The 71,892-nt window shown below is 42.0% G+C and overlaps 3 protein-coding genes across 4 annotated transcripts; 1 reads left to right on the forward strand and 2 right to left on the reverse strand.

The window, feature by feature from the left end:
• Positions 1–17,813: 17,813 nt before the first annotated feature.
• Positions 17,814–20,411, forward strand: LOC147428893 (nucleoside diphosphate kinase 3-like). Its single transcript, XM_086495297.1, has 7 exons — positions 17,814–17,992; positions 18,157–18,294; positions 19,352–19,389; positions 19,473–19,523; positions 19,674–19,841; positions 19,943–20,055; positions 20,145–20,411. The coding sequence occupies exons 1-7, from the start codon at positions 17,923–17,925 to the stop codon at positions 20,263–20,265; spliced, it is 699 nt and encodes a 232-aa protein (XP_086351423.1). The 5' UTR covers positions 17,814–17,922; the 3' UTR covers positions 20,266–20,411.
• Positions 20,412–27,700: 7,289 nt separating this feature from the next.
• On the reverse strand, positions 27,701–30,379 carry LOC147428894 (uncharacterized). Its single transcript, XM_086494795.1, has 2 exons — positions 30,070–30,379; positions 27,701–29,919 (listed from the first exon to the last, which is right to left on the reverse strand). Exons 1-2 carry the CDS (start codon positions 30,368–30,370, stop codon positions 29,909–29,911), a joined length of 312 nt encoding a protein of 103 aa, XP_086350921.1. The 5' UTR covers positions 30,371–30,379; the 3' UTR covers positions 27,701–29,908.
• Positions 30,380–30,693: 314 nt separating this feature from the next.
• LOC147428895 (fe(3+)-Zn(2+) purple acid phosphatase 12-like) lies at positions 30,694–33,944 on the reverse strand. 2 transcript variants are annotated; one of them, XM_086494793.1, is made up of 8 exons: positions 33,472–33,944; positions 32,465–32,668; positions 32,223–32,334; positions 31,920–32,143; positions 31,701–31,839; positions 31,397–31,617; positions 31,223–31,311; positions 30,694–31,002 (listed from the first exon to the last, which is right to left on the reverse strand). In XM_086494793.1, exons 1-8 carry the CDS (start codon positions 33,691–33,693, stop codon positions 30,744–30,746), a joined length of 1,470 nt encoding a protein of 489 aa, XP_086350919.1. In that variant the 5' UTR covers positions 33,694–33,944; the 3' UTR covers positions 30,694–30,743. The 2 variants fall into 2 exon arrangements, with proteins under 2 accessions (XP_086350919.1, XP_086350920.1); XM_086494794.1 differs by having other exon boundaries at positions 30,694–31,114; positions 33,472–33,942.
• Positions 33,945–71,892: the final 37,948 nt, after the last annotated feature.

Here is a 71,892-nt window from a genome sequence, read left to right on the forward strand (position 1 = left end):
TCTTTAGGATATCTTCATCTACTATCTTTATTTGATGATAGCCACTTTTAAGGTCAATCCTACTGAAGTAGGTAGATCCTTGTAGCTTATCAAACAAATCTTCTACCTGAGGCATGGGAAATCTGTTTTTGATAGTGATATGGTTTAGTGCTCGATAGCCCACACGCATACGATATGTACCATCTTCCTTTTGCACTAAAAAGACTGGAGAACAAAAGGGAGAGGAAATAGGCCTCACCATCCCTTTGTCTACCAATTCTTGTACTTGCCTCATGATCTCCTCTTGTTGAGCTTGTGAAATTCAATAAGGAGGCTTGTGAGGCGGTGAGCTTCCTGGAAGGAGCTCAATGCGATGGTCATCATCCCCTCATTTTGGAGGTAAGTCCATAGGGATATCATCGATGAACACATCTTGGACTCCTTTTAGAAAATTAGGCAAGTCTAACTCTTGTTGATTCCTACCATTCACATTTGAAACATTAGGATCTTTTAGAGACTCTTTGACAAAAATCATGTACGCAAAAACTGAGCTCTTCATTGACTTATCAAAAGCAGGAGGATTTATAAGTGGAATAGTGCGGCCACGCTCACTAGTGTCTATATACATGTTCTTTCCCCTGTAGGTGAAGTAGATTCTCCTTTCAGGGAACTTCATATTGGCAGCCATGCGATCAAACCATGGCGCTCCTAGTATAGCATCCTCATGTTGGAGAGCAGAGATGAAAAAGTCTTATTTTTCGACATAGCTTGCTGTCCCTTGAAAGCTATGTCAGCCATTACCATATCTCCCATCTTGAAATCTTGAATGCCCAAATTGGTGGCCAACTCCGTTGATATGAAGTTGTGAGTAGAGCCAGGGTCAAACAAGATGAAGGCATCATGCTCTCTTACCTTTCCCCAAGCATAGGAAAGTGATGATCCTTTGTAATGAACATCCTCTTTTGGAGCTTCGATGGTGGAAGCCCTAGGAGTCTCATTGCGAGCATTCTTCTTGGGGAAAGACCAATAGCCATATCCTTGCTCCCCACACTTAAAACACTTATGGTCCTTGCAAAAAGCTTTAAGATCTTCAGGAGATAGTTTCTTTTTGCCTTTGTAAACTCCCTTCTCCTTAGGCCGATTGTTTTTGTTGTTGTTGGAAGTGCCTAGGAAGAATTCTGAGCATTGGTTTTTTCCTTTGCATCATTTTTGTCTTTGTTTTCCATGGGCTTGACATTTCGTCTAGCCCCTTGATGGAAATTGATGCGTGAAGCAACCATGGTGTGATGGATTACTTCGGTGATAGAACCAGGCCGTTGAGAGTTGATGTATTCAGCCATCTCTTCAGGTAATCCCGCACAAAATTGCTGCTTTTGTTGGGCAAGATAGAAAGGTAGTAGCCTTGAGATATAAATCCCAAAACTTATCTGCATACTTGTGGATAGACTCATGAGAGAGAAGCTTCAAGCTGCACCATTGGGTAAGCACTTTGTCCTTTGCATCGCTTGCAAGGAATTGCTACATGATGGAAACTCGTAAAGTTTTCCATGTCTTTGGGGCTTCGTTGTTGCCACAAAGGCTAGCCCATCATTGACGAACTGATTTTTGGAAGTGCATAGCTACATGGCGTAGCTTGGAGGACTCTGTGAAGCCCTCGTCTCAAAAGGCCACATCAAATTGTTGGATGAAGGCCAACACTTTGTCGATAGCACCAAAGGTGCCATCATAGGTGAGAAAAGAGATACTCTTTCCTCCCTCCTTGAACTTCTTTGGCTTTTGTGACCTTCGTCATGGAGGGTATGATTTGTTATGTCCTGTGTATTCTCTAGGAGAATAGCCATAGCTTTCATCGGAAGAGGAGGAAGGTGAAGAAGAAGGAGAAGAGGGTGAACTCTTTCTTGCCCTTTTCTTCCTTTGTTTCCTCACTTCCCTTTTGGAGTGACGAGGAGAAGGACTTTGTGTTTATATTTTCCTTTTGGGAGAAGTGGGTGATCATCTAGACCACCATCTTCGTGGAGCCATATCTTCAGAGGAACTTAAAGTTTCATTGCTTTCTACACTTTTGATTCCTCCTCTCGTCTGGGAGAGAGTCTTCTTTTGGGGGTCTCTTCAAGAGGCCTCCTAAGCTCTCTCTCCTCTTGGAGAGCAAGGGAAATTCCATAAGCGTGAAGTTGTTAACTTCGGCTTGCAAAGTAGGGTTGCCTATAGCTAGCTGCAACCTAGTTACGAGATAATTTACAAACATGGGGGCATCATTATTAGCACCTTCATGGGCAAAATCAAAGCTATCAATGTTCATTCTACTCTCTTGGTTATTGTCAGCCATGTTAACAAATTTGTGTACGTACTTAGTGTATGCTTTGGCAATTCAAAACCTTAGTTGCCACTCCTCTTAGCCTTTGAAAATTGGTTCTTAAGTATCTACACCCACGGCTCGAAGTGGTTAATTATAGAGAGTAGTGGAGTAGGTCTAACATAGCAGAGTTGCCAAGGGCTAGCTCCTTTTGGGCTTCTTATGGCTCAATAATGATAAAGCCGTAGGCAAGTCTAAAAAGACTCCATTATTAAGTCCAAAGCTCTCGAGGTGTGAACCATATCCCACATAGTGAGCTCCAATAATAGATCCCAGTTCCACTTACCCTAATATAATTAACAACATCGACCATTTATAGGCTACTTACGAACCTCTCTTCTTAAGCAAGAAAAGAGAAACCAAATGCTCTAATACAATGTAATGGAATTGGCCTATTGACTTGAGAGTAGCGGAAATTAGAGAGAGTACTTTTGTGAAATTACTTTGTGAGCATAGCGGGTGAACATAATTGATGGTAGCAACATAAACATAGCATTTAGTTAACTTGGCATGAAAAATACTTTTGCAAGAGAGAGAATTTAGAGAACATGACAACAGTTGAGGACCGGATTTATGTGGAGCCAGTCCCCCCCTTCCAATAGGCATTTGTATTATGATTTCTCCCATCAAGAGAGAGACTTGTTACAATACAATCTTTGTGTTCCTTGTGACCTAGGTAATGCAATGAAGATGGAAAGCTTCATGCATCACGAGCATAACATAAACTTTGAGGAAAGCATTAACTATCCCAAGCCTCAGTCCCAAGACCTCAAACACCTTCGAAGGTGGAGAGAGATAGCAGGGAATGAGGGTAGGGAAGAGGAAGAAGAAACATTTCATAGGAGAAAGAAATAGTTCCTCACTTATCATCACTCTTCTTGGTAGCATACATAATAGAATAGTAATGAAGATGGAGAAGATGGCAAGCTTAAGCATTGAAGCATGGCTCTAGGTTGGATTTGCACTCCATAGCCAAGAGTGTTGGTGTAGTCTCTCAACCTCTCTACTTGCTTGGAGAAGGAGAGGGAGCTCTTGCGCTTTGCACTTCACACAATGAGAGTGTGTGTGAATGTGTGTGGGAGAGTATACCCCCTAAGCAAGCCCCTAGCTTCCTTGGTCGACCCCCCCTTGTAGCTCATGCTTGAAGCTCATTAGACCCCTCCAGGCCTAGCCAATCACAAGCAGAAGGTAAATCAAGTAACAAGGGTAGCCTTGGGACAAGTGTCCCCCTTTCCCCTTTGAGAGAGAGGACTTGATAAATGTAAAAACAATTAATTAAATCTTCTAATTTATCATTGGACCCCTTGGGTGGCCAACCAATAGGCTTCAGGCACACCATGAGGGCAACATGAGGAGGAACTTGACAAGTGTCCCTTTTGCTTTCTTTGTACTAAGCATGCCTTGTGCGAGAGTGTGTGTGTGTTCTCTCTCATCCCCCCTCTTGTAGGGCTCTCCCCCTCCTTGTAGGGATTAGCTTTGACTTTTGTGCCACCTCAAGCCCCTCAACCTTGAGCCTAGTTCTCACCACAATCTTGGCCCTTAAGCCCCTCAAGCTTGGGTTGGGTTTTCATCTCAAGTACAGCCCTAGCATCTCAAGGATGACAAGCACCTCAAGCATCTCAATCATCAAGCATCTCAGTCATCAGGCACCTCAAGCACCTTAGTCATCAAGCACCTCAAGCTTAGCTCTAGCTTACCTAAGGTCAAAGGACTTTTACACTAACTATTGGAGGTCTTCAATGAAGCTAACCCTAAGGTCTTATGATCCACTAGTTAGCCTTGCTCTTTGATAGACCATCTCTCATTTGGGCCCCTTTACCATTGGCCTCATGTTGAGATAGACCTATAAGCATGTGTCTATATCTTAACCCTTGTTCCCATTTATTCTCCCACATTAAATGATCATTTTAAAATGAGAAAATCATTTGGGTTGGTTAGATATTAGATTTTATGACATGAAAACCTAGTATGCCTCACATATCATTCACTTTTATACTCTATTTACATAAATATTTGCCTAAATATATTTTTTAATAATTCACCAAGTCAATCACTCATCTTTATCCATGGTTTTATCACCTTTTTAGTTACACATGAAATATCTTCAAACAATGCCATGTGACCTGGACATGTGTAATCACTGAACAGACGATGCATAGACTGGGCTTGGATATTATAGAATCATCAGACTGTCGTGAAAAGTTGGCTAACAACTCCATAGTTAAATGTCTTGGAATCATAAAGGATGTTCAAATTACTGTCTTAAATATTTTTGCAAGGGTGGACTTTTATGTTATGCCATCCAAGGGGAGGGCTATCCTCTTATCCATGGAAGGCCTTGGTTAATGGAGGTGAATGCAAATCAAAAGTGGGGCAGCGGTAAACTTGTCCTCCAAAAGGGTAAAAAGATTGTTTATGACATGAAGCTTAAACAATCTAACATTTACTATGAGACAAGTATAGACGAGGATTCAGATAGTGATGAGAGCTTTAATGATGAAGAAGAGTCTTACACGAGTGAGGAGTCATAAATTGAACTAATGGGAATTGTCTTCCAACCACATACAAAGGAGTCTACAACATCAAAGGAGACCGAGATGACAAAGGAAGAAGAATTTTGTGGAGGACCAACTAAAGAAAATGCTATCTACAAACCTCACCAAAGAAGAGGAGGATGATTATATCAACATGTTCAAAAGGTACCCAGATCTTTTCATCACGGACTACTCAATTATCAAGGGAGTGAATGTGATACAGCACCATATTGACCTAAAACCTAATGGCAAGCCCATAGCACAAAAGTTAAGGAGGCTTGGGCGGTACAATAAGAAGCACTTTTTGTGGAGGTAAACAAGCTTCTAGAAGCTAGATTTATTTATCCTATCACAAATGCAGAATGGGTCTCTCCAGTTGTTGTAACTCCCAAAAAGAATGGTAAATGGAGAATATGTGTTGATTTTAATCCTCTAAATGCAGCAACTAAAAGGGATCGTTTCCCTCTTCCCTTTCAAGATGAAATTTTAAATGAAGTGGCAAGACATGAACGATACACATTTTGTGATGGTTATTTTGTCTACTATCAAGTTCAAATTGTAGAGGAGGGTCGGCACAAAACCACATTTATAACTCCATGGAGTTGTTTTGCCTTCCCTGTCATGCCATTTGGTTTGACAAACAGTCCGAGCACCTTCATCGGGTTTACAAGCTTCGTTTTCCAACCTTTCTTTGACAAGTCCATTAGGGTATTCTTGGATGATATTTTTCCTTATAGTGATAGAATCTCTCATTTCCAAAAGGTTGAGGAAGGACTTCAAAGGCTCTACCAATATGGGGGGCAACTAAATCCAGACAAGTGCCATGTAGTAGAAAAGTTGTGCTTTTAGGACATGTAATCTCAAAAGAAGGCATTAAGGTGGACCCTTCACGTGTTCAAGCCATTTTAAGTTTATCACCACCTATTAATGCATGGCAAGTGATTATGTTTGTACAAAAGGTAAGGTATATTTCATGCTTCATTCACCTCTTGTCTCAAATCATCTCTCCTTTGCCAAATCAAAGAGGTATTCTCTTGGGAACAAGAACATAAGGAGTGCCTCAACGAGGTGAAGGAAATCTTGGGATCCCTACCTACCATCATGCGTCCTGATCCTCGAAACACCTACTACCTATGCCCAAGTGTGGGTTCAGATGCAACCGGAGTTGTGTTGATGGAAAAGGGCCGAAAGACAACTTGCATGTGGCCAATCTACTTCATTAGCAAAGCTATGACTCAAGGACAAAAGGGCTACACCGACATCGAGCAACTTGTTTTCTCTCTAATACTAGCCATAAGGAAATTTAGAGCTTATCTTTTTCCTAAATCTGCTATCATTCTCACTCTAGAGCACAATCTACCATATGCCATAAAACACATGCACATCTCATTTAAGCTTTCAAAGTGGGTTTTAGAGCTTCAAGAGTATAAGTACACATTTATTGTGGAAGATAGCACAAGGGCTAGTTTAGCAAATGTGCTTACCTACAAGGTTCGAGAGAAGAAGACAACTCCTAAAAGCTGCAAGGAGGGCTCAACCCTTTGCCCCAAAGTGAACTTGAATATTCCCACACTCTATTCTTTGATGGAGCCTATCGAAGGAAATTAAACAAAGGAGCTGGAGGAATGGTCATCCTTAATGAAGAGAAGAAGGTGGTCTTCAAGAAAGGTATACAACTCCATCTGGCACACTCCAACAATGAAGCCAAGTATGAAACTCTAAAAATGGGCATAGAAGAATGTAAGAACATGGGAATAAAGAGACTAATGGTAAAAGGAAATGCTTTGTTAATTGTTAAGCAAGTGCAGGGAACTTGGGCATGCAAGAACTCCAAGCTTTTGCAGTGGCTGCATGAAGTCAAAACTCTCATGAAGGACTTTGAATCCATTCAAATACAACACATCTCATGTCAACATAACAAGGAGGTAGATCAATTGGCATACGCTCAGTTTGAAGTAGTGGTGGGAGCAATCAAGTTCAAAGAGCCTCTGTTTCAAGGACAAGAGACCATGGAAGATATCTTGTATTTTGTAGACATAGGTGAAACATCTTGAGAGGGTTCGAAGACATCAACTTGTGAGAAAAGCTTTGAACTACCAATTGATTGGTGATCATCTCTACCAAAGAGGGAAAGATCTAGTGCTTAGAAGAGTGTCTAGAGTGAAAGAAATAGAGAGAATCTTGTGTCTTGTAATGATGGTGTGTGTGGTGGGCATTTTGCTCAAGAAATTACGAGCCGAAAGATATTACAAGCAGGTTTTGTAAGGGCTAGTCTACATTAAGATGTTCAACATTGATGTAAATCTTGCACATCATCTCAACAAGCAGGTGATTGCAAGCTCTCTTATGGACCTAGAGTCCCAACTGTCTCGTATGGCCCATTTCAAAAATGGGGCATTGATTCCATAGGTCCATTACCTCGTACAACCAAAGGGAAGCAGTACACTCTGATAGCCACAGACTACATGACTAGATGGGTAGAGGCAGCTAGTGTATCTCGAATAACTGCAGCAGAAGTGAGTAAGTTTCTACTTGACTACATTTGCAGCAGGTTTGGGACACCTCTTGAAATATTGTCCGAGGTTTGAGGGCAGATGTGCTTGATACTCTATTAAATACATTGAACATTAGGCATATCCATTCTGCACACTACTACCCAAAGTGTAATGGTTTTTTTGAAAAAATGAATAGTGTTCTATGCAAGATCATTGCCAAGCATGTAAAGGATAGGCCCTAGGATTGGGAAAAGCACCTCACAACAACATTGTGGGCTTATAGGACGTCTTTTAAAGTGTCTAATCAATTCACCTCTTTTCATTTGGTATATGGATATGAGGCACTTTTGCCCATTGAAGTGGAATTAAGGAGCTTAAAGGTGTTGGCTAGGAGTATGAATTACCAAAAGAGAGGTTAGAGCAAAGTATACTAGATCTTCAACGACTTGAGCTTGACATAGATGCAGCCGTACATTACTACATGTCTCAAGCCATCAAGAAGAGGAGGAGTTCAATAGAAAAGTCAAGGATAAAGGCCTAGAGAAAGGTATGTTGGTCTTGAAGTATGATAACCGCTTGGATCTTTCTCACAGCACAAAGTTCCTTCAATGATGGGAGGGTCCTTATGTCATCTTCAAGAAGTTCAAGAATGGAAGCTTTCCGCTACAAGATCTCAATGGCAAGGTACACAAGTATTCTGTCAATGGATGGAGGCTCAAGCAATTTTTTCCGCACGTATATCCTCATCATGACGAGGATATAACAACAATCAAGCCCCCACAAGATTCTTTATTTCAAGAGGTAAGGCCCTTTGGATTAGAGAAATCTCCATCTACTTTTCAGGCATGATGTCAGCAATTCACAACGGTATGGACACAACTATTGCTTAGGTACATAAATGCATACTAAGATTGGGGGAGGGCTAATGATGAGTGTGGAATTTTGAAACCTCCTTTGAAAACCATAATACCATTTGTATATATTTATACACTTTAGATAGTCCACAATTGCATATTCTATCCCAACTTGTATATAAAATAATTTCACTTGTCATTTTCACGTTTCACTTTTATCGCTCATATTTTAATTTTATTTTTTACTTTCAACTTTTACTTTATCTTTTATCTTAACCTACCTCTTTATCTTCATCCTTTCATTCGCACTCTCTTGTAGAAAAGAAAAAACACGTGAAAACCTAGTATGCCTCACATATCATTCACTTCTATACTCTATTTACATAAATATTTGCTAAATAATATTTTGTAATAATTCACCAAGTCAATCACTCATCTTTATCCATGGTTTTATCCTTTTTCCACCTTTTTAGTTACACATGAAAAATCTTCAGACAATGCCATGTGAACTGGACCCTGCAGACTCCCTATTTTCACACTACACTCCAAGGAGGATTGAAAAGAGGATGCATGCACACCAGAGGAGATTTGATTCTCTTGCATCACCTCCTTGGTACTTAATTACACCTACTAACAAGTGGGGGATGGGGCTGAAATCATTGGGACCCAAAGGAAAGACGTTTTAGTTTGGCTCTTTCTCACCCTATACTCTCCACCTATGTATGAAGACACCCACTTTCTCAACGCCTCTTTTGGAGCCTTACCACCACATTTTTGGTTCAAATACTCTCTCAAGTCATGTTGGAGCATGCTTGACCATCTTTGTACATAGAAAGAATCCACCAAATGGAGTTACAGAGTGAAAGTTATGGCCAAAATAGTGATTTCAGGTAAACCTATTTTTTATGTGGAGCCACCCACTTTTGCCCCTCTTCGTCACCATATATTGAAAATACTCCATTCTTAGTCACTCTTCACCTCAGTAGAAACTCTCTACTCTCCCACACACATGCACCATCCTCTTCTCCATTTACTCTCTCCATCTCTCTCTCTCCCTCTCTTATGTATCTACTAGCTACTACTCCTACACTACCTACCATTACCATCATCTATTCTCATACTCAGCTCAAGTGGATATTTGGAGGATATTACAGCAAAATGGTGGATATTCAACTCAACAAATCATGGTTCAAAGTGGTCATCCCCTCCATCACAAACATACAACATGCTACTCTCACCCACACCGATGGCATGATAAGAGGAGATGCAAACTCTACTCTATGAGTTACCTCCAAGAACTAAAATCACTCCAACCCTATCCCCTTCAATATATGAAATATAGAAGTGGATAATTTCAGCTTTTGATCACCTCCAATGTTTACCTCACCTTCTCCCCGCTCTCACCTTCTCTCTTAGTCATTTTGGTCAAGAGGAAGAGTGTAGAAGCTGAAATTGTACTTATTTTGAATAATGAAAAATGCTAACCCAACCATGGTTAAGAGCAGCCCCAACCCTCTCCAAATTTGTATAAATACCCCTCCTTTTCACCTATCGGGGGAGATGGCTAGAGCACTTCACAAAGCTGCCATAGCCCGCCTGACCGACACCACCCCATTACACTACTTTATGTGCATCTTCTCCCCCTCAATTGAAGCGTTTCTTTTCTATTGTCTTGTCTCTTGTCTCATTGATTTCTTATGGTTTGTTTTGTGGTAATTGATATCAATCTTAGTGGAGAAGAATGCTCCTAAGATTGGAGATTGTGTGTGTGTGTGTGTGTGTGTGTGTGTGTGTGCGTGCGTGCGCGTGCGCCACAAGAGAGGGGCATTGAGGAAAAGATTGCTTTTGGGGAAACATGTATGCTATCTATGCATTGATGTGTGTGTTTGTGAAGGCTTGGTTTGTTAATGTTTACTCATGTACTGCATCCTAGTCCGCCATATTGACTAGGTGGTGCCCCCTTGTATTGGTTTTTGTTGCCTAGTGAGAGGAGCTTGAGGGTGGTGATAGAGGCCACTGCACTCAAGATTTTCCGCCTCAATAGCAAGTAGGCATGGCCTCTCTATGAAGATTCTTGGGATGACATGAATAGACTAAGAGAGCCTCAAAGCGGGTGATCTCTTGTTTGAACACCTAAGAAACTTTAGTATGACTACCTTGTTTGGGGTGTTGAGAATCCTTCTTTTCTGTTCATGGCAAGATATGATTCTTTTAGTATGACTACCTTGCTTGGGGTGTTGAGAATCTTTCTTTTGTGTTCATGGAAAGATACGATTCTTTCATAGTCTAATTGTAAATATGATTCCAAATTATGAATATCTTTTGTTTATTATAAAGCATTGATTGTGTCTATAGGAATGGTATTTCTATGGCTATTACCCAGCTATACCAAATCACTCTATGCATGTTGATGGTCATTGACTAATCTCTTCATAGTTGTACTTTCAAGGAAATAAGTCCAAAGTCTGTCAAGGGGTAGCCGATAAGTTCAACTTTACAAGTTAATTCCAATCTTTATTGGACACGATAGAGTGATTTGGTCACCATTTTAATACTATACATGAAAAATCTAATCAAGGGGTTTGTATTCCAACATAACACTCAGGGTTACCAATTACATGTTGTACTTTTCAAGTTATACCTTTCGATGTTGGCTAGTGCACTTAACTCCAAGTAAGTGGATGTTATCTTTGTTCTCCATGTAAGCTTATGTTTTGATTTCGTTTCATTCCTGCATATGATTTGATTAGGTTTTAAACGTGGGATGAATATTCTAGAATTCTTTCATCCATTTCTCTCTTAAGACACATGACAAGGTCATATAGGAGCAAGAATTATGGGACAATAGTGTACTCGGTACATTTCTGCATCGTGTAGTTCTAGACCTACATGGTAGGGTTTGTTTGGCACATGTTGTCACAAGGGATGCAACATTATCTAAGAACTCATGGAGTTTAGTTTAGCCAATGTGGAGAAAAGTTTATGAGGGTCTCTCTCACTCATGTTGCTGAGTGTTTCCAGTTACCTCCACACACAAGCACATCTCGTACTTGAAGGATTTCTTTTTTTTAGACCTCCTTATCTAATACATATTCCAGGTAATTGGTGTAAGATCCTCAATTTTTGGGTCTCTTATAAAAATAAGAAAGATGGATCTCCAATGCACATCACTTTATGTTTAGTTTAGAATGCTTCTTGTGCAATGCTACAATGTTTTAAAGTGGAAAGCAAAAAAAAAGTTCAAGTTCTACTAGGTCAGATGGACGCTTGGTTTAGTTTTGAAACAAAATTCATTTTCTTGCTTTTAGTGATTTTTAGTGCTTTTTTAATGAAAAGCAAGGCTAAATCCTTCTTCTATTATCTAGAGGAGCTAAAGTTATATTTTGTAAAAAAATCTTTTTGAGTGTTTTTCGTGCTTTTTGGTGAAAAGAAGGTTCATCTTTTAGTTTGGGTGGACCAAGTGAAGCCATGATTCAATTTTTTAATAAATTGCTTACTTATGTGTTGATGTATGGTTATCCAACCCAAACTATATGGGTAGTTTTGCATAAATTTCTTTCTTTTTGTATCACGGTTGCTAGCTTGAGTCTCATATGGGTGAAGGAATGTGGCAATGTGATATTCTATGTTATAGGATTGTTCTTGATGCATTGGTATGAGGTCAAATATTCTCTCTTATATGTCTTCTGTGCACCCAAAAATAGAAAAAAAGAATTGCACCTAAGTGAGAAGTTATGGAGTATGATTGATCAAAGCGATGGGGTTGTTTTACATCTTGATTAAGATCAAAGCTAGCTCTATGTGGAGAAGGGTGACGTGCGGTTATGTTACCTCATTTGCATATGGTTAAAAGCTTTTAAATTGGTGATTTGAGATTATTTTTAGTCATTGGTTGGACTCTTTTGTATGCTATAAAAAATTCAATCTTTAAAGTGGGTTTGCAGGATGGTGGTGCATCACCCAAAATAGGATGGAGTGCTCACCCATGTGCGAAGGATTGGATTATGGTTTATGTTTGAATCTAAATGATGAAGTGGTTTTTATGGATTATGTCAAATGTGTAAGGGTAGAGATCTTGTACAACCTGATTAAAGGATTGTTTGCACATATGCAAGATGCTATGATATGGTTGGACTCATGCTTCTCATGATAGCATCGATACAAGATTAGGCCCACATCATCACATAGTCTTAAATGAAAGGGTTGATGACGTAGGGCTATGCTTGATGGGAGGTGTTGCTTATATTTTCTTTTTGTTGGGCTCATCTACATGGCTAGTATGTCAAGGGTTGAAGGACCTACATGGCTAGCATATTAGGGATCTTACCTTGGCTTAGTCTAAACACCTGGTGTGGCACCAAAGAGACATGGTGCCTAAATTGGTATGGTTGGTATTGATATCCAAGCACTTGCTAGTATTTGGAATCCTTTTAGAGCTCGTGTTCCTGGAGGGAGGGGAAGTGGCCTCATTTGCAGTGTGGCACAAGATGAAGGTGTTTTGCTCACTCATAGCGAAGTGAACTACTCTCTTTATATAGTAGGAGTGTGATGTGTGATGTGGATGGGTGGGCCAGTTGATCCCACATAAGGTCCAATGCTTCTACTTAGTCATTTATGGTTTGAAGTTATGATGTACTTACCTTTTATAACATCAATTCATGGTTTGTCAGTTTCATTTAGTTGGGGCATTGAAAGTTTCTCTTTTATGATTCTCTTATGTAATATATGCACTCTATTTCACCCTCCATGACTCTCTCTCTCTCTCTCTCTCTCTCTCTCTCATAGATGATGTGTACGCTTATATTCACCCTCCACTTGGTCTTTTTTAAATTCTGATTCTATCCATTCACATGGAAAAGTGAAAATAGCATATTTCTAGAGACTCCTAACCTTGGAAATTTTCTAGTAGTGCTATCCTTCATAAGTTATTTGGAGGATCATTCAAGTTTTTTTGAGAGCCAATATCCACCCTTTTTACCATGTGGTCTTTGTTGTCATGCTCATTTCTGCATGTGAAAGTTGACAATGCGGAAGCATAGAGACCAAGGGGGGAGAGAGAGAGAGAGAGAGAGAGAGAGAGAGAGAGAGAGAGAGAGAGAGAGAGTCCTCCTTTCTCCCTTTAAGAGAAAGATCTTAATTATTTAATTGTAGCATTTGGACAAGTGCCCTCCTGTCCCCCTTTAAGAGAAAGATCTTAATTATTGAATCTAAATTCTCATTGGACCTTCCTATAGGTCATCCAATAGGATTCAGGCATATTATGAGGGAAATATTTCTAGAGGCCTGACATGGGCTTTAATGCCTCTCGAGTCTTGGGCTTGCCTTGTGTGTGTGTGTGTGTGATTTTTCTCTCTCATGCCCCTACCTTTAGGGCTCATCTTTGACTTGAACACCTCAAGAACCTTGGTCATCAAGCACGATCAACACCTCAAGTACCTTAGACATCAAGCACGACAAGCACCTTCAGCACCTTAGTCATTAAGCATGAAAAGCACCTCAAGCTCAGCCCTAGCTTGCCTAAGGTCTAAAGTACCTAATGGTCCTAAGTCTAAGGACTTTTAACACTAACCTTTGGAAGCTTTAATGAAGCTAACCCTAAGGTCTTTTAAACTCCATTAGATGCACGTTGCTCTTTGATAGACTATCTCCTTTTGGACCCTATTGAGATATAGCCATCTCTCCTCTTGGTCCCTTGCTCTGAGATAATTCTAGAAGCACTTATTGCACATTGCTCTTTGGTAGACCATCTCCTTTTGGATCCCTATTAAGATGCAACCATCTCTCCTTTTGGTCCCCTGCTGAGATATGTTTAGAAGCACATATCTATATCATCCTAACTCTTGTTCCCCTTTTATATTGCCATAATAAATGATCAATTTAATATGAGAATTATTTGGTAAAGTTAGAAATTATATTTTATGATACTCAAGCTCAAGCTCAAGAAGCTACCAAAAACGCACATGTAAGAGAAACGCAAACTGCTTGTTCAAGCAAAAATTGGGAACATATATGTGAGGAGTGGAAGAAACTCGTGGAAAGAAAACATGTTGGCATAGGTGAGCATAAGTGTAATAAAAGTTTGGTGAAGTGAAGGAGGAACTCCAAAAGACACTCATGCATTGAACACAATGAGATATGAGTGGAGAAGCTTCTACATCAAAAACCCTTCTTGGAAACGTGGAAGCTATTGCGACATCCATTGATGTCACATGTGCTACAATTGTTCCTTGAAGCACCCATCAACACCATCTCTTATGCTACATGCTTTTGTTTGACAAATTTCTCATATGCATATAGAGTGTCCCATAATTGACACTTTCATTAGACACTCTTCCTTTGTTTCTCCCAAGCGCTCACCTTGCATGAACAAGTACTTCAGTCCAACTGCTCAACTCCAATACGAACGTATATCAAAGGCACTGTTTTCTCACCGGGTTTTTTTCCTTTGGTCATCCAGGTTCTAAACCCTAATCTAGAGACAATCATCACCATCCTCTTGTATATATTCCTTCTACATCAGCAATAAGGATAATTATACCCACATCAATTGTCAACAAATTGGAGCAACAACTACGGATCTCAACTATGCTTGTCGAGAGCATCTCTTACCTTCAAGGGCAACAACAAATCTCCATCAAACAATGGCAAGTCAAAGAAGGGCATACAATGACAACTTAGGCCGAGAGCTATCCACAACAATCAGACAAAGCTCACATCGTACTTCAAACTTGGTGAAACATTGCAGAGGACTTACATGGTAGTGGAACCAAAGAGAAAAGGTCATCATCAAGTCAACGACCCAAAGAAGCTCAATTCTCACAAAGCAAGCACATCAAAAACCATCTTCACGGCCAAAGGTGGCAACAAAGAGGAGAATGTGCAACAAAATGCAAAGTTACCTTGACCATAGAATCCCAACTCATGTATCAACAACAACACATCAGATATGAATCACTCAAGGAAGGGGGAGCATCATCAACGACAAAGCACTTTCAAAGCTAAAGACAAACATGAAGACGAAGCTGAAGACAACCCTACCGACTAGATTTCGCATGGTCATGTCAAGGGACGACACGAGCTAGGAAGGGGAGAATGTTTGCAGATTAATTGAATGGGCATCCACCTGGTTGGACACTTAGTCGGACACCACATTTGTACTTTATTATTTTTCAGAGCTAGTGTAGCTACACTGTGTGTAAATCTTGATTCTAGAGTAGTAGATCAATTCCCTGAGATGTAATTCTTTCATGATTGTAAATGCCCATGTGAGCCGGCCACTAGCCATTTAGTTACCAAACATATGTGGTAGTGATGTGTGTGAACACATTTAGGACCATCGAGGCATTCTTTCCCTCAATCGGAGGTTTTTCCCCCGTGCATTGTATATACGCCCATCACCCTAGGGATGACTTATCTTTCATTGAGCACTAGAAATACATACTCTCTGTTGCATTCCTTGAGCTTCTTCATCTTCTCTAAGCTTTGTGTATTTCCCTACAACCCTATTTCCAAGATTTGGTGTCAGAGTAGGTTGGGTCCTCCCGGGCTTAGCGCCAGCACACGCCTGCTCACTTTCTCAGCTTTTGGTGAGCTTTGATGAGCATCAGCAGGTCAACAAATACTTTGGGCGGGCTTAGAGCTTGGTCTGCTCAAAATTTCCATTCGGTCTCATTTCGGCCTCCGTTTCCACTATAAGCAGTATCGCATAGATAATATTGTCATTTTGTGCATAATTTGTGTCAGTGTCATTTGATGCATAATAGGTCCCTTACAGTTTTCTACAGGTTGTGCTATATAGCATGTGTTGGTCCTGCTTTGTTTCTCCTCTTTTCAAACATTTTTTACATCATGTTCATGCACTTGCCATGGGTGACAACAACACAGATGTGTTCAAGATGTTTGTTGATGAGGATAAATTGGATGGGAACAACTACCCTATGTGGGCTTACATGATGCAAGATGTTCTTATGTCAAAGGGCGTTTGGAATGTTATGTAGGGCATTCATGTACGCCCTAGTTTTGAGGATATAGGTGATGTTGAGGATGTTGCAGGTTTTGGTGGAAGGGTTGCTACTCCAAAGCTGTTTTGCCTATGACTGAGCAAGCTTGTTGGGATGCTAGAGATGCACAAGATCATGCATTGATTGCATTATATGTGAAGCGCACTATTACTCCTCACATTCACTCAGCTAAATCTGCAAAATGGTCTTGGGATATTTTGGTTGGTATTTATTTTTCTCTCTCTCTCTCTCTCTCTCTCTCTCTCTCTCTCTCTCTCTCTCTCTCTCTCTCTCTCTCTCTCTCTAGCTGCACGCTCAGTCCCTATGCGGTCGTCGGAGTTCCAGTATACATTGCCGGATGAAGGAGGGACTCCCACGTGTCCGGGAGAGGGGGCCGAAATCCCTCCCCCTTTTATTATTATTAGTACCTCCGACCACCTTCAGCGGCCTCTCTCTCTTTCTCTCTCCTTCTTTTCAAACGTAGCCTTCATCTTGTAGCTTGCGCCACGTGTAAAAACGACTCCCCTTCGCCATATTATGTTAAATAGATGCGTCATATATGAGAGGGGAGCAAGAAAAAGGATAAAAATGGTGGATCGTTTCTACTACTAGTATGGCCGGTGGCCTTCGGTCGCCTCTCTCTCTCCTCCCAGAACATTTTCTCTCTCTCTCTCTCTCTCTCTCTCTCTCTCTCTCTCTCTCTCTCTCTCTCTCTCTCTCTAGCTGCACGCTCAGTCCCTATGCGGTCGTCGGAGTTGCAGTATACATTGCCGGATGAAGGAGGGACTCCCACGTGTCCGGGAGAGGGGGCCGAAATCCCTCCCCCTTTTATTATTATTAGTACCTACGGCCACCTTCAGCGGCCTGTCTCTCTTTCTCTCTCCTTCTTTTGAAACGTAGCCTTCATCTTGTAGCTTGCGCCACGTGTAAAAACAACTGCCCTTCGCCATATTATGTTAAATAGATTAAGTAGATAGTATAGATTTGACTTCGTAAAATGCCACGAGTGGTTGAAAATCTACCATTGAGTCATTGACGCGAGTCTTGTGAGTCGGAGGGATGAAACATTGAAAAGGGTGAGCACGTGTACGTTGCGATGTTGCATGCCTACACAGACGTCACGACGGCCATGAAATTTAGCTCAATGCTGGGTGTGAGTTCCGAGCTTTGATTTTTTCGCGTCACTTGCTGCGGGTGTTGCAGTATACATTGCCGGATGAAGGAGGGACTCCCACGTGTCCGAGAGAGGGGGCCAAAATCCCTCCCTCTTTTATTATTATTAGTACCTACGGTCACCTTCAGCGGCCTGTCTCTCTTTCTCTCTCCTTCTTTTGAAACGTAGCCTTCATCTTGTAGCTTGCGCCACTTGTAAAAACAACTACCCTTCACCATATTATGTTAAATAGATTAAGTAGATAGTATAGATTTGACTTCGTGAAATGCCACGAGTGGTTGAAAATCTACCATTGAGTCATTGACTCGAGTCTTGTGAGTCGGAGGGATGAAACATTGAAAAGGGTGAGCACGTGTACGTTGCGATGTTGCATGCCTACACGGACGTCACGACGGCCATGAAATTTAGCTCAATGCTGGGTGTGAGTTCCGAGCTTTGATTTTTTCGCGTCACTTGCTGCGGGTGTTTAGCCTGTCCTCTCTCTCTCTCTCTCTCTCTCTCTCTCTGCATTTGATCTTCCGGGTAGAAGCAGGATGAGTTCCAAGCTCGCTGCTTCCGCAGCCCGTTTTCTGCGAGCGACCATTGTCAAGTCTCTCCCAGCAGGTATGTAGACTTACGAGCGTGGGTGGTGTCTGTGTGCCTGTGTTGTGTGTGTGTGTGTGTGTGTGAGTGAGAGAGAGAGAGAGAGAGGGAGAGAGATCCGTATTTTGTTGCCACATTACTGTCCCTTATCTTCATGTTTTGGGTGGGATGCCAACGATGTGTAGAGGGAAGGGCCATTGCTGGCTCAGCTGTTTGCAAGGGCAGTGCAGTGTCATCGAGCATCGGGCATTTTGGATCGGGAGCACAAAATGCAGGATATGGATGGTTCGCTACTGCCGGGGCCCTCATTCTTCCTGCGGCAGGTTAGCATCTCTTCCAATTGTTGGAAAGAAATCTAGAGTTAGTGTACTATGACAGTTTTAGTGTCATGATTCCCATGCCCATGCCCATGGCTGTGAGTGTATTTGTTCCTGCAATCAGCAAGCTGTTGTGGTGCACCTTAATGATCTTGCCTGAGAGCCTTTGGTATGTTGCTGCTCGATCGAAGTTTTGAGGTTTAACGGAAGAGGTTGCCCTGTTGCACAGCCCTCTTGATGTTTAGGTTAATTGGGAACAAATCAATTTTGAGTATTTTCAGGTCTTTGTTGGAAATATGTAGTCTGCTTTTGTAATTCATGGCCCATCTGCTCCTAATGAACGTTTCTGCATTTTGATTAGCTGTTAGTGAAAGTCAAATGGGTGTTTCTGCATTCTGCAAAGCTGTTGTTAGTGTCACCTATCTCATGTTTACAAGTATTGTGATGCTGATGTATCATTTATCTATTTTTAGAACTATCCTGATTTTTAGGTCAAATTTTGAAGGATTTGCTGGTTTTTAGACTAAAACTTGTAAGATTATGCCATGTTTTTTCTAGGCAAGCTCGGAACACAGCCGGGATATTGTAATTTTAGCAGGCTAAAAATACACATACACTGATTTTTTGCTTACACTTTTTTTTTTTTTTTTTTTTGGGGGAGGGGACCAACTATATGTGACACTGGTAAGGTGAGGGGATCGTCAGCGGGGGTTTAATCCACCGATGATCCCATTGCCTTTGAGAAAAGAAAGTTAGGGTTCCCTGCGTCATGGCAACCTGTGGATCCCACGTCCTCCCCCTCCGCAGTCCCAAGCCCTATCCATCCAAGCTGTCGCTCGATGATGCACAGCATGCGAGGTTGGCTGTATAAAATCCTGCCCTCCCTTTGCGCAGCGATTGGACGGCCCAAATCACACGCGCCCGCCAATCATACGCCCGCTGTCGATCCCTTGGCACACTCCTCCTGTGTCACTTATTGTCGAGAATATGCTCTAAATTCTACTATTCTGGTCAATACAGAATTGTATGCCTTATGATTGTGCTGCATTTCTTATATTTGCAGTGCTTCTGTCGCAAACACCCACACTGGAGGCTGCAGAGGTATTACTTAGCTTTTTGAGAGCTTTTAGTGTGGAGATTGCGATTTTACCCCTTTCTAACGATATTTTAAACAATCTTTGCAGCTTGAGAGGACTTTTATAGCTATAAAGCCGGACGGTGTGCAAAGAGGCTTGGTATGTACTGCGAAGCTTTTCTTTGAAAGTTTCAAGAAGCTTTGGAATACAGCAATGAGCTGAGCTTTTAGACTTTGCAAGTCTAATGTCTTTGTTGGAAAGAGTGTGGAACTCCTCTAACGACCTCTCAGCTGGTTATTGGTAATGCAGATTTCTGAGATTATCAACAGGTTCGAACGCAAGGGTTACAAGCTTGTTGCCATCAAACTTGTCATTCCGACGAAAGAGTTTGCAGAAAAGCACTACGATGACTTGAGAGGGCGCCCCTTTTTCAACGGTCTTTGTGACTTCCTCAGTTCTGGTCCAGTTGTTGCAATGGTAATGGGTTTGCTTGTACCAGGATTTACATTTACACATCATTTGAAAATATCCGCTGCATGTCTACTTAAAGTGCCAGGAATTCTTTGATGCCTGGACAGGTTTGGGAAGGTCAAGGCGTAATCAAGTATGGGAGAAAATTGATTGGTGCTACTAGTCCGCACAACTCGGAACCTGGAACCATTAGAGGAGATCTTGCAATTTCCGTTGGAAGGTGGGGGGGTCTCTCTTCCTTGTTTTGTGCCTTTTTTGGTGTTCTTGCCCATTAGCTTCATAACACTTGCTTGCTTTTACCACGTGCAGAAACATCATTCATGGTAGTGATGGACCAGAAACTGCCAAAGCAGAAATATCACTTTGGTTTAAGCCAGACGACTTGATTAACTACACGGCGAATGCCGAGAAATGGCTGTACGAGCCATGATTAGCCCCAATTTGTTTGGGTTTACAAGTTACAACCACATTTACCAGGCCGCAATTTTGGTATAAGAGCTGCCTCTGGTTAATTGTAGGTGCGATGAGCACTGAACTACACAAAATAAATTCAAAGTGAAGTTTTTTAATGAAAAATTTGAGCGTCACTGGTCTTCTTACTGTATTGATTGGATGTTCTGAGGGTTGGCCGAGTGCTTTTAGGCAAAAAAGGCTGAGAAGTAGAGAGGTTGAGCAGAGGTGAGACTCGAGAGACATGTCACCTTTAGGCTGTAAGGTAGTGCCCTTCATTATTGAGTTACTTGGGCCCCGGGAGGGAGTATAACGTACACTTGTGCTAAGGCAGAAGCGTTCTTTCTTGTGCTTTCTGTCCAGGTAGTATCCTCTTGCCTTCCAATGTGCGTCATCTCCTATTATTCATCTCCTCTTTCACACGAAAAGTTCGTTTGATTGGTCATTTGAGAGAGAGAGAGAGAGAGAGAGAGAGAGTATGCTCTTTCTAATCCAAGCAAGGTGGCCTGAGCTCGGTGTAATGAAATTCTTCCTAGCTTTCTCCCTACCGACAGTGCAGAGTGCAGAGTGCAGACATGATGCAAGTTGAGTGGGCGCCCCCTCATTGTGAAGGAGAGTCGAAAGTTGCTGTTTTGGCAATAACCTCCGCGACATCCATGGGACTATTTTTAGACACGACGGGTCACAGGTTGTAACCCCATAGGTGCGATCGACAGGAGAGGTTCTCCAGGGTAGAAAGGCCTTTTGATTGACAAGGTAGGAAGCATAATGTTCTTAAGTTGCACCCTTGGGTCGTGAAGGAACAAAGAAAAGCTGCCTCAAATTTTGCAAGAAAGATTCAAGGCGGCTCCAATTTCAAAAATTTCAGTCCAAAGTTTCAAATTTGTGTACGTTTTTCCTTTTCAAATATGGATTTCATCTTCTCATGAAGAGGTGAAAAGGATCCGGCTTTGGCCCCATAAAATTGTTTTCCCGAACCTTTGACCGCCCACTCGCAAGGCAAGGCTCAACCATCATACCATTATAGTTTATTTGTAATGTGTGGGTGGTCACACATAGGGGCGGAGTTCAACGGGGTTTTATTGTGCTTTGAGTTCACTTTTGGTTCACATTGATGGATGGGTCACATTGAGGAGTAGTTCACTTATTGTGGTTCATAGAGGGTCACATTGAGGAGTGGGTTACCATCGTTTGGTTCACTTTACTCACTTGGAGTATCTTGGAGTGAATGGTTGCATCCATTTTTTTTCATTTTTTAGCAAAACTCACAATTGTGAGTGTAGTATATTGATTAACCCAAAAAATTATAAGGTCTTGTCATACTAGTGTTGAGCCATGACGTCATCCAGGGGCCATAATTACATCAGCTATTAGGGTAGCCACCCCTCCAATCCCGCCCCCTTATCCTTGATACACAAGGTCCATTATCATGTTCTTTTGAGATCTTTTAATTACCGATGGTGAAGATTTTCCCCTTAGGCTTGCCATCTATTGACAACAAGGAACAAGTAGTCCTGACCAATCCTTCGAGTGTTGCTTGCGCCCAAGTGTCCATATTAGCACTTTGCTTTCTTGTATAATTTCTGTGAAGCTTGCCACCTCCAAACCTCCTTCAAACACAATGGTTTCTTGTCTGCCATACATTATGCAAGAAGAAGTACCTGACGATTTGAGTGTTGATGAGGAGGGCAGGACTACGTGAATTCTTTCCTCCAAGGAATAGATCAGTTTTCAAAAAACCAATTTTCCATGTTCTTTGGACCCACTTGCATATTTTCTATGCGAGGCCTTTGATAGTTGGGCAATCCATGAATAGGTGGGCCAGATCTTCACTAGCCAACCTGCACCCCAAGCATCGATTTGACCCAATCCCTCTCCTGAATCTTCACCCCCGTCGGAAGAGCACCCCAAGTTACTTTCCATAGAAATACCTTCATGTGTTGCGGAACCTTCATGTGGCATCCAATTTTAATGTTGCCAAGAAAGGGGGATTGTTGAAAGCTTCGTGCCAGCAAGGCTTGAGAATGGTTATAGGCTCTTCACAAAAAATACACAAAGGAGGGAGCTTCACGTCAATTTAAGCAACTACACCAACATCCAATCTTGATGGAAATTGTGAGACAAAGGGAAAGATCTAACTTGATGCTTGCTGTACAATGAGTTTTCCCTACCACAATTCAAAGAGCTCCATGTTTGAAATACAATTTTCTCAAACCAATGGCTCTTCCTTATCCTTATCGTAGTTTTCTTTAGTGCTACAAAACTTTCTATGTGAATAATCTCGGCCTTGTCATGTCTCATGTCCACAAAGAATTTTCCTCATACCATTTGACCCTCATCCATACGAGGAGATTCTTGAACACTCCAACACTACTTTTATGATTTATTGCTATGATCTTCCTCTATAAATGCATGACTGGAAACGTGCTTTTCATCTTCTTCACTTCCTCTACCTTCTCCTCCCCTTCTAGATTCTCAAAAGGTTCGACAGACTTTCCTCTTGCTTTGCCCTCAAACTCAAGGGGCACACAAGCTCAACTCTCATCAAAAGTTGGGGTTCAGAATTTTGTCAATGCAGGAGCTGAGGTCCCCCATCTTTCGAGTGTGTTATCCACGTTAATAAGTTGAAAAGATCTTGGGCCCTCATCAGGGCTCCTAAATACGTGTCTTCTTGTTCAAACTCTATTTTGTTCTCAAAGAGCATGATATTAACCCCTAGACATGCGCTTCTTACGTACCGGCTCACAGGGAGCCACATATGAAATAGAGGAGCAGAGCTGCATCGAGTATGCATGTTGAGGGGGAGGTGTTGAGCCCAATAATCAAACTTGTTGGAAGGACACTATCGAGGGTGGCCAGACACAGGAACAACACACGAAATGCGAGGAGACGTCATGCATGAACAGTGGTGAGACCACAACTTGAGGCCCCTCAATGATGTTCACGCAGATCAAGGAAATATAGGCTACTGCATAGATACAGAGAGGCCTTGAGTTTGGGCAAGATAGAGCCCTTCCTCTTGAATTGCGTGTAGCCACTCCGTGTTCCTGTTATTGAATTGCGGGCAGCCACCAAAGGGCCTCTTCTAGAAGCGCAAGCAATCATCTCAACTTGCACACACGCTTGCTATTGTGGAGGGAGTAGCATAAGTGGAGCTGGCAAGAATATTTGAGTGCACATAAGTAGGCCATGTTTTTTTACATGGGAAGCAATACTCACTTATCATGCTTTGAAGTGTACATTTCCGGGTTGAAAATAAAATTTCATAGTTGTAATTTCATTGGACCTTGATTTTCGAAGGCAAAACATTTTGGCATTTTAATTATAATCAATAAATTTTGGAGAATACTTTACATTTTGACATAAATTTAGCTAGTTTGCCTATAGTAAACATGGCCAAGAAAATAATGTTTTTCGTGCACATCTAAGAGGTTCATCTTCCCACCCAGCATCACCCCCTTATGTAAAAAAACCCCACTACACCTACCACCGCAATTTACCTTCTAATCCGGTCTACCCTCTTAAACCCATTATCCCCCCGCACCCTACCATTTCCCACCCCAATATTTCTTCTCCCACTTCCTCTTCCCACAAGAAAACTTTTTTTCAAAAGAACACCTCCCACTACAATGCAAAACACTCAGGAAAAGGAAGAGGGAGGAGGGATTAGGACTTAAGCACCCCACTACATGGGTGCACCTTTCCTTCTTCAAGCCCCCCCTCCTCCCGCATATTTGGATCTCCAACACCGTTGCTGCATCACCGCTTGACAAAGATTACCTCGAGCTCCCAACCCACAAAGGAAGATTGAGAAAGAAGTATTGGCTACCCCTTGTAAATCCTCAACACTACAAGCTTCTCTTGTTTGGTAAACTTAAAGCCTTCTCTTTGGAGCTCGGTGTTTCAAACTTTAAAGTGCATAACCTTTCATCTAAAACACTCTCCCTCCCTGAAAAGCGATGCTTAGCTTTAGGTTCAAAATACATTCCCCCCCCCCCCCCCCCTTCAAACCCTTCAACCGCTTCTCTTCTTAACGCTCATACCAAAATGTCAACAAATTTCAAACTTAAGTTTTTCTTCAAGAATCATCCAACTCTACCACCCTCTCCTTTCAAGATACCAAATCCCCTTTGGAAGCTGCCCTTGCAAAACCCAGCTCTCAACCAAATCTTACTCACTAACCATATTAACCTTAACCTTATTTTGAACTCTAATTTCTTTCCACCCTCTAAGCCTCCCCGTTTTGTCACTCAAGCCGTAACCAGCCTCAAATTGGATCCTTCCATTATCATAAAACCTGTCGACAAAAACTTAGGCTTGGCCATACTACCTTTCGATTGGTATGAAAATAACGCCCTCTCTCACCTCAACGATACCTCCACCTACAAGCCTTGCCTCTCCATCCCCTTTCCCTTTATTGCTTCCCTCCTCTCCTCCATTACCATCCAACTTTTGACACTACCTACTGTAGATCGTAGCTTCATCCTCTCGCCTCTTAATAAGAAACTTAAACCTTGCCCCATTTATTTAATCCCTAAACTGCACAAACCCTCCCTTGTCTCACGGCCTATTTGCTTGTATAAGGGCTATATCTTTGAAAAAGCTTCCATTTGGCTTCACTTCCAACTTTTTCCTATCCTCCTCACCTTTAAACAAAATCTTAAAAACTCTCTCACCCTCATCCAGGACCTTAACAAACTCCCCCTCGCCCCCAATACCCTACTCTTCACCTTTGATGTTAAGGCCCTCTACCCTAGTATCCCAATCAACCATGGCCTCGCAGCTCTCAAAGCCTCCATTTCTACCCATTTTGATCCTCTCAAAACACACTTTATCCTCTCTCTTGCGGCGCTCATCTTGTCGCACCACTATATTACTTTCAAAGGAAAATTTTGGAAAGAAGTCAAAGGCACCGCTATGGGCTGCAATTTTGCCGTAGTGTATGAATGCCTCTTCCTATGCCATTTGGAAGCCTCTTCTTCCCTTTTGAGTAGTCCTAACCTCCTCTACTTCAAACAATATGTAGATGACGCCTTTGGGCTATGGATTGGTTCTAAGGCGTCCCTGACCTCTTGTTTGAAGGATTATGGAAAACCGCTTTAAGATCACATTAAAATCTCTAGCCACATCTCTCCCAACCAGGCCACTATCCTCGACATCGGATTTTTTAAAGGAACAAAGTTTGCCTCCTCGAGCCTTTTGGATTGTCGCTGCCATCAAAAACCCTTAAATGCTTATAACTACATCCCATGGATCTCATGGCACCCTACACACTTAAAAGTGGCTTTCATTATTGCGGAAGTCAAAGGATTTATCATTAAAGAAAGCTCCTTGGAAGGTTTCATTGCTATCCGCAATCTTTTCTACCAACGCCTTAGGGCAAAAGGATATCCACAAGGTTTTCTTCTTTATGTATTCAAAAAAGTCACCTATCAGAATCACACCTCCCTCATGGAGCCCACTCTTCAATTTAAAAAACCACCCCCGATAACCTTCAAGTTACCTTTCACTCCTTCCACAAGAAGGCTATTGCTCTCCCTTTGTATCAGCAACCCTATCGCTTCGGCTTGCCAATACAACCCCTCACTCTTGCTTCTACCTAGACCCACCATCTGCTGGACCTCTAGGCCCAACCTCCATAGCCTACTTGTACATACCTTACACCACCCCGAAAGACTCACATAAATCTTTGTATGGGCTACACGTGTTCCTTTTTGGGCTGCCACACACCTTTATAAATAAATATTTGAAAATCTCCATTGTTTGGATACCCCTACCCTTAAGTAGTGGACTTTAGTAGTTAGGCCCTTCTATTTTATCCCTTATCTTGTTCACACCTTCCCCCCTCGGGTGCTCTTTACTTCCATTATTTTACCTTCCCCCCCTCCCCGTAACACCACTCTTCTCTCCCCTATTTTGGGGCCTTACCTCAGTTAACTAAACCCCACTAATACCTCTCTCTACACCCCTTGTTAAATCATAAGCCAACTCCGCCTACCAATACACCTTTGGTCTACGAGCCCCATGAAAAATATAAATTGGTCTACTAGCTCCATGAAAAATATAAAATGGATGCCAAAAAAACCCTCCTCCCCCCTATTTTCCCCTAAAGCTGGACCTCTCTCTTCACCACCCTATCTCCCCACTAACTTGGTTATCAAATCACCGTCAACTTCAAATAACATCACTCTATTGGGTACAACATATCTTCCGTAACTCTTGCCCTTGGTACTTTTGTACACTACCATTAACTCACTTGTCCCTAACTTTTCCACCCTAACTCTTTCCCTACGTACATTTGTACACTACCATTAACTCCCTTGTTCCCCCCCCCCCCCCCCCCCCCCCAAAATCCACCTCAAACTGCCCCTCTATAAATCCCCATTTACCTCCTTTATTTGTATATGAAAACCCACACCACTGATGAGCTCAATATGAGCGAAACGCATTTGGTGTCCCACCCTTTTTTACCCTAATCACCCCTTGACCTCCCCGTGTATCCCTATCTACTCTAAGGTTCTTCAACGTCCCAATCTTGCCTACTTGTTTTTGTCTCTCTATACTTGGAGTCGTTTCGCACGCCTTTTTACGTTTTTATCTTACAATTTGTCAATGCAGGAGCTGAGGTCCCCCATCTTTTGAGTGTGGTATCCACGTTAATAAGTTGAAAAGATCCTGGGCCCTCATCATGGCTCCTAAATACGTGTCTTCTTGTTCAAACTCTATTTTGTTCTCAAAGAGCATGATATTAACCCCTAGACATGCGCTTCTTACGTACCGGCTCACAGGGAGCCACATATGAAATAGAGGAGCAGAGCTGCATCGAGTATACATGTTGAGGGGGAGGTGTTGAGCCCAATAAGAAAACTTGTTGGAAGGACACTATCGAGGGTGGCAAGACATAGGAACAACACACGAAATGCGAGGAGACGTCGTGCATGAACAGTGGTGAGACCACAACTTGAGGCCCCTCAATGATGTTCACGCAGATCAAGGAAATATAGGCTATTGCATAGATACAGAGAGGCCTTGAGTTTGGGCAAGATAGAGCCCTTCCTCTTGAATTGCGGGTAGCCACTCCGTGTTCCTGTTATTGAATTGCAGGCAACCACCAAAGGGCCTCTTCTATAAGCGCAAGCAATCATCTCAACTTGCACACACGCTTGCTATTGTGGAAGGTGTAGCATAAGTGGAGCTGGCGAGAATATTTGAGTGCACATAAGTAGGCCATGTTTTTTTACATGGAAAGCAATACTCACTTATTGCGCTTTGAAGTGTACATTTCCGGGTTGAAAATAAAATGTCGTAGTTGTAATTTCATTGGACCTTAATTTTCAAGGCAAAGCATTTTGGCATTTTAATTATAATCAATAAATTTTGGAGAATACTTTAAATCTTGACATAAATTTAGCTAGTTTGCCTATAGTAAACATGGCCAAGAAAATGATGTTTTTCGTGCACATCTAAGAGGCCCATCTCTCTCTCTCTCTCTCTCTCTCTCTCTCTCTCTGTGTCTCTCTCCAATGTGGAAAATGTGTCTCAACTTAATATCGTATCATTTTCAATTTCAAAAATGCCAGTTGAGAGGAAAAGGAAAAGGAGAAAATTTGCCCCAAAATAGAGAAAAAATCCACAAAAACAACCTAATTTTTTACAATTTCCTCTGGGGAAATTCAAGAAAGGATTTTTGTATGTTTAGAAAAATGATTTTTCATGCGAGTCACCCCCATGATCAAAAGGCAATCCCATAATGTGCTGAGGCAAACGCTTTCTCAATAAATTGAGATACCTTAGTAATAAAACCAATCCTACACTTTGAGCAACTAAATTTTTTTTTAAAAAAAACTTCATTCAAGGACGTTTCAACTGATCACGCATGGGTCGACCTTGCTTTCTAAGGGTGAAGGACTGCTATGCCTTGCGTTTGGGGTTCAAAGTGAGCAAGGAGACCTTTTGGGCCGTACCATAGAGCAGAGAGCTCAATCGGCCCCGCCACCACCTTGAGCCGAAGGGCTCGTCGCGCACGAGAGAGAGAGAGAGAGAGAGAGAGAGAGAGAGAAAGACGGGCATGAGGGGGAGGGCTTTTGCCACCATCGAGTCAAGGAGGGAGGGACGGGGGGGAGAGAGAGTTGCGCCAAAATGAGAGACAGGTGCCAAGATGTGCGCGTGTGTGTGAGAGAGAGAGCGCTTACTTTGCGCCAGGATGAGAGAGAGAGAGAGAGAGAGAGAGACGCTTGCCTCAGATAATCGCACACGCAGTGTTAGCAGCTCAGGCCGACAGAGGCATACAACAATAATCTCTCTCTCTCTCACTCTCTCTCTCTCACACACACACACACACACACACACACACACACACACACACACAGTTGCGTAACCCGAGCCGTTTCGCTGCACACCTGGAAAGAAGCCTCAACTGAGGTGTGGTTTTTTATAGCCTCACCATATTGCAGCCCTGCTCCCTGCAACCCAACGCAAGCGCTCCATGTAGGCAGCACAAATTGCAAGCACTCCACATAGGCTAATGGCAAGGGATTGTCTAGGGCTGGCTGCAACTCTTGCGCGGATTTGCAGCCACATGGCAGGCAGACTCTCATTTTAATATAGATATATAGAATATAGATATAGATACAGATATAGATAATAGGGCTAAGAAATTAGCTTCGACTTTCCAAGAGCGATGGATCACCATTATTTTAGTAAATACTACCCCTACTAACCCATGGTGCGACACAGCTCTTCTCTTGCATTGCTTTCCTTCAAAACAAGGACGGTCCACATTCTAAGATAATCCTGGGCGTAGAGTGACAAACAAGTGGCACGTCAATCATGGACCATCAAATTTGGTAGCGCAAGAGTGGCCCAAATTTACAAATTTGCCCACATTTACATCACACACACTGAAAGCATGCGTAGTCTAACCAGTACACGACTCGTGGGAGATTGTGGGTTCAAGAGGCGGTACACAAACTGGCCCGAATTTATGTGTATCGGACAGCCCGAATCGCCACAACCATAGATCCCATTTGAAGCTACCTGTGTGATAGTGTGTGGAGGGTAGCATGTCTATGTCACATCTTGAGGCCATGGAGATGTGACTTTCCACCAGCCTTTACTCCCTCAGATGTGACCATGCCCACAAATGGACACAAGGGCAGCACTAGAGGAGATTGACGGTCACCATCCATCGCTGCCAAGGAGGTCCTGTGTTACTCCTGGAGCAGGCCACAGCACAAAAGGACCCTTCACCGGAAGCAGCGCAGAGAGAGGTTCCGGTGGTCCCAGCCAGAGGGAAAGGAGAAAAACTACAACAGCCCAGTCCATTAGACCAGGAGAGGCTAGTGGTACCTAGAGGCCACTAATGCCACTGGTATCTAGAGGCTAGTGGGACTCAGCTCCATGTGTCTGAGCTTTTCTACTTGTCCACCTGTATTGGACTTCGGTCTCTTTGCACCACAGCTCGAAAGAAAACCTAGGTTTACTGTAAATCCCACCCGGCTTGGCCTGGCTCTCGGATCCCTGACCAAGATCAGACCCCACCACCCACACTTCCACAGTTAGTGTCTTATGATAGATTTCCAAGGCACAACAGAGGAGGTGTGTGGAAAGGAGCTACTTGACTGTTATGGTATACCTAATATAAACCCACAAAAGATGTTAAATCAAGAAAAACTAAAGCATGGCCAATAAATAATAACCCCAATAAGACCCACAATTGACCAAGCACATGCTAGTAGACATGTACCATGCAAAATTATCAGCTTCCCTTGAAAAGAAAGTATACCTGCACAAGAATAAAAAGGAACTTGTTTCCAGCCACAAACTAAACACATGACCACCAAACAGTTCCTGACAGCTCCCCCCTCAAGACTTTTGCCTTCTCTGCAGCGCCCACTCCAGATGGCGAAAGGATGCAACCTCCCTGCTTGTAGTCTGCACGATGCTCTGTCAGCATTTGAATTTCGTAAAATTCTGTATAGTGTGAATGGGGAGCCTGTGGAGTGCCTATTGCGCTCATAGTTCCTCTGTCCGCAGTCTGAACAATCCTTAAACTGAAAGAAGAGCTGCCATGCCAATCTATCCATATGTAAGAATGTGCAATGCCATTGATCTGCGCAATCTTCTAGGGTTCTCTACATACGGCGACATTTAGCTTTCAACAATCAAAACAAAGAACCATACGAATCCTTGAGGGAGACAAAATGCACAAGAGGAGAATACCGAGCAAATTGATATCTGCTGTTTTAAACATACATTTCAAGAGACCTAATTGCAAATAGGTTGCAAACTCCTGTGCTTCCCCCACAGATAACCAAGAAAAGATCATAGAGATTCTTTCATTAAGCATTTGTATAAGGCGATTTCTGAGGCCGCCCGGGGGGGGGGGGGGGGGGGGGGGGGAATTTGATTGTAATAGCCCTTGTAGGTAACTATAACATGAGATATTGCGAAGCAATATTAACAATAACCTCGGGGAAAATGATGTCTTATCCAAACAGGACCATTAAATGTAAAATGCATGACCAAGGAGTGATAACCATAATCGCTCACCTCAGAGCCATATTGAATACAACAGTGCCAGTGAGGTCGCAAACAGGCGAAGCTCCAAGAGCCCCGGACAAAGCTCAGGTGACAAGCCTTATATTTGCATCCTGCTGCTTGACTTCCAATATTGGTTATTGAGCCAAACAGAGTCGGCCACCACCGATAACCCATCCTGATTACGGTGCCACGAAAATAAGGCATGAGTACAATTAATTATATCAAGCAACCCATGACCAAAGCTAGCTTCTCGAAGTGCAGAGTACTCTGGCTGCGGCTCTATGTATCTAAAAGGAAACCCAAAAAAAAAAAAAAAAACAGCTGTAATAACTTTTACTGAAAATAAAACCACATGAATGTGCATGTAGAAGGCCAGATAGAGTCAATATCCTTACGGCACAGCTGGGCCCTCTGCATTGCCTCCATCTCCAATGACAATGTAAGTCGGTGCATCTTCATTGAAAAGAACATTTGACACAGGATGCTGTAGTTCCACCAGATATGAAACAGACATTGGAGATGGCTAAAGTCCAATAAAATACAGAAATGATGCAGCAAACACAACTTACCGTTCGCTCGTAGGCATGTACGTGACCAGCAAACACGATATCGACCTTGTACTCTACAAACCAGGACTCAAAGACACTCCGCATTGCTTCCCCTTCAAGATAATGGTGAGAGTTGCTACTGTACAGCGAGACATGCATCATAATGATTAGCCAAGGAGTCTTTGTTCGATCAACTTTGAATAACTCTGATTTGAGCCAATGGTTCTGAGGACTATGTGTTACTGCACACGTGCAAGCAGCACAAGATAAGGGAGCTAAGAAACACTGACACAGTAGTTGAAAGAGTCTACAGTACTATCCTCACCAAAAGAGGAGTATGAAGACAGAGAGATGATGTAAGCTGGGCCCCTCTGAATTGCAAACCAGAGGGGAGACTTGCTTTGTGATGCTGTGTAAGGAGTCCTTAGTCGATGCAAGTAAGCATTAAACTCACTGAATTCTCCCTACCCACGCAACACACGGGCCCAGTTAAGATTGAAAACACATGAACACATCATAAGAACTGGAGAAAGTTTTCGCTCACAAAGGTTGGACTAGGTTCAATCTCATGATTGCCAGGAGTCCAAATCCATGGCTGGTAAGCAGCACTTCGTTCGATGAAACGTCCCCAGGTATCCCAACGATTACTGTCGTAAAATGGATACCGATCCGCATAAGAACAGTCGCCCACAAAAAGAACCGTTTGGCCTCTACTCTGTACATAATGCTCCACCGTAGCATTGGAGTCAGCTGTCTGTCCAAGATCACCTGGAAAGAAGTAGAGGATCAAAATGTTTATCCATAAAACCAGTTCCCTAAGAGCATCCCATGATAAATGGCAACCCACCTATCAATCCAAAAGCGTAGGGAACGTCAGGCCCACATTCTGGAGGTGTAGTGAACGAAAACTCGCGAGTTACATTTCCCTCTCCAAGCTTGTAATGATATGTTGTGTTATACTGGTTGAATACTCGATCCAGTCAATGCGAATAATTAGTCTCTGTTGCCTCATGAGATCAAACAGTGAATCAAGACCAGAAAATTAAAGAGGTGCAAGCTCCTTTGCTAGAACTCATATGTGTAGTATACCTCTAGATCCTCTAGTGTGCAATGATGTATAAAACCAGAAGTATAATTGTAAGTGGCATATGTTGTTGTCAACTCTGCCGTTGCTGTGAAGGAATAATTCTCTTTGTCTGTGCCATAGTAAACATTTGGAGATTCAACTTTGTAAGGTGTTATCCATGACACAATTACTCCTTTTCCATAATAGTCTCCTTGTGTGATATGTACCTTTTCAGCCAAGTGAGTCGTGAGAAGAGTCATACACAAAACAGAACTCAGGACACTTTTCATAGCCTTGAAATGAAGACACAATCCATACTGAAATACCACATTCAAATTCAATATGCTTATAGGCTATTCTCACTCTAAGCGTATGAAACACAATAACAAGCGTCAAAAGTGCCATTGCTATAATTGATACTTGTTGCCGATACTTGAACTTCATGGTGATGTCGAACTCGCATGACTATGGAATGCTGAATTATATACAGTTGCTTGGTTGAAAAGCATTCATCCCACTGTGTAGAAGTTCCTTGTAAATCCCTCTCCATGTTTTACAAGCTTCTGGATCCTCTCCATTTTTTTGTCATGGGCGATGTGAATAGTATTTGATTAGCAAACAAGAAACCCAGGCAGATAACAAGCTAGGTCATAAACATTCACAGTGTGCTAATTTTCCAATGTAGAGTCTTCCCCTTCTTAAGCATAATTAGGTTTCTGAGCAGGTGAAAGAGCAGGCATGCACAGAGTTTGGATTGTAAACATTAGTCTACCTATACTCATGTATGACAATCGATCTATCTTGGTCAAACAGAGGATCTTAAAGTTTACCAACTGCCGCGTCCCTTGCACACATACTCGGCCTGCCCTCAAAGCTAACCTTTACTGAACCTCCTTTGTCTGCTCATACCACAAAATGACTTCCACTGTAAAGCTGAAGCTCAATGTGCCATTTTGCTCCTCAAAAACTCATATTGGAACCTGTGTAACGCTAGAGAGACAACAAAAGGAAGCGGAGAAGAGCAGGGCACCTGCTGAGGGGCATTGAAGCCTGGGGGGACTTGGAAGACATCTGCGTCCAGCGGCATGTCAGCAGCAGCCTCCAGAGAGCGAACGTAGAGGCTGGTACTGCCGCTGCTAATCCCCCATGGGGTAGCTGCGGGGGTGTGCATATACCAGAAGCTCCAAATCAACAGCAACGTCGATACCACAAAGGAAGCCGCACCAGCGGCGCTGCATCTTGCCATGATCATACCTTCCCTTCAATTCGCCACTCCAGCAGCTTGTAAAGCATGCCCAAAGACCGAGAGAGAGAGAGAGAGAGAGAGAGAGAGAGAGAGAGAGAAGACTTCGGAAAGAGAATCACAGCAACCCTACAACAGGCGAAGGACTAGTGGAGCAACACTTCACACAGGCCTGCCATCGTTTTTTGCTTTTTCCAAGAGCTATTTCAGCTGGTAAACAAGAAGCCTTTGTAAAAGTAGCTCATTTCCTCGGGCTGCCGTGCATGCAATACTCGTGACTCGTGAGTCCTCAAGGCTCATATCCCTCCTTGGCTCTTCCCACCACTGACGTGATGTTGCTATAAAGTGTAACCCATAAATTAAAAAACAAGTGATAAAACCACAAGGCCTGCCACTTCAAGGTAGTTATTAGGGAGTTCTATATTATTATCAACAGCTGATATTTTTTACCAATCAAATAAATAAAATGTTGATCCAATTTTCCTCTTTGTTAGGAGAATTTTGATCTTTTTAGCAATACAGATCAAATATTCATGTGTAGGTTATAGAGATTATAGACAAGAATGATGTATTGGCAATTACTTCGTAGAGATTGTCTACATGTAGATTATCGTAACTAATTACATTCTACGCTCTCAATCACAATATACTATACTCTCCTTAACATTCAGGTTTGTGCTCTTCTTCGTTTAGGTGGTGTCACAAAGTCTTTATTTACTTCTCATTGTCATTATGCAAGGTATTGACATGAGTAAACAAGTTCATGATTCGAAGTTTTCACTTAGCAGATGGAGCTTGGGATTCTTTGCAATCAACTATTCTTGCAAATACACATTTCATCATACGGTCTACAAGAGGTTGGTCCTCTTGTTGTACACCCTTATCTACTACACAAGGGAGACATGGCATGTACCCAAAGCATTGTAGCCCTTTTGTTGTGTCTTGGGCAAAATAGGTGTAGAGCCCAACAATCGCTCATCCACTTTTGAAAATGCAAAGCTGCAAGACCCAAAGAAAAAAGGCTAAACCTCTTCTGAGGCCATAAGACTTTCAATAGACTAATCTCCAAATTCACATGCACAAAACAATATCTCATAAAATATCATTATCTTAACTCTTAGTTCGAAACAATAAGGCGGTAAGAACATTACCATGGCCACATCTTCTTGACTTAAGTCAAACACAATGGATCGATAGCACAACCACCAAAACATGGACATCAAGCAAACACAAAAAAGAAAAGCGTATTAGCCCCACAAACAGGAGCTTGAGCATTAGGCTATTTTTTTTTAAAAAAACACGAGCAATCTTTGTGCAACAGTAGCATGACACAACAATAAACAAACACACAAAGCAACTCAAATTCAACCTTGACTTGTTAAGCATCAATAACAAAAGAAATCACCACTTTGAGAGAATCAACGTTATGTAAAAATAACCTTTTGAACATGAGGATAAGTTGAAAGAAGAGGTACAAATATAAGTAATTATTCCAAAAGCAAACATATGCAAGGATATTATAAAATGAGGCTAAGTTGCAATAAGGGGAACAACACCCAAACAGTTACGGCACAAATAAATAGGTAGAACGTTGTTGACCTCTACAGAGCACCGCATCACTACTCCCCAAAGCCTCTTCCCTGATTATCGCGAGCTTGATGTAGGAGAAAAAAAAGTGACGTCACCATGAAAGCGAGCTGAGAATTAAACAACAAAACACAATTTATGCTTCACACTCACCAAGGCGAAAAGAGCGACAAATGGTTGAAATTTGGCATCTGCCGACAAACCTGAGGATGAGGCTAAGTTGCAAGAAGGGAAACAACACGTGATCAAAAGGCAAGAGCTTCATAGCTGGGCAGAGTGCTTCTCCACGAGCTCACGCCCTTATTTATGGGCCTCACCCATCCCACTTGTTGCTTGCCTCCCCCCCACTCTGCGATGTGGCCAAAGACCCAACACAAAATCCTACACTTATGCTAATTTTGTTTCCACCTGGTCATCAATTAACCAAGGATGCATACTACACAATAATCAATAGGGTTTGCGACAAAGATCACATGAGTACTGTACTCCCAAGTTCCAACTCTCCTAGAAAACTCGGGTACCAAGCGAGAACTAGAGATTTGCTTTGACACTAAATAGCCACTTATGGTGGCACAAGGAAATTCAAGACTGCATGTGCAGAGAAGGAGATACTCTGTACGAATCGAGAAAGCCTATTGTAGGAAGGGGGTCCACTTCAACCTACCTGCATGGGACAACACCAGCAGTCTGCACGGCCCACCATATTGTAGGCGTACTTCAACCTTTGGCAACCCCGAATGCAATCCTCGATCTGCCCTCCATGCAGCCGCAACCAATGGACGAGCAAATGTTGGAATTAGTGTTCCAGAGAAACGCACACAGCTTGGAGAAGACGAAGGAAGCTCAAGGCACACAATAGAGAGTTGTTACTTAGTATGCAATGGAAAGATAGATAGCCCTAGAGTGATGGGCATATATACACCCGGGGCAGTCACTTATCAAAAGATCCCTATATCACGTGCGTTTAAGAGGTAATTAATAATATCCCAATATACATACTATACTTACACTGTGAGCCTATTTAAAAAACCCCCACCCCCCTCTAATGTATACATAAAAGTATACATTTTGGTCTTTTAATAATCCTCTCCGGTTAACTCACGTGATATCATACACATTCTAAAAAGTGACCGCCCCGGGTATATACAATGCTTGGGGAAAAAAACATTCTAAAGAGGGAAAAAATGCCCCGAGGGTCCTAGAGTGTTCACACACATCACTACCACATGTATATGGTAACAAATCCCCCCTGGAGTGATGCGGTGAGCGAGAGCTGGCACATGAGTAAAGGGAAGTGCCATGCCCTAAGGACATGATTAATCCATAAAGGGGAGTAAGACCAAAGCTTTGCGGAAAGCTTCAAGCTTCTCACGAGACAATGCCGTTGTGAAAAGATCTACAAGGTTGTCTTGTGTTGGTACATAATCCAAGCTGATCTCTCCTGCTGAGAGCCTCTCCCTGACATAGTGGTAATGCACCTCAATGTGCTTTGTGCGAGCATGAAAAGCTGGGCTCCTTGCAACTGCCAATGTGCTCTGACTGTCAGTGTAGATAGTGTTGGCAGTGTCCTGTCCAACACCTAAATTAGCCATAAGGTGTCTGAGCCATACACACTTAACCGTAGCTGTGAAGACTGCCCTGTACTCAGCCTCACAACTCGAAGTGGCCATAGTAGGTTGCTTCTTGCTCAACCATTATATACATGAACTGCCAAGCATGACACAAAAACCACTTGTGGACACTCGTGTGTCAAAACAACCAGCCCAATCTGAGTCCGAAAAAGCATGTAAGTATGGCAGCTATGATCCCCCCTTGGGATAAAACAAGCCAAGATGTAAAGTGCCACTAAGGTAGCGGAAAATCCTCTTGACAGCCTGCCAATGCTTAGACCCTGGGCTATGCATAAATCTGTTGACCTGTGAGACTGCAAACTGAATATCTGGCCTCGTGTTGCATACATAAATGAGGCAGCCAACAACAGTTTGGTAAAGATTGACATTAGCAGGATCACCAGCATCATGTAGACTCAACTTCAAACCTGTTTCCATGGGAGTGGCAATAGGTTGGCAATCCTCAAGTCCAAACTTACGTAGCAATGTCTCTATGTAACTTTTCTGACACAAGGCAATACCACCATCACACTGCTTAAACTGTATACCCAAGTAATGATGCAACAGCCCCAAATCTTTCATCTTGAAAGTAGCATTCAAATCAGCCTTAAATTCAGCAATATGTCTCTCATTTGGTCCAGTGATCAGCAAATCATCGACATAAAGAACCACAATGAGAAGTACATCACCCTCACGCTTTACATACAATGTGCTTTCTGTTGGACTGTTACGAAAGCCTCGTTTAACCAAATGAGTGTCAGCTTTCTCATACCAAGCACGAGGAGATTGCTTCAACCCATACAAAGCCTTCTTACATCTTCACACTTTGTCCTCTTGTCCTTTTATGACAAAACCGCGAGGTTGCGTTACATAAACTTCCTCAAATATGTCACCATTCAAGAAAGCAGTAACAATGTTTGATTGATGCACATCCAACCAAAATGAGCTGCCAATGCACATAGAAAACGCACAGTAGTCATACAAAAAGTGGGAGAAAAAGTCTCTTCATAATCTATGCCTTTTTGTTGTGCATAACCCTTTGCAACAAGTCGAGCCTTATGGCGATCGATCTCACCATCCGGCTTGTGTTTCAACTTGTAAACCCACTTCGTACCAATGGCATTTTTGCCAGGAGGCAAATCACATAAAGTCCATGTGTCATTTTCTATAAGTGCATCATATTCTGAGTGCATGGCAGCCATCCAATTTTTTGAATTATGTGCTTCATCAAAAGACACAGGCTCCTCAACATCGTGTAAGCTAAACACAGCCAAAGCATCACAATCTGATGCATAAGATGCATGGCGAGAGCCTGAACGAGTACGACTAGACAAAGGTGCATCCAATTTACTATCACGCAAAGTGTGCACCGGCCATTTTGGCATACCTCTAGCCTGCTCATTTTCAACCCTTTCCTCATCAAGTACATCATGTACATCTGCATCAGTAATAGGCTGATCTACAACATTTTTAGAAACCCCCATAGGCTTTACATTTGCCTCATTGGAAATTACATTCGTATTTCCAGCACTGAAAAAAGGCAACAAAGTGTCATAAATGTCCTGTGAGCTTACATTAATGTCTCTAGTACATGACAGCAAGGGCTAAAAAGAATCTTCCACAAACACTACATCCTGTGAAACCAGAATACACTTTGTTTGCGGATGATATAACCTGTAACCTTTGCTTTCAGCACTATAACCAACAAAAATACATTTGACAGCCTTATCATCCAATTTTCTGCGCTGTGTTTGTGGCACCAAAGCATATGCCAAACAGCCAAAAACACGCATGTGCTCAATAGAAGGCTTTCTATCATGCCATGCTTCATATGGAGTAATAGACTGCAAAGCTCTCGTAGGACACCTGTTAAGTACATAAGTGGCACACATGATGGCCTCAAGCCAAAAAGAATGCGGCAAAGCTTGACTTTTGACCATACATCGTGCCATTTCCATCAGTAACCTGTTTTTCCTCTCAGCAAGACCATTTTGCAGAGGTGTATAAGGCACTGTAATTGGTGTTTTATCCCACGACTAGCCAGAAATGCATTAAATTCATGAGACATATACTCCCCTCCTCGATCGGAACGGAGGGTGCCCATAGTACATTTCGAGACATTTTTAGCCATAGCCAGAAATTGTTTGAAGCACATAAAAACTTCGGACTTCGCTTTAAGCGGAAATACCCATGCATGCCTAGAGTAATCATCAATGAGAGTCACGAAGTAAAGGTAATTGCCCAAGGATGGAGTTTGCATGGGCCCACAAATATCACTATGCACAAGCTGCAACCTGCATGTGGCCCAAACTGAACCATCCTTTGGAAACTTAGAACACTGCATCTTACCCAAAATACAGCCTTCACAAACATGTTTGACAGGTGCTTCAAGAGGCGGCAAAGAAGCAACCATACCAGATTTCTGCAAACACAACAAACTGGCAAAATTCAGATGACCAAAACGTGCATGCCAGAGTTTTGCATCTGAAATAGCCCTTGAATCTGCAACAGCATTTGCAAAAGTTTGTCCACACTTGTCATACAAAGTGAGCTTATACAGCCCACGACACAAAAGGCCAGATGCAACAATTTCATCACCAAAGCTGAGATCATGAACTGTACATCTGTCATCCACAAATTTGACTACAAGTCTAAGTCTAGCAAGTGCGGATACAGACAAGAGATTCTTCTTGATCCAAGGTACATAAAGTGCATCAACAAGTGTGAAGGAACTGCCATTTGCAGTAGTAAGCACAATCTTTCCAACTCCCTGAACCGGATAAGAGGCATTGTTGGCACAAGTGACTGAATTCCCATGAGGGACAGACTCGAGAGAGGTAAACAATTCACGATGTGAGGTAATGTGCTTTGTAGCACCACTGTCGAAATACCACACATGTGAATCTGCAGCAACTAACAAGCATGCATCATGGACAGCAGGATTGTACGTGCACTCTGCGCTAAAAGCCGTGCATCAACATCAACAACACAGACTCCTTTCACAGAAGACTCAACAATGGTTGCATTTGTAGTGGAACCAGCCTTTTTCTTCTTAACCTCTTTGGCCTTCAACTTAGGACACGACTTGATCAAGTGATTATTAGCTTTACAATAATGGAAACGCATCTTCTTTTTGCCCTTATCACCAAAAATTCCAGACAAATTGCTGCCAGCAGAAGCATTAGGAACATAATTTTTGCCACTCGTAGCAGAACCATAAGAAGTGGTTGCATTGCTGTTACCACCCTTTCTTTGAGAAGCAATAAAAGCCTGTTCAACTGCACGCTGCCTAGTCCTGTTTTTTTTGGAAAGTGACTCTTGCAACAGCAATGTGCATAATGCATCAAACTTGAAAACTTCAGGAGTTCCTCGGGTCATAAGTTTCCAAGTACTAGCAAAAGTCTGGTAAGAATCTGGTAAGGCATCAGGAACAGTCTGCACAAGGGAACTGTCTGAAATGACTTCACCTGCAGAAATAAGTTGCTCATTGATATCCTTAACACTAGCAAGGAAAGTGTCCATATCATCTTCCTCATGCATAATCTTCGACTCCAGCTCTTTACGCAGCAAAGAAATTTTAGCCTCATTGTGGCTTGCATAAAGACCTGCTAGAATATCCCAAGCTTGTTTTGCAGATTTTGTTGAACGAATGTGAGGAACAATGGTGCGCTTCATAGATAATGTGTAATGGAATTAGCCTTTTAACTTGAGTTGGAGCGGAAAGTCAATAACATATTGAGCATTTCCTTGAGTATTCTTTAGTGTGTAGATGAATAGTGAGAAAGAAAGTGCTTGGATAGAGAGAGCAACACTTAACACATTACTTCATTAACATGGCATGATCAATACTTGTAAAAGAGAGTGAGAGTTTAGAGAAATTGACAGCAATAGAGGACCGGATTAGTTGGATCCGGTCCCCCCTCTAATAGGCATTTGTATTATAGATTCTTCCATGACGGAAGACTTGTTTACAATACAACTATTTGTGTTCCTTGAGACCTTCTTGATGAGATGAAGATGGTAAGCTTCACTCACCAAGCATTAGCATAACTACAACAATAAACATGATTAGCATGAACTTGAAAAATGCCCAGCCTCAATCCCAAGACCTCAAACACCATGAAAGGTGAGGAGAGTTAGCAGGGAGTGAGGAAGAAGAGAGAAGTAGAAGTAGCTCTACTAGGCACCCCCCTTGCTTAAGCACAACCCCTACTTGCTTGAGTAGTGTGTCTCTACACTTGACAAGTGGCCCCTTTCCTTTCATAAGGGTATGGGTCCTTGGTGAGGTGCTCACTTACTATCTACCCCCCCCCCCCCCCCCCCCCCCCCCCCCCCCCCCCTCTCTTTGTAGGGCTCGTCCCCTCTTTAGTAGCAAGTATTTTGAACTTGGTAAGCAGGCAGCCCCCCTGCTTAAGCACAACCCTAGCTTAAGCAAGCTGCCCCCTTGCCTGCTTGGACTTTAGTGACTAAAGAGTAAAATTTTAAAGACTATGTCTTAAAGCTTTTAACACTTACCTTTGGAGGCTTTAATGAAGACAACCCTAAGGTCTTTTGCTCCATTAATTAACCTTTCTCTTTGATAGACCTTTTCTCATTTGGGCCCCTTTACCATTGGCCCCGTGCTTAAATAGATCTATAAGCACATCTATATCTTAACCCTTGTTCCCGTTTATTCTCCCACATTAAATGATCAATTTAATATGAGAAAATCATTTGGGTTGGTCAGATATTAGATTTTATGACATTACCTCTCTCTTGAAATCATAGTCGTCCTCGACTATGAGGTAGAAGAGATAAAGCCTTAGTCATTAGTCAATTTTACTTAGCGGGTAGAGGATCCCTTTTTACCCTACGACATCTTTCCAAGATGGATGACTAATCCATTTGGTGCTTGGGAGACGTAGCTGCCGCAAGCATGTCTGCTCTTTAGTCCATTTCATTCTCCTAAAGTAGAGTGACAAATTCTACTTGGTGTTTGAGAGACGTCGTCATCACAAACATGATTCTAAGCATGCATACTAGTTAATTTTGTGCACAATTAAAAAGAGGACTAGTCTTATAAGACAAAAATATGAGTCATTCAAAAGAAATTTGTACATTTTCTTACTCTAATGTAGCATTGTAAGCATTGACAAGGTTCATACTATCCTTAAGCTGTATTCCTTGCATCCATCTAGCATCTTCAAAAGGATAATTTTTGAACTTAATAAGATACCGTCGGATAATCTTACCATGTCGTAGTACCTTGTCTTCATGCCGAAGAACAGCTTCGGGTTGTAGCACCTCTTCTTGGTTTTCAACTTCGGGAGGGTCTTCAGTAATTAGTTCAGTTGGTGGCTCTCCTTTGTAGGCCTTAAGTAGGCTTACATGAAAGGCATTGTGTATGAGCCAATGGTTGGGCAATTTGAGTTGATAAGACGTCTCATTGATGGGCCTCAAAATTTGGAAAGGACGATAGTATCTTTTTGCTAGTTTAGCATAATACTTTTGATGGCCCGTAGGATTTTTGCCCGTCGTTTGCCTTAATCGAGCCTTAGGAAACTTGAGTAAGACCCAATCATTTTCTTTGAACATTAAGGCTCTTCTGTGCTTATCAGCAGCAACTTTTTTCCTTTGTTGAGAGATGGATATAGCCTCCTTAATCTTTTGAAAAGATTCTTGTAGGTCACGGCTATACTCATCGGCGGCGAAGATCTTCCCATGTACTTTGAGTAGCAAGGGACTTTTAGGTCTTCCCTCAATTATCTCAAAAGGTGCTTTTCCCGTAGAAGTATGTACAGTATTATTGTAGGCATACTCTACAAGAGGTAAGTACTTTTCCCATTGTGAACGTTGATCTACTTCTGTAACATAAGTCTTTAGTAGATCGAGTATCGTAAGATTGGCTATCTCACTTTGGCCATCCGTTTGTGGGTGATAGGCCGAAGAGAAATAATCTTGTTCCTAGATTTTCAAAGAGACCTTTCTAGAAATTACTGGTCATTCTAGGATCTCTATCTGACACGATGGATGTGGGTAATCCATGGTGCTTGAAGATCTGAGATATGAAGAGAGTTGCCATTTGATGTGCCTTAATAGTCCTTTTGACAGGAATAAAATGTGCTTGCTTGCTAAACCTGTCAACTATTGTCCATATTCGTGTATTCCCATGGATAGACTTGGGTAATCCAAAGATGAAATCCATGGATATACTTTCACATGGTGAATTTGGAATAGGCAATAGCTGGAGTAATCCAGGTTGCTACCCTCTATCATACTTGGTCTTTTGGCATACTACACATTTTGAAACATACTCTTGTATGTCCACTTTCATGGTAGGCCAATAGAAGTACGTCTCTACTCGTCGGAGAGTAGGTTGAATACCTCTATGCCCCGCATATGGAGGAGCATGGGATTCATACATAACTTTCTCACGAAGGGAATGGGTAACACATAGCCTATTGCCGTGGAGAAGATAACCATCCTGCAAGGTGAATGGTACCTCTTTCTTCCCCAAAGCAAGGGCTGACATTATGTCTCTAAAGTCAGGGTCAGTAGCATACTCATCTATCATAGTGGATAGATGATTGTGAGTAGCTATAGACACCGCATTAACTTTGGGTCGTCGTGAAAGTGCATCGGCCACTTGATTGTGCTTACCAGCTATGTGAGTAATATGGAAATTAAATTCCGAAAGAAAATTTGCCCACCTCATTTGTTTGTCGGTAAGCTTGGTTTGCGTCATGAAATACTTGAGACTTTGGTGGTCGGTTCGTAGGATAAATGGAGTCCCCAATAGGTAGTGCTTCCATGTGTCTAGGGCATGTAGAACAGCTAAAAGCTCTTTCTCATAAATGCCCAAGACTCGTTCATCAATATTGAGCCTTCGACTCTCATATGCTATGGCATGCCCTTCTTGAAGCAAAACTGCTCCAAGGCAATCACCACAAGCATCACATTGGACCTCAAATGGCTTTGAGAGATCCGGAAGCACGAGGACTGATTGGGAAGTAAGCTTCTCTTTGAGATTTTCAAAAGCATTTTGCTCCTTAGCAGTCCATACAAACTTAACGTTCTTCTTAGTTAAGTCGTGTAGTGGTCCTGCTACTTGAGAGAATTTTGCTATGAAGTGTCTATAGTATGCACACATACCAACAAAGCTTCTTAGCTCATGTAGATTTCTTGGGTTAGGCCATGCTTTTATTACCTCTAACTTTGATGGATCCATTTGGATACCATCTTTAGAGATAATATGACCTAGGTATTGAATCTCTTGAAGGAAGAATTCACTTTTCTTTCGGTTGAGAAAAAGCTTGTTCTCCCTCAATGCTTGAAAAATCACTTGGAGATGTTTCTTATGTTCCTCCAAAGACTTGGAGTAGATGATGATATCATCAAAGAACACTCCAGTGAATTTGCGGTATGGTCTAAAAATTTTCTCCATCAAACGATTGAACGTAGCTGGTGCATTAGTCAAGCCAAAAGGCATGACTAGATATTCATAAAGACCAAACTTTGTGCGAAACGCAGTCTTTAAGATATCTTCATCCACTATCCTTATATGATGATAGCCACTCTTAAGGTCAATCCTACTGAAGTAGGTAGAGCCTTGTAGCTTATCAAACAGATCTTCTACCCGAGGTACGGGAAATCTGTTTTTGATAGTGATATGGTTTAGTGCTCGATAGTCCACACACATACGGTATGTACCATCTTTATTTTGTACTAAGAGGACTGGAGAACAAAAGGGAGAGGAACTAGGCCTCACCATCCCTTTGTCTACCAGCTCTTGTACTTGCCTCATGATCTCCTCTTGTTGAGCTTGTGAGACTCGATAAGGAGGCTTGTTAGGTGGTGAGCTTCCAGGAAGGAGCTCAATGCAATGGTCATCATCCCCTCATTTTGGAGGTAAGTCCATAGGGATATCATCGATGAACACATCTTGGAATCCTTTTAGAAAATTAGACAAGTCTAACTCTTCTTGATTCCTACCATTTACATTTGATGAAACATTAGTATCTTTTAGAGACTCTTTGACAAAAATCATGTACGCAGAAACTGAGCTCTTCATTGACTTATCAAAAGCAAGAGGATTTACAAGTGGAATAGTGCGACCACGCTCACTAGCATCTATATACATGTTCTTTCCCCTGTAGGTGAAGTAGATTTTCCTTTCAGGGAACTTCATGTTGGCAGCCATGCGATCAAACCATGGTGCCCCTAAGATAACATCCTCATGTTGGAGAGGAGAGATGGAGATGAAGAAATCTTCTTTGTCGACATAACTTTGGACATGAAGCCTCAACTTCCCAATCAAGGGAGTAACGGAGGCTTGTTGTCCCTTGAAAGCTACATCAGCCACTACTATATCTCGCATCTCAAAAGCTTGAATGCCCAACTTGGTGGCCAACTCCATTGATATGAAGTTGAGAGTAGAGCCAGGGTCAAACAAGATGAAGGCATCATGCTCTTTTACCTTTCCCCAAGCATAGGAAAGTGATGATCCTTTGCAATGAGCATCCTCTTTTGGAGCTTCAATGGTGGAAGCCCTAGGAGTCTCATTGCGAGTATTCTTCTTGGGGCAAGAACGATAGCCATGTCCTTGCTCCCCACACTTGAAACACTTATGGTCCTTGCAAAAAGCTTCAAGCTCTTCAGGAGAGAGTTTGTTTTTACCTTTGTAAACTCCCTTCTCCTTGGACCGATTGTTGTTGTTGTTGGAATTGACTTGGGAAGTATTTTGAACATTGGTTTTCCCCTTTGCATCATTTTTGTCTTTGTTTTCCATGGGCTTGACGTTACGTCTAGCCCCTTGATGGAAATTGATGCGTGAAGCAACCATGGTGTGATGGATTACTTTGCTAATAGTACCAGGCCGTTGAGAGTTGATGTATTCGGCCATCTCTTCAGGTAATCCCGCACAAAATTGCTGCCTTTGCTCGGCAAAGTCTATCTTTTGAAAGACAGTAGCCTTGAGATGTAAATCCCAAAACTTGTCTACATATTTGTGGATAGACTCATGGGAGAGGAGCTTCAAGCTGCGCCATTCGGTAAGCACTTTGTCCTTTGCATAGCTTGCAAGGAATTGCTTCATGATGGAAACTCGTAGAGTTTTCCATGTCTTTGGGGCTTCACCATTTCCACGAAGGCTAGCCCACCATTGACGAGCTGATTTTTGGAAGTGCATAGCTACATGGAGTAGCTTAGAGGACTCTGTGAAGCCCTCATCTCCAAAGGCCACATCAAATTGCTGGATGAAGGCCAACACTTTGTCGGTAGCACCGAAGGTGCCATCATAGGTGAGAAAAGAGATACTCTTTCCTCCCTCCTTGAACTTCTTTAGCTTTTGTGACCTTCACCATGCAGGAAAAGATTTGCGATGTCCTCCCCTCTTGTATTCTCTAGGAGAATAGCCATAAATTTCATCGGAAGAGGAGGAAGGTGAAGAAGAAGGAGAAGAGGGTGACCTCTTCCTAGCCCTTTTCTTCCTTTGTTTCCTCTCTTGCCTTTCAGAGTGATGAGGAGAAGGACTATGTTTTGATCTTTCCTCTTGGGAGGAGTGGACGATCGTCTAGACCGCCGTCTTCGTGGAGCCACATCTTCAGAGGAACTTAAACTTTCATTGCTTTCTTGCTCCTTGGATTCCTCCTCTCGAATGGGAGAGAGTTTTCTTTTGGGGGTCTCTTCAAGAGGCCTCCTAAGCTCTCTCTCCTCTTGGAGAGGAAGGGAAATTCCATAAGCACGAAGTTGTTGAGTAACTTTGGCTTGCAAAGCAGGGTTGCCCATAGCTTGCTGCAACCTAGTCACGAGATAATTCACAAACATGGGAGCATCATCATTAGCACCTTCATGTGCAAAATCAAAGCTATCAATGTTCATTCTACTCTCTTGATTATTGTCAACCATGTTAAAATTTATGTATGTACTTAGTGTATGCGTTGGCAATTCAAAACCTTAGTTGCCACTCCTCTTAGCCTTTGAAAATCGGCTCTTAAGTATCTACACCCACGGCTCGAAGTGGTTAATTATAGAGAGTAGAGGAGTAGCTCTAACATAGCAGAGTTGCCAAGGGTTAGCTCCTTTCGGACTTCTTATGGCTCAATAATGGTAAAGCCGTAGGAAAGTCTAAAAAGACTCCATTATTAAGTCCAAAGCTCCCGAGTTGTGCACCACCCCCCACATAGTGGGCTCAACAAAACCGATAATAGATCCCAGTTCCACTTACCCTAATATAATTAACAACATCAACCATTTATAGGCTACTTAAGGACCTCTCTTCTTAAGCAAGAAAAGAGAAACCAAATGCTCTGATACCAATGTAATGGAATTAGCCTTTTAACTTGAGTTGGAGCGGAAATTAAATAACATATTGAGCATTTCCTTGAGTATTCTTTAGTGTGTAGATGTATAGTGAGAAAGAAAGTGCTTGGGATAGAGAGAGCAACACTTAACACATTACTTCATTAACATGGCATGATCAATACTTGTAAAAGAGAGTGAGAGTTTAGAGAAATTGACACCAATAGAGGACCGGATTAGCTGGAGCCGGTCCCCCCTCCAATAGGCATTTGTATTATAGATTCTTCCATGACGGAAGACTTGTTTACAATACAACTGTTTGTCTTCCTTGAGACCTTCTTGATGAGATGAAGATGGTAAGCTTCACTCACCAAGCATTAGCATAACTACAACAATAAACATGATTAGAATGAACTTGAAAAATGCCCAGCCTCAATCCCAAGACCTCAAACACCATGAAAGGTGAGGAGAGCTAGCAGGGAGTGAGGAAGAAGAGAGAAGTAGAAGTAGCTCTACTAGAAAGAAATAACCCCTTGCACATAATCACTCATAGCTCTTGTAGCATAACTTAGCATAGAGTTAATGGAGATTAGAGAGATTGATAAGCAAGCATAAGCATTCTCTTGTGTGGATTTGCATCCATAGCCAAGAGCTTGTGGTAGTAGGCACTCAACTTCTTAGGCTTGGAGAAGGAGATGGAATCCTTGCTTCACAAGAGTGTGTGAAGGGAAGAATTAAGGAGAGAGATATTGTGGGAGGCTCAAATGAGAGAGAGAGAGAGCTAGCTAGGTCGACCCCCTTTCCTAGGGTTCCTTTGAAGCTGATTGGGCCATGTAGCCCTCTAGCCAATGAGAGCTGGGCTCCCTTTGGGGCAAGGTGTGTAGCCTCTTGACAAGTGTCCTTCTTTCCCTTTGTGAGGCTAAGCTAGCACCCCCCTTGCTTAAGCACAGCCCCTGCTTAAGCACAACCCCTACTTGCTTGAGTAGTGTGTCTCTACACTTGACAAGTGGCCCCTTTCCTTTCATAAGGGTATGGGTCCTTGGTGAGGTGCTCACTTACTATCTACCCCCCCCCTTTGTAGGGCTCGCCCCCTCTTTAGTAGCAAGTATTTTGAACTTGGTAAGCAGGCAGCACCCCTACTTATGCATAGCCCTAGCTTAAGCAAGCTGCCCCCTTGCCTGCTTGGACTTTAGTGACTAAAGAGTAAAATTTTAAAGACTATGTCTTAAAGCTTTTAACACTTACCTTTGGAGGCTTTAATGAAGACAACCCTAAGGTCTTTTGCTCCATTGGTTAACCTTTCTCTTTGATAGAATTTTTCTCATTTGGGCCCCTTTACCATTGGCCCCGTGCTTAAATAGATCTATAAGCACATCTATATCTTAACCCTTGTTCCCGTTTATTCTCCCACATTAAATGATCAATTTAATATGAGAAAATCATTTGGGTTGGTCAGATATTAGATTTTATGACACAATGCAATCAATGCATGAGCATACGCATCCTTTAAATCCCAACGAGCTTGTTCTGCCGTAGGCAAAACAACTCTAATAGTAGCAATCCTTGTAGCAAGACCTGCAACATCCTCAACATCGCCTACATCCTCAGAACCAAGACGTACATCAATGCCCTGCACAATGTTCCAAACGCCCTTTGACACAAGAACATGTTGCATCATATAAGCCCACATAGGGTAGTTGTCCCCATCCAACCTGTCCTCAACAGCAAACATCTTGAACACATATGTGTTGTTGTCAGCCATGGTAAATGTTGCACCTGATGTGAAAACTGCCCGAAAATAGGAGAAACGGAGCGGGAATAACACGTGCTATATAGCACAAACCATAGAATACTATGAGACACCTATTATGCAGAAAACGACACTGACAAAAATTCTACACAAAATGACGAAATAGCCTGTGCAGTACTGCCTGTAGTGGAAACGGAGGCTGAAATGAGCCCGAATCGAAAATCTGAGCAGACGTGTGCTAGAGCTCACTGAAATCGGAGAAAGTGAGTAGGCGTGTGCTGGAGCAGCTGGCGACTAAGCCCAGGAGGACGCAACCTGCTCTGATATCAATTTTTGGAATTAGGGTTCCAGAGAAACGTACACAGCTTGGAGAAGACGAAGGAAGCTCAAGGCACACAATAGAGAGTGTGTTACTTAGTATGCAATGGAAAGATAGATAGCCCTAGAGTGATGGGCATATATACAATGCTCGGGGGAAAAAACTCCTAAAGAGGGAAAAAAATGCCCCGGCGATCCTATGTGTTCACACACATCACTATCACATGTATATGGTAACAACAACACCCCCATCCTCGAGCAAACCCAATTCATTCCCCTGTCCAACCCCAAGCAAGTTAAGGTATTGCAGTCATACCACTCAGCTTCTCGCCCTCTTCGTGCACTGCTGTAAGTGGCCTAGCCCTCCTTCAATGAAGTCACGATAGAAATTCATTCGCAGAGTCTTCCCTGACCTGAGGGGGGAGAGAGAGAGAGAGAGAGAGAGAGAGAGAGAGAGAGAGAGAGAGAGAGAGAGAGAGAGAGAGAGAGAGAGAGAGAGAGAGAGAGAGAGAGAGAGAGAGAGAGAGAGAGATAGATAGTTCTATTATCATCCTCGGAGGTCAAATATGACCTATGGGACCAAATGAACATGTCACGTGGTGTGAGGGGAGGTCATAAGTGACTCTCGATGCTCAAAAATGGCTGAAATGAGCGTCGCAATAGAGAGTCCACATCGTGGTTGGGAGAGGAAGGTATGTAGGGAGAGCTCATGGCTGAATATATGGGGAAAAGAGGACCTAATGTGGTCAAAAGATGAGCACTCAAGTAGTGTGTTGTACTCACTCTCTCGTACTTGATGAGGGCATAAGGTGCAAAGTCAATGAGACTCCTCGCCAGTGCCCCAACGTTCTGTCTTGTAGCGTAGAGAATGGGAGCTAAGACGAATGGAGGCAATGGTGTGGATCTCACTCAACGGGATGGGCTCAAGGATGTAGGGATGGGTTCGGTTACCTCATTCGGAGAAGAAGAGAGATTTGTAGTTTGGGGCAACGTGTGTGGTGTAATGGATGAAGCGAGAACCTCTGGATTTCTCCCAAGCCGTGATACATTGGCGTTGTAAGAATGCCTCATTAACTTGGGAGTTGATCGATGCATCCTTGACCAAGTGATATGCATCCCATCTTCCAAACCATTTCTTGATGTCAAGCATCCACCCCGAACTTAGTATTTTGCTCTTGCATATCTTTTGGACTTTTTGACTTGCTTCATATTCTAGGAAGTCGTCTTAAGCATGTACTCCGCAACCCTTTGCATGCTCAAGACCTCAATGTGAAGCGATTCGGACTCAAGAAGTAAGAGCATGTAGGGTGTTTGTGCCTTGACTTGGAGAAAGTTGGTGAGAGAGAGAGAGAGAGAGAGAGAGAGAGAGAGAGAGAGAGAGAGAGAGAGAGAGAGAGAGAGAGAGAGAGAGAGAGAGAGAGAGAGAGCAAACGTGCCAATATCAAGCTGAAGGGATAGGCAGAGAGGTGCATGCGAACCAAAATCAAAATTGAGTGTCCACTATCTTATTTTAACCAATAAGCATTTTTGACCTATCAAAAAATGCCTGAAAATACAACTCAATCTTCTTTTCTATTTTAGTCAACAAAAAGAGAAGGCATCTCTATAGCCTTTGCTCTTTGGGCAAGCCAAAAAAATCTTGAACATGATCTGCACCCCCCTACAGTCATGCGAGTCATGGCCTCTCCCGGTGTGTCCCCTGCCTTGACGAGCACGTCGCCGCCATTCCTCGCCTATCCGGAATGTCCCCTGTTAAATGGACCGCCTCACATCAATTGAGATTCCCCTTTTTTATTGAATCTACCTTGGCCGGTACCCCGTACTACCAGCTTCCACGTTTTATTACACATGAATATGGAAGTTCTTTTGTTCTCGGAAGATTCGTTCAGGTGGCAAACACAAAGCAAAAAAATTGTGACCCACCTTCATATTCAAACTCAAAAGCATTCGTCTTAGACTCCCAACATTAACCACCTCAGCCAGTGTTTCCGTTGTTGGCATTCCATACCTGTAATTCTAAAAAAAGAATCCTCAATCCCCTCCCAACCCCTTGTCTGCCTGCATTTGCCGCCTGCTTCTAAGGTCCACGTTGTCGTCTTGCCAAGCCCGAAAATTGCAACCTTTCCCGCCCTTCCTTTGTCTCTAGCCATGCACATGCATGGTAAATTTTTGGTAGCCCTTGCCAAAGACATGCAAGTTGAGTAAGCAGCCACATATGATCAATCTCTATTGTGTTGATAACTCATATTGAGAGAATAAGCAAGCTCCCATATTTTTTCAAACAAGGATGTTTAAAGACCCAAATTAATCAAGTCTTTAATCAAGTCTTGGATGTACTTCTCCGATGAACATTTTATTTAACGATGTGAAAAAAGTTGTCATCACCGGCCTTAAATGTCAAAAAAACTTGAAGAATATCCACGGTGTTCTTACATGATGCATTTTTCATATTCAGAGCACAATCCATGTATGCTTCTTTTGTTGTTAGGATTTCTAGCATGATTTGCCCAAGTTGAAGGGTATTGACGGTTGAACACAGAAGAAGCCTTTCCCAAATTTTTTGTATCACTTATTTTTTAGAAATGTAATGACATTTTGTAATGGTTTAAGCAGCCAATATTCTTTATGGGAAAGAGCCTCTAAGGAGGAATTGTATATAAGCCAATTTTTGTAACCCTAAGACAACTTTTGAATTAATCTAATCTTATTGACATAGATTTGTTGGTCTTGTTCTCGCTATGCTAGCGTCCGCTCGCGACGTATCCGCCAACATTAGCGCTACCTGTTGGGGACGAGATCCCTAGGTAGGTGACCTTAGACCAATCCTACAAGGTTCAAGTCTCCCTGGTTCTCCAAAATTTCATTAATTTACTTTGGGTAGAATTCGATGAGAGGACTTTCAAGATCGTAGAGAAGTGTGAGTGGCTTGCCTAGGTCATCGACGTTTGACAGTTTTGTTGAATTTAGAGAGAATTGCAATAAACAAGCATCAGTGGTTGATTGAACATAGTTGGGTGTTGCTGGGCATAAAAGAATACATCTACAAGAGTTATGGGTGAGAAAATTGCAATTTTTCAATAGTAGATATCATATGCGTATGATGTCTTAGGGCATGATATGAGACCAAATTTTGCAAACAGACTACACTAGAGTGTTGTAGAGGGGTATTTTACCCTAAGTGCAATTTGAGACCAAGGCTTTGATAAACCCTTGATACCCAAAAGACAAAAGCGAAAAAATCAAAAACTGAAAACTAGGGAATTGGCGATTCTGAGTACATTTGTTTGCATAGAAATTGGTAAAAGGTTTGAAAATCATTGCTAAGAACTTGTGGAAGCTTGTGAGTAAAATCTGTGCAAAAACCCATTAGTAGACATCATACGCGTATGATGTCTCAAAGGGTGATCTGGCAATTAAATTGAACCTTTGACTTTATACTCACATTCTACATATTGTGTGTGCCACATTCACCAAGTTTCATCTCATTTAGGCAAATAAGTTAAGAGTTGAGTGCATATTACCCTTTTCGGGAAGTTCATGGGTAAAAAGTAGTGAAATGGTACAACTCTGATATCCAAAATTGGTTGTGAGCACATATGCATGTTGCACATATCAAGGGGTAGATGTGGTAGAAACAGAACTCCATTCAGGAAAAAAAAGACATCATACGTGTATAATGTCTCTTTGGTCAAGATTGAGTCAAATTGTGCATATGAGTATACCCTTGTGATCTATAACAGATAATGAGCACATAGAACCAATTTCATCAAGTGGGAAGCGCTATTGGAGCTAAAAAGTGCCAAAATACAGTTTGAGACAAGTGTATAACTGCATTGCTCATATCTAGCACAAAAAGTATTGAAAGCTTCTTAGAGTTGCTTGCATGGTAGAGAATCTCTGGATTCGAAATCTTCTCATTTTGGCCAGATAGACATCATACGCGTAAGATGTCTCAAGGGCATATTTAGAGACCAAAGTTGACTTTAGGGTCAACCTAGGGGTCAAGCACCTCAAGGAAAGCTTAAGGACCAGTTTCACATAGGTTGAGTCATATTGTGGTTTAGAAAATCTCTTGAGGAGTTGAGAAATCTTCTGATAGTTTCAGGAGGATTTAACCCCATTGCAGTTGTTAAAACCGTAGAAGGAGGTTGGATTGAGGTTGAATATATCAGGGAGAACCTAAGATTAGAATTTGAGCTGAATCTCGCATAATAGACATCATGCGCGTATAATGTCTAAGGGCCAGATTTTAGAGACTTATGTGGTTGGATTGAGTCTGCCAGAGTTTTTCAACTAGCTTTAACACCCCCTTTCTACAAGTCAAATCAGTGTGAAGAACATATATAGGGAGACAATCCTCCACAAAACAAGTTTTGGACGGAAATTACCCGCAAGGTCATACTAATCAACACTGAATAGTACTGAAGTGAAGATCACTGTTTGACAAAGATTTGCAGAGTCTAGAGTTTTGTTTAGATAGCCATCAACAAGGTCCAACAATTCAAGACCAATCTGAAGTACAAACAATCAACAAATTGGAGAGCCAAAAGACTAGCCTGAATAAGGAAAGACCGAGCAAACTTTTGAGGTAAAAGGTTTGGATTGATAGTTGTGTATTAATGAAATTGATGTACTTAAGATCAGGTAGAAATCTCCAAAGAGACTGGAGATCACTAGGAGACCAAGCCAGATTAGTGTCTAGTGAGGAGAGTATGACCCAAGCAAGAATAGATCCACTAGCACCAATTAGAGAGGACAGTAGTGGGACTGACACCTCTTCAGAGCAATCTATTTACCTCATGGTTGACCAAAACATCTGTTAACCGACATAACCAAGTGGAAGGAGGTAGCACCTCTAAGAAACCCACTTGGACAACTAGGTATACAACCCTTTACTTAGAAGGATTAAATGCCCATGGAGCTCTGGTATATGCTTATGAAAGGGGACGTAAAGCATATGTATTGAGGAGAAACCAGTCGATGAGTGGAAGCCCTTCTAGTGTATGATAATGGGGATAGATTTCGTGATGATGAGAGAATACATTACCTCATTGTTAAGGACCCGGAGAACTATAACAAATACGGGGACAATGTTGCAAAAGGGAAGATGGTTGTTGAAATTATAGAAATAACTCCTTGAATAGATCTTCTTAATGCCACCCTAACAAGAAGGTGACTAAAGTAGTGACCAACCAAGGAGTGGTACGAATCTACAAGTACATGAATGGTAGGGCCGAAACGTATTTCCGGTGTCTAGCACCTTACACCCTTGAGTTAAGCATGGACAAGACTTTATACTTGTTTTCATACAAATCAGGTGAAGGGAGTCTCATAATATATGCTAACAAGTATGGATGGGAGTATGCATTGATAGAGAAAGCGGAAGTAGTGCGATTGATAGGCTCTAGAGTAATTACAGTAAATCCAGTTGCAACTCAGGGCCCAAACCCTACCCCTAGCAAGTCTACAAATCCCTTTGAATAAGTAGAGGATACGACCAGATTTCCATCTAGACAAGCCAGAGTGGTTGAAACACCAATTTTTCCTTCCTATCTAAATCTAAATCTTGAAATATTGCAATCTTGGTTGCATCCCATAGTAACGAGGGAACATGAATTCTATAGAGGAGAAATCTCTATTGCCAGCTTATTCTTACTCTTATCCCAAGGAGAGTGAGGGACCAACGCCGATGCCGACCACAACAGGATTCCCCTATATGGAGAGAATCAAGACGGAAAGAAGATTTGCAGCGAAACCACCTATTGATAGAACCTATGGAGGGTACGCGTTGGAAGAAGCATTTGACGTCAAATCAAGACATGAACGAGAACTTGTAAGAGGAGAGGGATGAGGAGATTCCATAGTTAAGCTAGTAGACCACAAACGTATTAGACCTTCTCAAGTCCAGAAATGGGTTAACAAGAAATATTCAGGGGAAAGGGACCTTAGAGACCACGTGGCAACATTCTTGAGAGTGATCCGAGTAGAAGAGGTCAGGGACTTTGATACACAGTTTGCCGGATTTGGACTCACCTTAAACGAAGACGCCGCCACCTGGTTTGATTCTAATGAAAGATGGGATTTTGAGACCATCCAAGAAGTATTTGACGAATTTGTGGAGGAATTTTCTCAAACAGCTATAGCCCACAATACTGTCTCACAAATCCATAAGTTCAAGCAGAAAGAGGGAGAATTTGTCAGGAAAACAGCCTTAGGATTAAAATGATACATAAAATTTTGCCCGATGGGAGAATCATCTACTTAATCCAGACTCATGTTGATATTTATCCAGGGGCTAAGAAATGCAGACCTTCAAAAGGATTTGCATATGAAGAAAAGCCCCACTCTAAATGAGTTAACCAAAGAGGCTTTATTCCTAGTAGACAATTGTGTGATCTACAAGGATGGAGATAAAAAAGATAGAGATAATGATTCATCATCTCAACAAATCGGAACTAAGTCCACGAAATCAGCATAAATAAGTGAGCCGATGGTAAATCAAGAGCAACTCATAGAGGAGGTGCTGATGAGGATTAAACTGTTTGCTAAGCCGCGAGCTAAGCAACCAAAGTGGTGGGCCGTCGAATAGAAATGGATGAATCATGTGACTGAAGAGTGCTACTACAATAAGGGTTATGTGTGAGAACGACATTATGCTCCCCAGGCATAGGTAGCACGTCCCCAAGTACCACCGATGCCTAGATATACGATAGGAAATTTGCCAAGACCAGTAGGGGTTGGAAACACCACAACCAGTTTTGGGGAAACAACCACCACTCCCAGGAGCAAGATTGATAGGTGTGAGGTATACACCCACTATACAAGAACCGGAGGAGCAAGCCTTAGTTCCTTTACCTGTATATTATGAAGAGCCAAGTGGACCTATAGCTTGTCCTGCATATTACCCACTAGAAGAGCTGAGAGCACCAGAACCATGGAGCATGATCGGCCATGTTGGACCACCAGCAACGGCACATGTTGCAAGAGAAACTAGATATAGTTTGGACGAGAGAACATTGTTGTTCATAGACAATGGAGGCTTTGGTGGACCCAGGACTGTCTACCAACAGAGGGGAGTTCCAGGAGTGCCATGAAAAATGTTGGGACCATGCTATAAGTGTGGGAGCGACCACCTCATGAAAGACTATCCTCATACAAAAATTGTCTGAGTCAATGCGTATTGTGTAGACTGCGGCATCAATCATTTGATCATTGATTGTCCAAAAAATCCAAACAAAGTTGTTAGTTGAACATCTTGAATGCAATTCCTTCAAGCAGTGGTTTGAAAAACGAAACGGTAACACCTATACAGGTTATCACACGAGCACAAGCTCAAAAAGAGAAAGGGGAACCCATAATCAAAGAACCAAGACTGAAAGCACCTAGCATTGAACGGAAAAGCCAACGAAACACATGGAAGGCTAGGAAAGCACTTTTGGAAACTAGGAAAGAAAGAGAACAGACGGCCCTAGCAGAAGAAGTAAAACAAACCAAAGACAGATTGGAAAGACTTGAGAGTCAAACTGTTCAGAAACTAAAAACTCAAGAAGTCATAGAGACTGAGAAGAAAAGGGAACCAAAAATTGCGGGATCGGGAGGATCTGTATTAGTCGAGAAAATAAACAAATATCTAGACGCTCTCTTAAAGGCCTATGAATCAACGCTTAAAATCAACCAAAACCAAGAACAAAGATGGATGACATACCCCTATGCAGAGCTAGAAAACAAAGACTGGAAATGTGTCAAAAGATGATCCAAACATCCCAAGCCTTGCTAGAGCCAACGGTAAGAAAACCAGAGGAGTGGGTAGAACTTTTACTATCAATACCAAGGACCTTGAATATGAAAGGACAACTATTAGTCCAAAAACTGACTTGGAACTGGAGAAATCGATTGAAAGACCTGGGATAGTGATGAACACTACATATCAGGAGTATGAAGGTTTTCAACCTATCATACCGGAAATGTATAAAGGGGATGATGGCTTGAATGAGCTTTGGAAGAAGATAAGAGAAGTCAATGATGCCAATGAATTAAGCCAAAGGGTTAACCAAACCAGTATGGGAAGAGATGCCCTTCTTCCTCCTATTGAAGAATTTGAGGTGGGACCTCAAGCAGACCTGGAGATGCACTCGTATTGGGGAGACAAGGGATCTATGAGATCTTTCGATAGTCAAGCTATTGATAGCCATTTTTGGCTCTCCTTAATTTCCATAGTGCACCACTTCACCCAATAAAAACACCTTAGTATGATGGCTAAGCTCGCTCTTACATTGTATAAAGACGTGTGTGTGTTAGGGATTTTTCTTCTCGTATTATTTAAAATCCTTTTCTACCTTATTATTAGCTAGGAGAGCCAAAAAAAGAAGTGGATCTATGTTATGGCCTATTTGTGTATATAATCTATTTTTATCCAAGGGCTTATGTATAATTATTTTTACGTATTTCTTTAATTAATTATGTAAATACTTGCAACAATTACACAAAATTCATGCCATGCATCCATACCCTTCATCATACTTCTTGTATATAATCCAATGTAATAAATAAAATTTCTCCACGTGAGAAATATTCATATTTTACTATGTCATAATATCCCCGTCGTCACTTATTATCACTTAAATCTCTTCACATTTCACATACTTTTCTTTACCCCCACAAATAATATCAAGGGAGGGTCTCTCATTTGAGTCTATCATGTCACTTGTGTCTTCTACTTTTTTGCTTTTTATTTTTTATTTTTACTATACTCTGGGTTTCTTGATTTATTTATACACTACTTTGTTTCTTTTCATCACATGCAAATCATATATTTCAGGAAAATCCTTTTTCATATGGGGATATTAATACTTAGTGGTCCTTTGTCACTCTCCTAGGCATGAGGGGTCACTCTCTTGAAGGCTAAAGGGAATCAAAACAAAGAAGGGACCCAATCAATGACTTTTTTGGGTAGAAAACACATGTTTTTGCTAGTTTTTTACAATTTAGTTCCCATCCGATTCTGAAGAAGTGTACAACATGAAAAAGTTGAGATGTGATTCCAAGAATGTGCTCAAATTTTCTCAGAATTTTTTTACTTCATTTGTGTATTGTTTCTGGATTTTTTGTGGACCTCAATCTGCCCACCTCACATACTCAATTAGAGCTAGGTTCCTTTCTACCTTTTCCACACTTCCGCACATACTCACACACTCATCCTCCATTACCAAAACCTGCACCTTTCATGCCTTCTTTCATTTTCTTCACCATTTCCATCTCTCCCTTACTCCATAGCTCAAAAGTTATCGTCTCTACACACATATAGCTCAATTTCTCTCTCTAGAATCAAAATCATAGTCCATAACCTCTCCATGCTTTCACAAAAAGAGAAAAACTCAGCAAATAACCAAGATCAAGCCCTACAAAAGGAGGACTTTGATCATGGAAACTTTAACTTTCCCATGGTCACAAAAACTACACCGATAGAGTTCTACAACCGCTTCATTCATTGGAGGAGATAGGGGAAAAATTCCCTTTCCATCTTGTGGTTTCCATCAAATTGTGTATATTCTCATCCTTCTCTTACTTTTTATCATTGTATAAATCATGTAATGCACCTTGAATGCATATGCCATGTAATTTTAACCCACCCTACTAACTACAAACTACTAACACTAATGACTAACCCTTCTTGTAAATTGCACCCTTTACTATCTACTAGTGTAGGCACCTCCAAGTTACTCACCTCTCTCTCCTTTCACTCTCAATAATTATTCCCCTTGAGTCCACATCCATGTGACACAAGGGATAAGGAAGACCCACTCTCATTTTGAAACTAAAAATATTTCATAATCTTTTGTTTTGTCAATAAAATTGATTAGGTCTAATCCTGATCAAGGATCCCAAAAACCTATAAATAGAGCTCATTCCTCTTTGTAAAAACGATCTCCATACTATTTCACACTACATTGAGCATAGCACACCCTAGTCTCTATCTTAGTTGTAAGAAGAGAGCTGTATATACACCATCACCTTGGTGCATAGACAAGCTTGAGCTAGTTTGAGTTTGTGATTGAGTGTGAGTAAATTATACTCCTCCCACCATTGTTGTATCTACTCCAACATCAATAAAATTGATAGATTTGGTGCAATGCTTTCCAAAGCCTCACGCTTCTCTTCCAATTTGGCTTGGCAAACTCACTTGGTTCCATAAGGTAACTTGTTCATTGAAGGTTGTTTTCTTGTTGCTTGTGCTTGTGATTCATTGATTTGGTTGTTGCTTTGGCTACCATTGGAAGAGGGTGGATGGTGAGATGGCTCCCATAATCCTAAGACAATGTGCTAGTGCATAGTGCTATAACCAAACCTTAAGTGTTGTTACTTGAATCCCCAAGCTCTAGGTACCTCCTTGTGCGAATCATAAGGTTGAAGGTAGATTGCACATAATCTCTCTCTCTCTCTCTCTCTCTCTCTCTCTCTCTCTCTCTCTCTCTCTTTCCTCTTGCTCTCTGTCTTTTGTGTTTTAGTGTGTGAGTGTGTTGCATTGGTGTAAGGGTTAGTGTATATCTCTTGCTTGATTGTGGGTTTGCTCTACAATTCTCCTCTCTTGCATGCTAGTTCGCTTTCAAACTAAGTGGTGCCCCTTGTGTAGTTGGGTTTTGGTTGTGGGATTGTTGTCTTGTTTTTATGTTGTGTTGTGCCCCTGCCCCATTGAGCAGCATAGGAGACTTGAAGGGTGTCTAGAGGTTGCTCTTCTTGTTGCTTTCCCTGGACCGCCTCAATTTTGGTGCCCCCACGGAGGACGAGCAATTTTGTCATTTTCGAGGTAAGACTCCATGTGTGTTCAGTCTTTTCATGAATAACCCACCACCTCCAAGTCCGCATGCAATTCATTTTCATCCATTTCATTGGGTGCATGCAATCCGGGTAAACGTGCACATTGATAGGAAAATTTTCTTTTAACAACGTATTGCACTCCTCTTTGGTGTAGAGTTATTAAGGGATATTCTTCAATCACCAAATCCTATCATACTACCCATTGTAGACTACACTGTCTCCTTTGACATGAATGTTTTTATCTTGTATTAGTTAGGTTAATGAATCAAGAGGACTTGTATTGTACATTCATTCCTTTGGCTAGGCAAGATGTGCATGTAATACTTGGTAGAAAGTTACAATTTCAACGTGTTTTTTGTCGTATGTTTGGACCTATGCAAGTAGAAACTATCAATGCCTCAATCAATCCATTCATTTTGCCATTGATTTGCTACAATTTAAGCTTTGATGTGTACATTTTCATTCTACTTTGAATTGTGATTTTGAAAAAAGAAGAAAAGATGCTAGCACTTGGTTTGACTCTTTGCCTGAAGAAGTTAAGGGGAATTACATGGAAGTTGTGAATCATTTCAAGAGATACTTCTTTGATTCTCAAAACACTCAGAAACTATGGCAAGACATTGTTTCTCATAGGCAAAAAGACTTAGATGACTACTACTTGTATAAGTAAGAGTTTTTACGTCTTTGGGCTCTATAAATACAAAATGTTGCTAGCCCTGGTGATGTTGCATAATTTCTAAAGAAGGAGAGGTTCATAGCCAGACTCTTTCTTGATCTTAAGGTAAAGGTGGAGGTGGGTGCACCTGCCACCTATGATGCAGCTGAAACTAGAGCTTCCAAGAAGTATAGGAAACTCAAGTGCCTAAGGGGAGAGGTTCCAATAGAAGGTCTTAGACCCAAAGGTAAGTCACAAGTATCGACATCTAGGGAGCTTCCTGAGGTAACGACTGAAGTGATTGATAAGTTAAATGAATCTTTAAGCAACCTGTCAATTTACCTTGCACAAGATGTAGGTCCAAAGGGACAAGCAAAGAAGTCAGAAGAGCGAGAGACACGATCTAGGAGAGTCTTGCAATGTTGGAATTACAGAGAATCTGAGCATGGGATGTATAATTGTCCTTGGCCCCATGGGGATCCAGGGAGGCCTAACTTGAATTATCCAGTGATGAATGCAGCTGAAGGCACTAGCCAACAACCCCTTATTTTGCAGAGACCAAATGTTGCTCGACCTCCACCACGAGGAGTGCAGGGAATGCCACCTTTGCCTGACCCAAATGGGAATGTTGTAGAAGTCAGACAAGCCAAAGAGGATGGCTCATGGGCATGGGAAAGTTAAGGAAAAAGAAGGTGTAGCATCACAAAGTGACCATGGACGAGGAAAGAAAGCAAAGGAAACCAAGGAAGCCGAGAGGACTCGACGTCGAATCAATCTTTAAGACTTCCCTCTTGGACATGGTATGGCTCCCTACAACCTTATGGAGTACATGAGAGGTAAGGGTCCAAGCATATCGTGGGCCCAGTTTCTTGCATTGTGCCCACAAGTTAGGAAGGAGTTAACAAAGGTAGTAGGCACTAGGGAAGGATAAAAGAAAATGTTTATGTTGTAAATATTGCACACACTCAAATGGATGAGGATATTATGCCGGTGCTAGATCGCTATATCAAAGGAAAAATAGTTAGGAAAGGTCTAGTGGATGGGGGTGCAAAAATTTGCTTCATGACAGAGGACCTTATGAAAAAACTAGGCATGCACATTCATGAGACATCTAAAATTAAAGTGAAAATGGAAAATAATAGCAAGGCTAGGTGCTTAGGAGTTTGTAAGAATGTTTATGTGGAAGCTTTTGGCGTTAAGAAGGCAGTTGATTTCTATGTTATGTCTACAAAGGGAAATGGCTATCCATTTATCCTAGGTAGACCATGACTAATAAGAATGCGAGCTTTGCATGATTGGAAAGTGGAAAATTGATTTGCAAGAATGACAATCACAAGAAGGTTGTCTTTGACATGAAGGAGCAACGTCAAGAGGAGCTCCATGAAGAATCCTCTCAAAGTGAAAGCGGGGTTGATTGGACCGATGAAAACTCAGAAGAAGAAAGTAGCGGTAGCACTATGGAGGAGGAGTCATCCATTGAAGTCATGGGGGTAAGATTTAGGCCAAAAAACAAGGAGACAACTTGTCAAGGATTGGAGGAAGTAAGCCCCCAAGAGGAGCAGGTGTGGATGAGGAAGAAATGTTAGACGATATGTTGTCCAAGACACTCACATGGGAGGACAAAGAGGAGCTTAAAACTGTGCTAAGAAATTTTCCTAGGCTTTTTGCTAAAGATTACACATATGTACGTGGAGTGGATGCCATCCAACACAAGATCGAGGTAACGCCAGAGGCCAAACCTAAAGCACAAAAACTACGAAGATTAGGAGTCATCAAGGAGCAAGCACTACTCAAAGAGGTGAGAACGCTCTAGCAACAAGATTCATCTACCCTGTAGAGAATTTTGAATGGGTCTCTCCAGTTGTGGTGGTCACTCCAAAAAATAATGGAAAGTGGAGGGTATGTGTCGACTATCGACCACTCAACCAGGCAACAAAAATGGATCACTTTCCCCTCCCATTTCAAGATGAGATTCTTAATGAGGTAGAAAGCAAAGAAAAGTACATGGTATGTGATGGCTATTCTAGTTACTTCCAAATAGGTATTGCATTGGAGGATCAATTGAAAACAATCTATCACTCCTTGAGGTTGTTATGCTTTTAGAGTCATGCCACTTGGTTTGACAAATTCTCCAGTAACATTTCAATGTTTCATGAACATGGTGTTTCAAGCATTCTTTAGAAGTTTATTAGAGTGTTCATAGATGAATTTTGTATCTAAAGCGTTGCATCTACAGAAGGTAGAAGAAGGCTTGAAGAAGCTATATGACATGGGACGTCAACTCAACCCCGACAAGTGCCACATAGGTGACGATGAAGTGATCTTGCTTGGTCACAAGGTTTCTTCCAAAGGCATTGAGGTGGATCCAGCAAAGGCAAAAGCTCTCATTGAGCTACCATCACCAAAGAATCTTAAGGAGGTAAGTTCATTCATTTAGAAGGTGAAGTACATGTCACACTTCATTCACTCGGCATCGAAGTTACTTCACCCCCTTCTAAAGTTGACACAACAGGTAGAGTTTGCATGGTCTGATGAGCTTGAAGATTATTTTTCTTGTATAAAAGTGGTTTTGTCAGAGCTACCAACACTCATGCCTCCTCATTGGGAGTTCACATTTTTGTTAGCTCAAGTGTGGGTAAGGAGACATTGGGTGCAGTTTTGTTGCAACAAGATCCACATAGCACTAGAATGAAGCATGTCTACTTTGCTAGCAGGGTCATGAATGCACTTGAAAAGAATTACACAGAAGTAGAGTCTATGATGCTTCCGCTTGTCTTTGCTGTGATAAAGTTTAGATCGTACCTTCTACCAAAACCTTTTATCATACTCATAGTGGAAAACGTGTTTCCTTGGGTGTCATCTCAAATGACACTAAGTCCCAGGATTTCTAAATGGATCATGGAATTGCAAGAGTTCCAATACTCTTTCAAGGTAGAAGATAGTGTGTGTGCACAATTAGCAGGGATTCTCACCTATAGAGTTCATGAGAGGGACATCAAGGTGCCTCAAATAAAAACCCTACCCTTACCACCACCTAAACCTTTACCTAAATCATTCACCTTGTTCTTTGATGGAGCATTTAGGAAGGCCATAGGAAAAGCAAGGGGAGGGCTTGTGTTGCTTGATCCATATGGTGAAGTTTGTATGAAAGAGCATGTAAATTTGCTAGGTTCCACGAGCAACAATGAAGCAAAATACGACATACTACTCCATGGTTTGCAAATGTGTGTCGCTCAAAAGATACAACATCTCATGATAAAAGGGGATGCGCTTCTCATTGTGAAGCAAATTCTAGGCATTTGGGCTTGTAAGAATGAAAGATTAAGGAAAAAGGTTCATGCCATCCTTAGACTCTTCAATCAATTTGAAGAAGTGAAATTGTATCATATCCCTAGGAAACAAAATGAAGATGCTGACATGCTTGCACAAAAAGCGGTTGCATGTGCTGAGAGTGAAGTGCACATCATCTTGGTAGCAATAGTGGTAAATCAACCAAGGTACCAGGGGACGGAGTCGCTAGCTCCCATTGTGGGGTACATTTTAGAGGGTGAGTTTCTAGAGAGTCTCAAAATTGGATCCTCATGAAGAAGACAAGTTCTTATTTGTTCTTAGAAGGCGCCCTCTACCAAAGAGGAAAAGACCAAGTTTGTAGGATAATTGCAACAACCAAGGAGATTCCAGCCATTCTTGAAGGTTTGCATGAGGAAGTGTGTGATGGTCATTTTGCACAAGAACTCACTGTGAAAAAGATCTTGCTTGCTGGGTATGTTTGGCCAAGCTTGCACATTGATGTTCAACATTGGTGTAAAAGCTTCCACAATTATCAAGTAAATGGAAACAAGCGCATGTTGCATGGTCCATGTCAATTAGTCTTTGCAAATGGCCCATTTGAAAAATGGGGCATTGATGCTATAAGTCTATTGCCGAGGACTAAAAATGGAAAATTGTACATCTTGGTGGGCATAGACTACATGACTAGGTGGATAGAAGCTCAAAGTGTGGCAAGAGTAAATGAGAGGACACTTAGCAAGTTTGTGTACACTCACATTTGTTGCAGATTTGGCACACCTTTGGAGATTTTTTTTGATAATGGTCTTGAATTTAAGAAGGGCTTGCTCACAGAAGTTTGTGATGAGCTTCACATTCTACATCGGCATAGCACACCCTGCTATACTTAGTCAAATGGTTTGGTAGAGAAGGCCAACGGCATCATTGCAGGAATCATCCGGAAGATGGTAAAGAACAAGACAAAGCTATGGGATGCCTTCTTGGATGGAGCATTGTGAGCTTATCGGACTACCTACAAGGAAGTGACATAGTTCACACCCTTCCACCTTGTCTGCGGTCAAGAAGCTTTGCAGCCCATCGAGCTCAACATTCCAACCATGCGTCTCCGAGGAAAAGTAGTACATGGAAAAGAGGAAGCATGGACGGACCACCTTCTCACCTTGGTAGAGCTACAATTGAAGAGAGAAGCGGCCTATGAGTGCTACAAAAGAAAGGTGTTGGACGGGAAGTCTCACACACCCATGAAGTGCATGCAAACACTACCTAGATCAACATAATGTCAATCGAGGACACAGATGACACGATAGGCACACGGAGGAAATCTCTTTAGCTTGTCAAGCTGAGACCATCCTACACATACAACACTCTGGAAGGCCAACTAAACCACAATCAAGAACCTCACTGCTCTCAACTACACCACCTAGCCACATACACACATACGAAAGGTAACTCACCTAATCATGCCATATTCGTACGAAACTTAAGGAACACCATCCCCTCACTAGGATACACCTGTCCCTAAGCTTCTATACTCAAAACCCTCACTCTAAACCCGTCTGCGGAAAACGCGTAGGATGACAGAGCAAAATTCTGAAAGTGCCCGAAACTGAAATTTATGAATACCTATGCGTAGCTTATGTCGCCACGATTCTATAGACTACTAGCACGCAGAAAACAGACATCGTTTGATACACTTACAGCCACAAATAGCTCGTAGATGCGTCGGCGTGTGCGCTTCGTCTCGCGTGGAATGCTTGGCGTTGTCGCGTAGCTCTCCTCGAGCCTACAACAATGGTGCAATCGGATCTCCAATGCGTTGAGCGAGCCGGGCGTAGCGAGAGGATGAAGCTCACGCTCACTCTCTTTCTCTCTCACACACAGTAGACGGCAGCGCTAAAGTTTGATTATGATTAAAAGTCTTCTTTACAAAATGACCTAGGTACCTTATATACTAAGGCTACCTTAGGTTTAACCAAAAATGGGGTTGAAAGGGTCAAATGGCTTTGTATTTACAATCAGGAAGTGCCATTGCACCCCGGCTTCTGAAACTAGAATAACTATTCATTACAAATGACGTTTATAGCCATAATCCGCAGCATTTCATAACTCGCAAAAGATAAGACTTTGGTACGAAACTTGAGTTATGTTGTGTTGTTGACCCAGCGGTCAACATTCCCCCCTTCTGCGTTCATGTCGTCCCCGACATGACCTGATTGTCGATGGCGATGTGGTCTTTGCTGTCGTTTTGTTGTTGGAAAGAAAGTATAGGCTATAGCCTTTGCAGTATCTTGTCTTGTTCGTCCAAGCCGATGTACATAGTCTTCACATGATTCAGGAAAATCATAATTGATGATGAACTTGATGTCTGTCACATCCACGCTTCGAGCTGCAGCATCTGTTTCTGTCATTATAGGTCTACTGCCAGATCTAAATTCAAAAAGAACCCAATTTCGTTTAACTTGACTCTTATCATCATGGATAGAGAAAGCTCCATCCATCATTTGCTCCAGCAAATCTGTCAATTCGGAGTATTTGTGATTCTCAAAAACAACTTCTACAATTTGTAGAATTGAGTGATTGGCTTTCTGATCTTGTGAGCCAATGACAACTTTGTAAGGATTTTGTTGTGTTGGTGACCCAGCGGTCAACACTTTGCTGTTGTTTTGGCTTCATCTGTTGCATTGCTTGTATCTTTGTCCAGCCACGACAAGAACTATGATCCATTAGAGCGGACATGTATCATCATAACCATTCATCGTTTGAGATCCTCTGATTACTTTTATGTCTGCTCTTCTTCATTGGTGACTTCTTTGTTTCTGTGCAATCATGTTGTTAGTGTTGTCTGCAGCTTTGTCATTGTAGGCCATTCTTCGACTCGCCATTGAGGAGAAGTATGCTATGATCTGAAATTGGTGCTCCAATTCATTTGTCAATTGATTTGAGTAGCATTTCCTTATTTTTGATGTAGAAGGAATATGTACAAGAGGATGGTGATAGGCGTCTTTAGATTAGGGTCTAAAACCTGGATGACCAAAGGGAAAAAAACCCGGTGGGAAAAAAAATGCCTTTGGTATACGCTCTTATTGGGGTTGAGCAGTTGAACATGAAGTACATGTTCATGAAAGGTGAGTGCTTGGGTGAAACACGGAAAGAGTGCCTGATGCACGTGCCAATTATGGGACACTCTATATGCATATGAGAAATTTGTCAACAAAAGCATGCAATGTGAAAGAAGGAGATGATGGGTGTTTCGAGGAATAAATGTAGCACATGTGACATCAAAATATGTCTCAATAGCTTCCACCTTTCCGAGAAGGGTTTTCGATGTAGAAGTTTCTCCACTCGTATCTCACAGTGCTCAGTACGTGAGTGTCTTTTGGACCTTCTCCTTCACTTCACCAGACTTAAGTATAGTAGACTTCGACTCTTTTGCTCACCTATACCAGCATGAGCGACACAACTTAAATATGCTCAACTCTTCCAGCTTGAGCAGTACCTAGAATAGCTAAGACGCTTAGACCACAGAGAATATTACTTGAAGCTTTGGGACTAACATGCACCTCACTCATTTTGTGGCTTAGCTCGACTCTGACTTGTATGACTTGTCGGTTGCATGTTGACACTGCTTTGTGACAAGTTCTTTGGCTGTTGTAGTGGCTGCTGAGACATACTTCGTGAAGTTTCATCGTTTTCCTGTACCTTCTTCTCTTTGTAGTGCTCAGGCCTCTCGTCAGTCTTTTCTTCATGTGGTTTATGGATTTTTTAAATTTTTTCTTAATAATAAACAAGGAAAATCTTAAAACAACTCAACAAAAGAAAAATCATTCAAATAGAAATCTAAATGCTATGTACACTATACACATGTCCCTAGGGGCTCATATATGGATTTTGTCCCCATACTCCTCTGTAACACTACTATGAGGGCATATACTCTAAATTTTGTCAAAAAATTATCACAATAAAACGCAAAAATTCAATGCATCTCACAAAACATTTCCCTCTAATAGTCATAATGTTAGGTCCGCATTCAGAATGCCTCCCCCCTTCCTATTTGGAGTCATCCTTTACGACAGGGTATCGCAAAGGGTATGTGTTGTGCTTGGGCAAAAAGTTGTGCCTATGCAGGCCTTGTAATGTAGCCCTATTATGCATACACAGTCAATGCATGGAAAAGATTTATGTTGTGCAAGATGTGGGTATAAGCAATTTGCTTATTGGCATTTGTTGGCGAGGCTTCCTATTCTAAGCAATGTAATGGTCTTTGAAGCTCCTGTATCGTTGCTTGATTGAAGCGACTTGCTCTCTTCTAAATGTACTGTAATTGTAGGAAGAATGGTAAGAATTCAAGCGGCGATGCACTGACAGCAGTTTTGTTGATCTTCTTTGGGACCCATTTCTTTGCGGTTATTGGCTGTTTTGTTGCTGACGCTCGTTTGGGAACCCATACTTGCGAATGCTCCGTTTGTGTTTGAAGAGACTTCTTTGGGATCCACATTTTTGTTGTGTGAGTCGACAGTGGTCTTTGCTTCATCCCTTGTACGGTTGGTTGGTGACGGGATTCAGGCTTTGAAAGTTGATATTGTGGTTGTTTTGGAATCCAAATGAATTCCCGACTTTTTTGTGCTTGAATCAACTTCTTTGGAGCCCAAACCTGAGTTCTGAAAGCTTGCGACTTTGTGATATTCTTACCCGTTCGTGCACGCTTTCCTTGTTTTTGTTTTGGTGTTGGATCTTGTGATTTGTCATTAGAGATCTTTGTCTTCTTGATCCATATCTGTTTTTGGCCGATCTGGCTTTTTGGTATCCAGATTTGTCGAGCTTTTTGGCTTTGACTTGTTGTCCTGTTCTTTTGACCTGTCATGGTTGTTGCTGAAGGGGTTGGTGATAGTGATGGTCTAAGTTGATGATAGGGGATGGTGTAAGATTCATCACTATCGCTACTATCCTCAGCAAGGTTGACTTCTTGTACTTTCCCTTGATTTTTTGGCTGGTAGTGGAAAGTTACTGTCTGTTTGCTCGTGGGTGGTAGTTTCTTGGAGGAATTTTCTAGCCCATTGATTAGAGCATTGTTAGCTCGTTGCTTTGGTCGTATTCCTCCTAGTTGAGTCTTTGCATCCTTATTAGGATCCATGTATGAGTATGCTTGTGGTGGCTGTGTCTTCACCGAGGACTTTGGAATCCACTTTTGATGCACTTTATTCGTGTAGCGATGAAATTGATTCCCGGGTCGTTGATATTCTTGAAGCTCGAAGTGTTCTACAGATTCACAGAACTCGTCGTCTTCTTCATCTTTTGGTTCTCCACATTTCTTTGCTTGTTCCTTATTTCGAGAGCTTGTTGATGTCTGGATTTCTTTGTTTTCCTGGATTACACTCACTGCAAAATAAGGAACGACATCATAGCCATTTTCATCACAAAACTTTGTTGTGGGAGCATCCTCCACGGCGCACACGTCCAGAGTAGCCAAGATGTGTTCCCATCCAAAAGGCTCTAACTCTTCTTCAGGAAATGGTTCTGGGATATAGTCCATGTCCTCTATAGCTCGCTCTAGGATACATTCCTCACGTTTCAAGCTACCACATTGTGAAGCTCCACACATCCACAGTTCTTCAGGCTTACCTAACCAAGCTGGAAGTTCTGATCCTGCAACTGTGGCGGAATCAAACTCCTCAACCGGTGTTCTCGTCACATCCCTATAGTTATGGTCCCTCAAGTTTATCTTTGTTATAGTTTCCATATGTCTCAGGTATATATGGTCATAACCCCAATCTTGGACCATTTTCAATTGTCGCATGAATGGTCTTCCCAGAATGATTTCATAGTTGTTCTTCTTGCCAAAGTTAACAACAACAAAAGTGTGTTCATATTCAATGCCACAAGAAGTAACAATTACTTTTTCTAGCAGTCCTAGGGGCTTTTCCTTGTGTCCGTCTGCAAGCTGCAGGGTCATTCGTGTGGATCTCAAGGCAAGTTTTCCCCATTTTTTCCAAACCTCTTTGGTTGCAATGGCCACACCAGCTCCACTGTCAAGGATTTCCATGGTTTGTACACCATTGAATTCCACATGAAGGGTGGTGTTTCCATCTTCTCCCTCGTAATACTCGCCTACCTTGTTTAATGGAACTAGCCTAGTATTTAGTTAAGGCATTTCAAGCTCTTTGATGCTCTCCTCGATTTGAGTCATTGGGGTTTTTATACCAAATTTCTCTAGACATTTACCCACATTAGCCCACATGTTTGGTCTTATTCTGAGCAACTCGGCTAACATTATTGTACAGGTGACTTGGGTAGATAGAATATCTACTAGCCCCTTTGAATCGATGGCCTTGTTGGGAGACAGTCTCTGTGATGGGATTGCAACCACATCTGACTTGGTCTCGTACTCTCCCATGTAGCACGGTAGTGTTCTTAGCGAATGGGGTTGACTATCCATAGATTGTACAGATCCTTTGTCGCCCCAACATGATCTCACGTCTAGATTCATTTGAGATCCAGTTCCTCTATTGGTGGTAGAAACACTCCTCGTTCATCACCAGTCTTGTCTACTCGTCTTCTTAGGTCATCGGCTTCATTGGCCTCTCTAACTTGTTTCCACAATTCGTCAATACCATCCATCTCTTTACAATCTGCAGGTATAGCTTGGTGAAATCCCTCGGAAGAGTTATCCATGGTATTCAGTACTATCCTTGGTTCTAATGCTGGGTCTTTGAGGTTTGGTCTGTGCTCATGACTAGAATTTGGCTCTTTTAGTTCTTGGTTTGGTGGGATTACTTGTTTAGGCATGACACGGCTCACATCCTCAGGTTTTGCAACTGGTGGTTCTAGTAAAGCTTGGGCTGTTTGAATCATTTTATGGCACATTTCAAACCTTTGCTTTTCTAGTTCCGTATAGGGATATGTCATCCACCTTTGTTCTTGGGTTTGGTTGTCTTTGAGCTTCGCATCATAGGCTTTCAAGAGGGCATCTAATGTCTCATTAACCTTCTCTGCCAAAACAGATCCTCCTGAACTAGCACTTCTCGGTTTCTCATGTGTGGATGGTTCTTCTAGAGGTTTAACCATCTGTGTAAGAGAAGGTGCCTCCTTTTTCTCGTGTTGTTTTATCTTCTCCTCAGCTTCGGTAAGCTTCTCAGCTACGGATTTTTGCTCTCGTTCCTTGCGTGATTTCATCCTAGTCTTTCTAGCTTTCCAACTATTTCGTTTGCTCTTGGTTTTTTGACTAGGTGCATCTTTCTTTGGTCCATCATCTGTCTTTGGACTCGTGTCACTTTCCGTGTTCTTTGTCTCTGGATTCTCATCAGCTTTCTTTTGAGCTTGTGCTCTCGTAACCACTTGAACTGGTACGACATTTTCATTTTCTGAGCTACTAGGGAGCTGAACAATCCCTGATACATTTGTCGTGATTTTCCTGATTTGGTTTGGTTTTTTCGGGCAATCGGGGATCAAGTGAGTGATGCCACACTCAAGACAATAGGCATTTACTTCAATGATCTCCGTATGAGGACATTGTTTGACCAAGTGGTTGTCATGACTTTTGTGACAATCTGTCTCTGGTTGAGGATATTCTTTTAGCATTTCCTGTTGGCTATAAGCAAGCTTTGACCTAGATAAGACGTTATTTGCAATGAATCCCAATGTCCTTTCGTCCATTTCATACCTTCTTTCTTTCGACTGAAACCCAAGAGGTGGAGGTTGTACCGGCCTCACCACTCCATGTGTTTCTCTCACATTTTGTTGCTCCGAAGGGTAGTACTCACTTTGGTTGCTATACCACATTGTAGCTGGTACTGGCGTTGGTTTATTTGATGCTTCCATCATTGGCATGTATCTCATGTCTACCGGAATTCTAGCACCTGGCAGCGGAGGTTGTTGTCCTAAGACAAGCTGTGGCCTTAAAACTCCTACTG

Source organism: Adiantum capillus-veneris, chromosome 22 (genome assembly GCF_014529385.1).
Source record: "Adiantum capillus-veneris isolate H3 chromosome 22, ASM1452938v2, whole genome shotgun sequence".
Classification (NCBI taxonomy): domain Eukaryota; kingdom Viridiplantae; phylum Streptophyta; class Polypodiopsida; order Polypodiales; family Pteridaceae; genus Adiantum; species Adiantum capillus-veneris.

What these genes read in the sequence shown, in the direction of transcription:
- LOC147428894 (XM_086494795.1), bottom strand. Translation starts at nt 30,370, where the DNA reads ATGGATAGATTGGCATGGCAGCTCTTCTTTCAGTTTAAGGATTGTTCA.
- LOC147428895 (XM_086494793.1), bottom strand. Translation starts at nt 33,693, where the DNA reads ATGATCATGGCAAGATGCAGCGCCGCTGGTGCGGCTTCCTTTGTGGTA. An exon ending in GCTTCAATGCCCCTCAGCAG is followed by an intron (nt 32,669 to 33,471) that starts GTGCCCTGCTCT and finishes TTGGCTGAAAAG; the next exon opens with GTACATATCACACAAGGAGA. An exon ending in CTACGCTTTTGGATTGATAG is followed by an intron (nt 32,144 to 32,222) that starts GTGGGTTGCCAT and finishes ACTTCTTTCCAG; the next exon opens with GTGATCTTGGACAGACAGCT.
- LOC147428893 (XM_086495297.1), top strand. Translation starts at nt 17,923, where the DNA reads ATGAGTTCCAAGCTCGCTGCTTCCGCAGCCCGTTTTCTGCGAGCGACC. An exon ending in ACGGTGTGCAAAGAGGCTTG is followed by an intron (nt 19,524 to 19,673) that starts GTATGTACTGCG and finishes TTGGTAATGCAG; the next exon opens with ATTTCTGAGATTATCAACAG. An exon ending in CTGGTCCAGTTGTTGCAATG is followed by an intron (nt 19,842 to 19,942) that starts GTAATGGGTTTG and finishes ATGCCTGGACAG; the next exon opens with GTTTGGGAAGGTCAAGGCGT.